Source organism: Pristiophorus japonicus, chromosome 23 (genome assembly GCF_044704955.1).
Source record: "Pristiophorus japonicus isolate sPriJap1 chromosome 23, sPriJap1.hap1, whole genome shotgun sequence".
Taxonomy (NCBI): Eukaryota; Metazoa; Chordata; class Chondrichthyes; family Pristiophoridae; genus Pristiophorus; species Pristiophorus japonicus.
The window spans coordinates 51,214,359-51,285,395 of record NC_091999.1 but is presented as its reverse complement, the minus strand read 5'-3'; the positions used below and the strand labels follow the sequence as shown (position 1 = coordinate 51,285,395).

The window sequence follows — 71,037 nt, the reverse complement described above, 5'->3', positions numbered from 1 at the left end:
ATCTGTCCCTGTTTCTCGATTTGTCTCTGTCTCTCAATCTGACTCTTTCTCACGGTCTCCACGTCTGTCCCAATGGGATTCTCTCAGACTCTTTGTCTGACTCGCTCTCTCTTTCCCATTATTTCTGTCTGACCATGTCTTTGCCTGCCTCTGTTCGTCCCTGTCTCTAACCTGATAAGTATTTCCATCATTTTCAGTTTTTGTCTCTATCTCTCTCTCGCTATCTGTCTCTCTCCTTGTCACTGTCTTTATCATTGTCTTTCTCTCACTCTTTCCCTCTCTCTCTTTATAAATCGCACACACACATCTCTGTATATGTTTGTATTTGAGTCGTTTTCTCACTCAGTCTGCCTCAGACTCATACTTTCTGTCTCTCGTTGTCTCTATCTCGTTGTCTGTCTCTCCCTGTTTGTCGGTTTGTCTCAATATGTCGGTCGGCTTCTCATGGTGTCGAGTTCTGTTCACATCTCGATTCCAGGTCTGACAGAGGCACTATCTGTCAGTTCCTCGTTAGTATAGTGGTGAGTATCCCTGCCTGTCATGCGGGAGACTGGGGTTCAATTCGCCGACGAGGAGGCAGTTGTTTCAAATGTACAAAGTTTTACTTTTGTTTCTTGGCATCGACTCATGTTTAAAAGTTCCAGAGTAATATAGAACATTAAAAATACAGCAAGATCAGATTGCTACTTCCAGATTTTTAGCAAACGGAGACTGTTTCAGGATTCTGTGGGTATCTGCTGCACAGAAAAGGATGACTGAGTTTTATCTGAGTAACATTTAAAGAGGCAGCGAACCAGTAGTTGTGGCCGAGTGGTTAAGACGATGGACTGAAAATCTATTGGGGTTTCCCCGTGCAGATTTGATTCCGGCCGACTGCGTTTCTCAGCATATTTCATTCTGTTTGATAATTTAGCCAGGTTCATGCAAAACTGATTCTGAGATAGATGGAACAAAAGCCAGCCAAAGTAGCGACCGTGAACCTGCCTGTCTATCCATCTATTTGTATAAGCACTCTGTGTATATCTTGATCTGGGTGTCATGGTACATCAGTCAGTGAAAGTTGGTATGCAGATGCAGCAGGCGGTGAAGCAGGCAAATGGCATGTTCGCCTTCATAGCTGGGTGATTTGAGTATAGGAGCAGGGAGGTCTGACTGCAGTTGTACAGAGCCTTGGTGGGGTCACACCTGGAATATTGTGTTTAGTTTTGTTGTCACAATCTGAGGAAGGACGTCCTTGCTATTGAGGGAGTACAGCGAAGATTCACCAGCTTGATTCCCGGGATGGCAGGACTGACATATGAGGAGAGACTGGATCAACTGGGCTGGTATCCACTGGAGTTTAGAAGAATGAGAGGCGCTCCCATAGAAATATATAAAATTCTGACGAGATTGGACAGGTTAGAGGCGGATAGAATGTTCCCATTGCTGTGGAATTCGAGAACCAAGGGTGACAGTGTAAGATTAAGTGGTAAGGTATTTAGGACCGAAATGAGGAGAAACTTCTTCACTCTGGCATTCTCTACCGCAGAAAGTTGTTGAGGCCAGATCGTTAGATATATTCAAAACGGAGTTAGATATGGCCCTTACGGCTAAAGGGATCAAGGGGTATGGAGAGAAAGCAGGAAAAGGGTACTGAGGTTGAATGATCAGCCATGATCTTATTGAATGATGGTGCAGGCTCGAAGGGCCGAATGGCCTACTCCTGCAACTAATTTATTTGTTTCTATGTTTCTATGTTGATGCGTGTATATTTTTGGTTATTGTGTGTGTGTGTGTCTGTGTATGTCTGTCTGTATGCATGTCTCTGTGTATGTGCAACTGTCCATGGAAATCATCACCATGAATTTGGTGCGTCCTGGAAATTTTAAAAAGGTTCAGGAAAATAATACGGTTGTGATCTTTGGTATCGGCTTTGTTTCAGTGGCTCCATTCGCGACTGAATCAGGAGGTTGTGTGTGTCAGTCGCACTCCTGAGACTTGAGCACGTCATCTTGGCTGACACTCAAATGCAGTGCTTGGGGAATTTTGCATTGTTGAAGCTGTTGACATTCGGATGAAATGTTAAATTGAAGCTTCATTCGCACCCTCGGGTGGATGTGAAAGGTCCCATAGCCTTCTCATGGTGCCCAGTTCTATTCACAGCTCGAATATTGCTTTGACAAAACCCATGCGCATCAATTCCTGGTGGGAAAGTGGTGAACATCCTCATCTGTCACACGGGAGACCACGGTTCAATTCCCTAACGGGGAGGCTGCATTTTACAAAAGGCATAATTTTGCTTCCTTCTGTTTCTTGGTATAGATTCATGTTAAAAGGTTCCAGAGCAATATCGAGCAGCAAAAATACAGCCTCTTCCAGATTTTTAGCAAACGGTGACTTTTTCACTATTTTGTGGCCGTCTGCTGCACAGAGATGGATGGTTGAGTTTTAACTGAGTAACATTTAAAAAGGCAGCGAGCCAGTAGTCGTGGCCCATTGGTTAAGGCCATAGACTAAAAATCCATTCGGGTTTCCCCGCATAGATTTGAATCCTGCCGACTCCGTTTCTCAACATATTTCATTCTGTTTGACAATTTAACCAGGTCCCTACAAAACTGATTCTGAGATAGACGGAAAAACGTCCCACACCTTTCAATGCCGCCGCTATTTTCTTTCTTTCATTAATCTGCAATATTCACGATACATACGGATAGAAAATCGCAAAAATCAGCCAAAGTTGTGACAGTGATTCAGCCTGTCTATCCCTCGAGATGTCTAAGGCATCGGTGCATGTCCGTTGGTGCTTGTAAATTTTTGTGTGTGTGTCTCTGTGTCTGTCTATCTGTAAAAATGTCTATGTGTATGTGCAACTGTCTGTGGAAATCATCACCATGAATTTGGTATGTCCTGGAACTTAAAAAAAAGACTTGGGAAAGTAATATGGCTGTGAACTTTTGTCTCAGCTTTGGTTCAGTGGCAGCATTCTTGACTGAATCACGAGTTTGTGTGTTCAAGTCGCACTCCTGAGACTTGAGCATATAATCTTGGCTAACACTCAACTGCAGCATTTGGGGAATTTTGCATTGTTGAAACTGTTGACTTTCGGATGAAATGTTAAATTGAAGCTCCGTCTGCGCACTCGGGTGTTTGTGAGAGGTTCCAGAGCATTACTCGAAAAAGAATAGGAGAGTTGCCCCCGTGTCAATATTCCGAAAAATGTTCGAAAATGCTCCCTGAAACCCGATGTGTCTGTGTGTGTCTGTGGAGGTGGAGTTGAAGCCCAGATTCTCACATAGACAGAATCCAATCGCTGACAGCACCAGGATGGCCGAGTGGTTAAGGCGTTGCGCTTAAGATCCAATGGGTTTATACCTGCTTGGGTTCGAACCCCACTCCTGGTAATTACTTAATTAAACAGTGATTTCTTCCATTCTCCTCAGTGATAACTGATTTTCATCTGTTGCATTTGCATTTTTCTGTAGCTCGGTGACAATCTGAGCAGATAATGAAATGAAATTGTGAAATGTATTTGTATCGCTCAGTCTCTGCCTCTCGCTCTGTCTTTAGAGAGCTGTATATGTCTTTGTGTGTTTGAGTCTTTGTCTCTCTCAGTCTGCCTCTCTCTGATTCACTCTGTCTGTCCCTGTTTCTCTGTTTCTCTCTGTCTCTCAATCTGTCTCCTTCACACGGTATCCAGTTCTGTTCCAATGGGTTTCTGTCATACACTCTGTCTGACTGTCTCGTTCTTTCCCATCATCTCTGTCTTTGCCTGTCTCTGCTCGTCCCTGTCTCTAACCTGATGACTATTTCCATCATTTTTTTTTTGTCTCGATGTCTCTCTCTCTCTATTTATCTTTCTCTCTATCTGTCTCCCTCTTTGTCTCTCTCCTTGTCCCTGTCTTTCTCTCACTCTTTCCCTCCCTCTCTTTATAAATCACACAAACACATCTCTGTATATGTATGTGTTTGAGTCTTTGCCTCACTCAGTCTGACCCTAACTCTCAGTCTCAAACTTTCTGTCTCTCTCTGTCTCTACCTCGCTGCCTGTTTCTCCCTGTTTTGCTTTTTTTCTCTGTGTCTCAATGTGCCTGTCTCTTTCTCACGGTGTCCAGTTGTGTTCCAATGGAATTCTCTCAGTCTCTCTGTCTGACTGTCTCACTCTTTCCCATCATCTCTGTCTATCTATGTCTCTGCCTGCCTGTCTCTCTTTGCCTGTCGCTGGTAGTTCCTGTCTCTAACCTGCTGAGAATTTCCAACATTTTCTTTTAATTTCTTTGTCTCTTTGTCTATCTGTCGCTCTCTCTCCATCTGTCTCTCTCCTTGTCACATTCTTTATGATTGTCTTTCTCTCACTCTTTCCCTCTTTCTCTTTATAGATCACACACACAGATATCTTTAGATGTATGTGTTTGAGAGTCTTTTTCTCACTCGGTCTGCCTCTCGTTTTCAGTCTCACACTTGCTGTCTCTCGTTGTCGGATCTCGCTGTCTGTTTCTCCCTGTTTGTCGGTTTGTCTCCGTCTCGCAATGTGTCTGTCGACTTCTCATGGTGTCCAGTTCTATTCACAGCTCGAATATTGCTTTGACAAAACCCATGCGCATCAATTCCTCGTGGTGAAAGTGGTGAATATCCCCGCCTGTCACACGGGAGACCACGGCTCAATTCCCTAACGGGGAGGCTGCATTTTACAAAAAGCAGAATTTTGCTTCTGTTTCTTGGTATAGATTCATGTTAAAAAGTTCCAGGGCAATAAAGAGCAGCAGAAATACAGCCTCTTCCAGATTTTTAGCAAACGGTGACTGTTTCACTATTCTGTGGCCGTCTGCTGCACAGACATGGATGGTTGAGTTTTAACTGAGTAACATTTAAATAGGCAGCGAGCCAGTCGTCGTGGCCCATTGGTTAAGGCCATCGACTAAAAATCCATTCGGGTTTCCCCGCAAAGATTTGAATCCTGCCGACTCCGTTTCTCAGCATATTTCATTCTGTTTGACAATTTAACCAGGTCCCTGCAAAACTGATTCTGAAATAGACGGAACAACGTCCCACACCTTTCAATGCCACCGCTATTTTCTTTCTTTCATTAATCTGCAATATTCACGATACATACGGATAGAAAATCGCAAAAATCAGCCAAAGTTACGACAGTGATTCAGCCTGTCTATCCCTCGAGATGTCTAAGGCATCTGTGCATGTCCGTTGGTGCGTGTAAATTTTTGTGTGTAGATCTCTGTCTTTCTATCTGTACAAATGTCTACGTGTATGTGCAACTCTCTGTGGAAATCATCACCATGAATTTGGTATGTCCTGGAACTTAAAAAAAAGACTTGGGAAATTAATATGGCTGTGAACCTTTGTCTCAGCTTTGGTTCAGTGGCAGCATTCTTGACTGAATCAGCAGTTTGTGTGTTCACGTCGCACTCCTGAGACTTGAGCATATAATCTTGGCTAAAACTCAACTGCAGCATTTTGGGAATTTTGCAGTGTTGAAACTGTTGACTTTCGGATGAAATGTTAAATTGAAGCTCCGTCTGCGCACTCGGGTGGTTGTGAGAGGTCCCAGAGCATTACTCGAAAAAGAATAGGAGAGTTGCCCCCGTGTCAATATTCTGAAAAATGTTCGGAAATACTCCCTGAAACCCGATGTGTTTGTGTGTGTCTGTGGAGGTGGAGTTGAAGCCCAGATTCTCACATAGACAGAATCCAATCGCTGACGGCACCAGGATGGCCGAGTGGTTAAGGCGTTGGGATTAAGATCCAATGGGTTTCTACCTGCGAGTGTTCGAACCCCACTCCTGGTAATTACTTAATTAAACAGTGATTTCTCCCATTCTGCTCAGTGATAACTGATTTTCATCTGTTGCATTTGCATTTTTCTGTAGCTCGGTGACAATCTGAGCAGATAATGAAATGAAATTGTGAAATGTATCTGTATCGCTCAGTCTCTGCCTCTCGCTCTGTCTTTAGAGAGCTGTGTATGTATTTGTGTGTTTGAGTCTTTGTCTCTCTCAGTCTGCCTCTCTCTGATTCACTTTCTCTGTTTGTCTCTGTCTCTCAATCTGTCTCCTTCACACGGTATCCAGTTCTGTTCCAATGGGATTCTGTCATACTCTCTGTCTGACTGTCTCGTTCTTTCCCATCATCTCTGTCTTTGCCTGTCTCTGCTCGTCCACGTCTCTAACCTGATGAGTATATCCATCATTTTCTGTTTTTGTCTCGATGTCTCTCTCTCTCTATTTATCTTTCTCTCTATCTGTCTCCCTCTTTGTCTCTCTCCTTGTCCCTGTCTTTCTCTCACTCTTTCCCTCCCTCTCTTTATAAATCACACAAACACATCTCTGTATATGTATGTGTTTGAGTCTTTGCCTCACTCAGTCTGACCCTAACTCTCAGCCTCAAACTTTCTGTCTCTCTCTGTCTCTACCTCGCTGTCAGTTTCTCCCTGTTTTGCTGTTTGTCTCTGTCTCTCAATGTGCCTGTCTCTTTCTCACGGTGTCCAGTTGTGTTCCAATGGGATTCTCTCAGTCTCTGTCTGACTGTCTCACTCTTTCCCATCATCTCTGTCTATCTATGTCTCTGCCTGCCTGTCTCTCTTAGCCTGTCGCTGGTAGTTCCTATCTCTAACCTGCTAAGAATGTCCAACATTTTCTTTTTATTTCTTTGTCTCTCTGTCTATCTGTCGCTCTCTCTCCATCTGTCTCTCTCCTTGTCACTTTCTTTATGATTGTCTTTCTCTCACTCTTTCCCTCTTTCTCTTTATAGATCACACACACAGATCTCTTTAGATGTATGTGTTTGAGAGTCTTTTTCTCACTCGGTCTGCCTCTCGTTTTCAGTCTCACACTTGATGTCTCTCGTTGTCTTGATCTCGCTGTCTGTCTCTCCCTGTTTGTCGGTTTGTCTCTGTCTCGCAATGTGTCTGTCGACTTCACATTGTGTCCAGTTCTATTCACAGCTCGAATATTGCTTTGACAAAACACATGCGCATCAATTCCTCGTGGGAAAGTGGTGAATATCCCCGCCTGTCACACGGGAGACCACGGTTCAATTTACTACGGGGAGGCTGCATTTTACAAAAGGCAGAATTTTGCTTCTGTTTCTTGGTATAGATTCATATTAAAAAGTTCCAGAGCAATATAGAGCAGCAAAAATACAGCCTCTTCCAGATTTTTAGCAAACGGTCACTTTTTCACTATTCTGTGGCCGTCTGCTGCACAGAGATGGATGGTTGAGTTTTAACTGAGTAACCTTTAAAAAGGCAGCGAGCGAGTAGTGGTGGCCCATTGGTTAAGGCCATAGACTAAAAATCCATTCGGGTTTCCCCGCAAAGATTTGAATCCTGCCGACTCCGTTTCTCAGCATATTTCATTCTGTTTGACAATTTAACCAGGTCCCTGCAAAACTGATTCTGAGATAGACGGAAGTACGTCCCACACCTTTCAATGCCGCCGCTATTTTCTTTCTTTCATTAATCTGCAATATTCACCATGCATACGGATAGAAAATCGCAAAAATCAGCCAAAGTTGCGACAGTGATTCAGCCTGTCTATCCTTCGAGATGTCTAAGGCATCTGTGCATGTCCGTTGGTGCGTGTAAATTTTTGTGTGTGTGTCTCTGTGTCTGTCTATCTGTAAAAATGTCTATGTGTATGTGCAACTGTCTGTGGAAATCATCACCATGAATTTGGTATGTCCTGGAACTTATAAAAAAGACGTGGGAAAGTAATATGGCTGTGAGCTTTTGTCTCAGCTTTGGTTCAGTGGCAGCATTCTTGACTGAATCAGGAGTTTGTGTGTTCAAGTCTCACTCCTGAGACTTGAGCATATAATCTTGGCTAACACTCAACTGCAGCATTTGGGGAATTTTGCAGTGTTGAAACTGTTGACTTTCGGATGAAATGTTAAATTGAATCTCCGTCTGCGCACTCGGGTGGTTGTTGGAGGTCCCAGAGCATTACTCGAAAAAGAATAGGAGAGTTGCCCCCGTGTCAATATTGCGAAAAATGTTCTCAAATGCTCCCTGAAACCCGAGGTGTTTGTGTGTGTCTGTGGAGGTGGATTTGAAGCCCAGATTCTCACATAGACAGAATCCAATCGCTGACGGCAACAGGATGGCTGAGTGGTTAAGGCGTTGGGCTTCAGATCCAATTGGTTTATACCAGCGTGGGTTCGAAACCCACTCCTGGTAATTACTTAATTAAACAGTGATTTCTCCCATTCTGCTCAGTGATAACTGATTTTCAGCTGTTTCATTTGCATTTTTCTCTAGCTCGGTGACAATCTGAGCAGATAATGAAATGAAATTGTGAAATGTATCTGTATCGCTCAGTCTCTGCCTCTCGCTCTGTCTTCAGAGAGCTGTGTATGTATTTGTGTGTTTGAGTCTTTGTCTCTCTCAGTCTGCCTCTCTCTGATTCACTTTCTCTGTTTGTCTCTGTCTCTCAATCTGTCTCCTTCACACGGTATCCAGTTCTGTTCCAATGGGATTCTGTCATACTCTCTGTCTGACTGTCTCGTTCTTTCCCATCATCTCTGTCTTTGTCTGTCTCTGCTCGTCCCTGTCTCTAACCTGATGAGTATATCCATCATTTTCCGTTTTTGTCTCGATGTCTCTCTCTCTCTATTTATCTTTCTCTCTATCTGTCTCCCTCTTTGTCTCTCTCCTTGTCCCTGTCTTTCTCTCACTCTTTCCCTCCCTCTCTTTATAAATCACACAAACACATCTCTGTATATGCATGTGTTTGAGTCTTTGCCTCACTCAGTCTGACCCTAACTCTCAGTCTCAAACTTTCTGTCTCTCTCTGTCTCTACCTCGCTGTCAGTTTCTCCCTGTTTTGCTGTTTGTCTCTGTCTCTCAATGTGCCTGTCTCTTTCTCACGGTGTCCAGTTGTGTTCCAATGGGATTCTCTCAGTCTCTGTCTAACTGTCTCACTCTTTCCCATCATCTCTGCCTATCTGTGTCTCTGCCTGCCTGTCTCTCTTAGCCTGTCGCTGGTAGTTCCTATCTCTAACCTGCTAAGAATGTCCAACATTTTCTTTTTATTTCTTTGTCTCTCTGTCTATCTGTCGCTCTCTCTCCATCTGTCTCTCTCCTTGTCACTTTCTTTATGATTGTCTTTTTCTCACTCTTTCCCTCTTTCTCTTTATAGATCACACACACAGATCTCTTTAGATGTATGTGTTTGAGAGACTTTTTCTCACTCAGTCTGCCTCTCGTTTTCAGTCTCACACTTGCTGTCTCTCGTTGTCTCGATCTCGCTGTCTGTCTCTCCCTGTTTGTCGGTTTGTCTCTGTCTCGCAATGTGTCTGTCGACTTCTCATGGTGTCCAGTTCTATTCACAGCTCGAATATTGCTTTGACAAAACCCATGCGCATCAATTCCTCGTGGGAAAGTGGTGAATATCCCCGCCTGTCACACGTGAGAACACGGTAAAATTTCCTAACCGGGAGGCAGCATTTTACAAAAGGCAGAATTTTGCTTCTGTTTCTTGGTATAGATTCATATTAAAAAGTTCCAGAGCAATATAGAGCAGCAAAAATACAGCCTCTTCCAGATTTTTAGCAAACGGTGACTTTTTCACTATTCTGTGGCCGTCTGCTGCACAGAGATGGATGGTTGAGTTTTAACTGAGTAACATTTAAAAAGGCAGCGAGCCAGTCGTCGTGGCCCATTGGTTAAGGCCATAGACAAAAAATCCATTCGGGTTTCCCCGCATAGATTTGAATCCTGCCGACTCCGTTTCTCAGCATATTTCATTCTGTTTGACAATTTAACCAGGTCCCTGCAAAACTGATTCTGAGATAGATGGAACAGCGTCCCACACCTTTCAATGCCGCCGCTATTTTCTTTCTTTCATTAATCTGCAATATTCACGATACATACGGATAGAAAATCGCAAAAATCAGCCAAAGTTGCGACAATGATTCAGCATGTCTATCCCTCGAGATGTCTAAGGCATCTGTGCATGTCCGTTGGTGCGTGTAAATTTTTGTGTGTATGTTTCTGTGTCCGTCTATCTGTAAAAATGTCTATGTGTATGTGCAACTGTCTGTGGAAATCATCACCATGAATTTGGTATGTCCTGGAACTTAAAAAAAAGACTTGGGAAAGTAATATGGCTGTGAACTTTTGTCTCAGCTTTGTTTCAGTGGCAGCATTCTTGACTGAATCAGGAGTTTGTGTGTTCAAGTCGCACTCCTGAGACTTGAGCATATAATCTTGGCTAACACTCAACTGCAGCACTTGGGGAATTTTGCATTGTTAAAACTGTTGACTTTCGGATGAAATGTTAAATTGAAGCTCCGTCTGCGCACTCTGGTGGTTGTTGGAGGTCCCAGAGCATTACTCGAAAAAGAATAGGAGAGTTGCCCCCGTGTCAATATTCCGAAAAATGTCCGGAAATGCTCCCTGAAACCCGATGTGTTTGTGTGTGTCTGTGGAGGTGGAGCTGAAGCCCAGATTCTCACATAGACAGAATCCAATCGCTGACGGTACCAGGATGGCCGAGTGGTTAAGGCGTTGGGCTTAAGATCCAATGGGTTTATACCCGCGTGGGTTCGAACCCCACTCCTGGTAATTACTGAATTAAACAGTGATTTCTCCCATTCTGCTCAGTGATAACTGATTTTCATCTGTTGCATTTGCATTTTTCTGTTGCTCGGTGACAATCTGAGCAGATGATGAAATGAAATTGCGAAATGTGTCTGTATCGCTCAGTCTCTGCCTCTCGCTCTGTCTTTCGAGAGCTGTATATGTATTTGTGTGTTTGAGTCTTGTCTCTCTCAGTCTGCCACTCTCTGATTCATGTTGTCTGTCCCTGTTTCTCTGTTTGTCTCTGTCTCCTTCACACGGTATCCAGTTCTGTTCCAATGGGATTCTGTCATACTCTCTGTCTGACTGTCTCGTTCTTTCCCATCATCTCTGTCTTTGCCTGTCTCTGCTCGTCCCTGTCTCTAACCTGATGAGTATTTCCATCATTTTCTGTTTTTGTCTCGATGTCTCTCTCTCTCTATTTATCTTTCTCTCTATCTGTCTCCCTCTTTGTCTCTCTCCTTGTCCCTGTCTTTCTCTCACTCTTTCCCTCCCTCTCTTTATAAATCACACAAACACATCTCTGTATATATATGTGTTTGAGTCTTTGCCTCACTCAGTCTGACCCTAACTCTCAGTCTCAAACTTTCTGTCTCTCTCTGTCTCTACCTCGCTGTCAGTTTCTCACTGTTTTGCTGTTTACTTTTGTCTCTCAATGTGCCTGTCTCTTTCTCACGGTGTCCAGTTGTGTTCCAATGGGATTCTCTCAGTCTCTGTCTGACTGTCTCACTCTTTCCCATCATCTCTGTCTATCTATGTCTCTGCCTGCCTGTCTCTCTTTGCCTGTCGCTGGTAGTTCCTGTCTCTAACCTGCTGAGAATTTCCAACATTTTATTTTTATTTCTTTGTCTCTCTGTCTATCTGTCGCTCTCTCTCCATCTGTCTCTCTCCTTGTCACTTTCTTTATGATTGTCTTTATCTCACTCTTTCCCTCTTTCTCTTTATAGATCACACACACAGATTTATTTAGATGTATATGTTTGAGAGTCTTTTTCTCACTCAGTCTGCCTCTCGTTTTCAGTCTCACACTTGCTGTCTCTCGTTGTCTCGATCTCGCTGTCTGTCTCTCCCTGTTTGTCGGTTTGTCTCTGTCTCGCAATGCGTCTGTCGACTTCTCATGGTGTCCAGTTCTATTCACAGCTCGAATATTGCTTTGACAAAACCCATGCGCATCAATTCCTCGTGGGAAAGTGGTGAATATCCCCGCCTGTCACACGGGAGACCACGGTTCAATTCCCCAACGGGGAGGCTGCATTTAACAAATGCAGAATTTTGCTTCTGTTTCTTGGTTTCGATTCATATTAAAAAGTTCCAGAGCAATATAGAGCAGCAAAAATCCAGCCTCTTCCAGATTTTTAGCAAACGGTGACTTTTTCACTATTCTGTTGCCGTCTGCTGCACAGAGATGGATGGTTAAGTTTTAACTGAGTAACATTTAAAAAGGCACGAGCCAGTAGTCGTGGCTCATTGGTTAAGGCCATAGACTAAAAATCCATTCGTGTTTCCCCGCATAGATTTGAATCCTGCCGACTCCGTTTCTCAGCATATTTCATTCTGTTTGACAATTTAACCAGGTCCCTGCAAAACTGATTCTGAGATAGACGGAAGAACGTCCCACACCTTTCAATGCCGCCGCTGTTTTCTTTCTTTCATTAATCTGCAATATTCACGATAAATACGGATAGTAAATCGCAAAAATCAGCCAAAGTTGCGACAATGATTCAGAATGTCTATCCCTCGAGATGTCTAAGGCATCTGTGCATGTCCGTTGGTGCCTGTAAATTTTTGTGTGTATGTCTCTGTGTCTGTCTATCTGTAAAAATGTCTATGTGTATGTGCAACTGTCTGTGGAAATCATTACCATGAATTTGGTATGTCCTGGAAATTAAAAAAAAGACTTGGGAAAGTAATATGGCTGTGAACTATTGTCTCAGCTTTGGTTCAGTGGCAGCATTCTTGACTGAATCAGGAGTTTGTGTGTTCAAGTCGCACTCCTGAGACTTGAGCATATAATCTTGGCGAACACTCAACTGCAGCACTTGGGGAATTTTGCAGTGTTGAAACTGTTGACTTTCGGATGAAATGTTAAATTGAAGCTCCGTCTGCGCACTCGGGTGGTTGTGAGAGGTCCCAGAGCATTATTCGAAAAAGAATAGGAGAGTTGCCCCCGTGTCAATATTCCGAAAAATGTTCGGAAATCCTCCCTGAAACCCGATGTGTTTGTGTGTGTCTGTGGAGGTGGAGTTGATGCCCAGATTCTCACATAGACAGAATCCAATCGCTGACGGTACCAGGATGGCCGAGCGGTTAAGGCGTTGGGCTTAAGATCCAATGGGTTCATAACCGCGTGGGTTCGAACCCCACTCCTGGTAATTACTTAATTAAACAATGATTTCTCCCATTCTGCTCAGTGATAACTGATTTTCATCTGTTGCATTTGCATTTGCATTTTACTCCAGCTCGGTGACAATCTGAGCAGATAATGAAATGAAATTGTGAAATGTATCTGTATCGCTCAGTCTCTGCCACTCGCTCTCTCTTTAAAGAGCTGTATATGTATTTGTGTGTTTGAGTCTTTGTCTCTCTCAGTCTGCCTCTCTCTGATTCACTCTGTCTGTCCCTGTTTCTCTGTTTGTCTCTGTCTCTCAATCTGTCTCCTTCACACGGTATCCAGTTGTGTTCCGATGGGATTCTGTCATACTCTCTGTCTGACTCTCTCGTTCTTTCCCATCATCTCTGTCTTTGCCTGTCTCTGCTCGTCCCTGTCTCTAACCTGATGAGTATTTCTATCATTTTCTGTTTTTGTCTCTATGTCTCTCTCTCTCTATTTATCTTTTTCTCTATCTGTCTCCCTCTTTGTCTCTCTCCTTGTCCCTGTCTTTCTCTCACTCTTTCCCTCCCTCTCTTTATAAATCACACAAACACATCTCTGTATATGTATGTGTTTGAGTCTTTGCCTCACTCAGTCTGACCCTAACTCTGAGTCTCAAACTTCCTGTCTCTCTCTGTCTCTACCTCGCTGTCTGTTTCTCCTTGTTTCGCTGTTTTTCTCTGTCTCTCAATGTGCCTGTCTCTTTCTCACGGTGTCCAGTTGTGTTCCAATGGGATTCTCTCAATCTCTCTGTCTGACTGTCTCACTCTTTCCCATCATCTCTGTCTATCTATGTCTCTGCCTGCCTGTCTCTCTTTGCCTGTCGCTGGTAGTTCCTGTCTCTAACCTGCTGAGAATTTCCAACATTTTCTTTTTATTTCTTTGTCTCTCTGTCTATCTGTCGCTCTCTCTCCATCTGTCTCTCTCCTTGTCACTTTCTTTATGATTGTCTTTCTCTCACTCTTTCCCTCTTTCTCTTTATAGATCACACACACAGATCTCTTTAGAAGTATGTGTTTGAGAGTCTTTTTCTCACTCAGTCTGCCTCTCGTTTTCAATCTCACACTTGCTGTCTCTCGTTGTCACGATCTCGCTGTCTGTCTCTCCCTGTTTGTCGGTTTGTCTCTGTCTCGCAATGTGTCTGTCGACTTCTCATGGTGTCCAGATCTATTCACAGCTCGAATATTGCTTTGACAACACCCATGCGCATCAATTCCTCGTGGGAAAGTGGTGAATATGCCCACCTGTCACACGGGAGACCACGGTTCAATTCCCTAACGGGGAGGCTGCATTTTACAAAAGGCAGAATTTTGCTTCTGTTTCTTGGTATAGATTCATATTAAAAAGTTGCAGAGCAATATAGAGCAGCAAAAATACAGCCTCTTCCAGATTTTTAGCAAACGGTGACTTTTTCACGATTCTGTGGCCGTCTGCTGCACAGAGATGGACAGTTGATTTTAACTGAGTAACATTTAAAAAGGCAGCGAGCCAGTCGTCGTGGCCCAGTGGTTAAGACCATAGACGAAATACCTATTCGGGTTTCCCTGCATGGATTTGAATTCTGCCAACTCCGTTTCTCAGCATATTTCATTCTGTTTGACAATTTAATCAGGTCCCTGCAAAACTGATTCTAAGATAGACGGGACAACGTCCCACACCTTTCAATGCCGCCGCTGTTTTCTTTCTTTCATTAATCTGCAATATTCACGAAACATACGGATAGAAAATCGCAAAAATCAGCCAAAGTTGCGACAGTGATTCAGCCTGTCTATCCCTCGAGATGTCTAAGGCATCTGTGCATGTCCGTTGGTGCGTGTACATTTTTGTGTGTGTGTCTCTGTGTCTGTCTATCTGTAAAAATGTCTGTGTGTATGAGCAACTGTCTGTGGAAATCATGACCATGAATTTGGTATGTCCTGGAACTTAAAAAAAAGACTTGGGGAAAGTAATATGGCTGTGAACTTTAGTCTCAGCTTTGGTTCAGTGGCAGCATACTTGATTGAATCAGGAGTTTTGTGTTCAAGTCGCACTCCTGAGACTTGAGCATATAATCTTGGCTAACTCTCAACTGCAGCACTTGGGGAATTTTGCATTGTTGAACCTGTTGACTTTCGGATGAAATGTTAAATTGAAGCTCCGTCTGCGCACTCGGGTGGTTGTGTGAGGTTCCAGAGCATTGCTCGATAAAGAATAGGAGAGTTGCCCCCGTGTCAATATTCCGAAAAATGTTCGGAAATGCTCTCTGAAACCCGATGTGTTTGTGTGTGTCTGTGGAGGTGGAGTTGAAGCCCAGATTCTCACACAGACAGAATCCAAACGCTGACGGCACCAGGATGGCCGAGTGGTAAAGGCGTTGGGCTTAAGATCCAATGGTTTAATACCCGCGTGGGTTCGAACCCCACTCCTGGTAATTACTTAATTAAACAGTGATTTCTCCCATTCTGCTCAGTGATAACTGATTTTCATCTGTTGCATTTGCATTTTTCTGTAGCTCGGTGACAATCTGAGCAGATAATGAAATGAAATTGTGAAATGTATCTGCATCGTTCAGTCTCTGCCTCTCGCTCTCTCTTTCGAGAGCTGTATATGTATTTGTGTGTTTGAGAGTCTTTGTCTCTCTCAGTCTGCCTCTCTCTGATTCACTCTGTCTTTCCCTGTTTCTCTGTTTGTCTCTGTCTCTCAATCTGTCTGCTTCACACGGTATCCCGTTCTGTTCCAATGGGATTCTGTCATACTCTCTGTCTGACTGTCTCGTTCTTTCCCATCATCTATGTCTTTGCCTGTCTCTGCTCGTCCCTGTCTCTAACCTGATGAGTATTTCCATCATTTTCTGTTTTTGTCTCGATGTCTCTCTCTCTCTATTTATCTTTCTCTCTATCTGTCTCCCTCTTTGTCTCTCTCCTTGTCCCTGTCTTTCTCTCAATCTTTCCCTCCCTCTCTTTATAAATCACACAAACACATCTCTGTATATGTATGTGTTTGAGTCTTTGCCTCACTCAGTCTGACCCTCAATCACAGTTTCAAACTTTCTGTCTCTCTCTGTCTCTACCTCGCTGTCTGTTTCTCCCTGTTTCGCTGTTTGTCTCTGTCTCTCAATGTGGCTGCCTCTTTCTCACGGTGTCCAATTGTGTTCCAATGGGATTGTCTCAGTCTCTCTGTCTGACTGTCTCACTCTTTCCCATCATCTCTGTCTATCTATGTCTCTGCCTGCCTGTCTCTCTTTGCCTGTCGCTGGTAGTTCCCCTCTCTAACCTGCTGAGAAATTCCAACATTTTCTTTTTATTTCTTTGTCTCTCTGTCTATCTGTCGCTCTCTCTCCATCTGTCTCTCTCCTTGTCATTTTCTTTATGATTGTCTTTATCTCACTCTTTCCCTCTTTCTCTTTATAGATCACACACACAGATTTATTTAGATGTATGTGTTTGAGAGTCTTTTTCTCACTCAGTCTGCCTCTCGTTTTCAGTCTCACACTTGCTGTCTCTCGTTGTCTCGATCTCGCTGTCTGTCTCTCCCTGTTTGTCGGTTTGTCTCTGTCTCGCAATGTTTCTGTCGACTTCTCATGGTGTCCAGTTCTATTCACAGCTCGAATATTGCTTTGACAAAACCCATGCGCATCAATTCCTCGTGGGAAAGTGGTGAATATCCCCGCCTGTCACACGGGAGACCACGGTTCAATTCCCTAACTGGGAGGCTGCATTTTACAAAAGGCAGAATTTTGCTTATGTTTCTTGGTATAGATTCATATTAAAAAGTTCCAGAGCAATATCGAGCTGCAAAAATACAGCCTCTTCCAGATTTTTAGCAACGGTGACTTTTTCACTATTCTGTTGCCGTCTGCTGCACAGAGATGAATGGTTAAGTTTTAACTGAGTAACATTTAAAAAGGCACGAGCCAGTAGTCGTGGCCCATTGGTTAAGGCCACAGACTAAAATCCATTCGGGTTTCCCCGCATAGATTTGAATCCTGCCGACTCCGTTTCTCTGCATATTTCATTCTGTTTGACAATTTAACCAGGTCCCTGCAAAACTGATTCTGAGATAGACGGAACAACGTCCCACACCTTTCAATGCCGCCGCTATTTTCTTTCTTTCATTAATCTGCAATATTCACGATACATACGGAGAGAAAATCGCAAAAATCAGCCAAAGTTGCGACAATGATTCAGCATGTCTATCCCTCGAGATGTCTAAGGCATCTTTGCATGTCCGTTGGTGCGTGTAAATTTATGTGTGTATGTCTCTGTGTCTGTCTATCTGTAAGAATGTCTATGTGTATGTGCAACTGTCTGTGGAAATCATCACCATGAATTTGGTATGTCCTGGAACTTAAAAAAAAGACTTGGGAAAGTAATATGGCTGTGAACTTTTGTCTCAGCTTTGGTTCAGTGGCAGCATTCTTGACTGAATTAGGAGTTTGTGTGTTCAAGTCGCACTCCTGAGACTTGAGCATATAATCTTGGCGAACACTCAACTGCAGCACTTGGGGAATTTTGCAGTGTTGAAACTGTTGACTTTCGGATGAAATGTTAAATTGAAGCTCCGTCTGCGCACTCGGGTGGTTGTGAGAGGTCCCAGAGCATTCCTCGAAAAAGAATAGGAGAGTTGCTCCCGTGTCAATATTCCGAAAAATGTTCGGAAATCCTCCCTGAAACCCGATGTGTTTGTGTGTGTCTGTGGAGGTGGAGTTGAAGCCCAGATTCTCACATAGGCAGAATCCAATCGCTGACGGCACCAGGATGGCCGAGTGGTTAAGCCGTTGGGCTTAAGATCCAATGGGTTTATACCCGCGTGGGTTCGAACCCCACTCCTGGTAATTACTGAATTAAACAGTGATTTCTCCCATTCTGCTCAGTGATAACTGATTTTCATCTGTTGCATTTGCATTTTTCTGTAGCTCGGTGACAATCTGAGCAGATAATGAAATGAAATTGCGAAATGTGTCTGTATCGCTCAGTCTCTGCCTCTCGCTCTGTCTTTAGAGAGCTGTATATGTATTTGTGTGTTTGAGTCTTTGTCTCTCTCAGTCTGCCTCTCTCTGATTCACTCTGTCTGTCCCTGTTTCTCTGTTTGTCTCTGTCTCTCAATCTGTCTCCTTCACATGGTATCCAGTTCTGTTCCAATGGGATTCTGTCATACTCTCTGTCTGACTGTCTCGTTCTTTCCCATCATCTATGTCTTTGCCTGTCTCTGCTCGTCCCTGTCTCTAACCTGATGAGTATTTCCATCATTTTCTGTTTTTGTCTCGATGTCTCTCTCTCTCTATTTATCTTTCTCTCTATCTGTCTCCCTCTTTGTCTCTCTCCTTGTCCCTGTCTTTCTCTCACTCTTTCCCTCCCTCTCTTTATAAATCACACAAACACATCTCTGTATATGTATGTGTTTGAGTCTTTGCCTCACTCAGTCTGACCCTAACTCTCAGTCTCAAACTTTCTGTCTCTCTCTGTCTCTACCTCGCTGTCTGTTTCTCTCTGTTTCACTGTTTGTCTCTGTCTCTCAATGTGCCTGTCTCTTTCTCACGTTGTCCAGTTGTGTTCCAATGGGATTCTCTCAGTCTCTCTGTCTGACTGTCTCACTCTTTCCCATCATCTCTGTCTATCTATGTCTCTGCCTGCCTGTCTCTCTTTGCCTGTCGCTGGTAGTTCCTCTCTCTAACCTGCTGAGAATTTCCAACATTTTCTTTTTATTTCTTTGTCTCTCTGTCTATCTGTCGCTCTCTCTCCATCTGTCTCTCTCCTTGTCACTGTCTTTATGATTGTCTTTCTCTCACTCTTTCCCACTTTCTCTTTATAGATCACACACACAGATCTCGTTAGATGTATGTGTTTGGGATTCTTTTTCTCACTCAGTCAGCCTCTCGTTTTCAGTCTCACACTTGCTGTCTCTCGTTGTCTCGATCTCGCTGTCTGTCTCTCCCTGTTTTTCGGTTTGTCTCTGTCTCGCAATGTGTCTGTCGACTTCTCATGGTGTCCAGTTCTATTCACAGCTCTAATATTGCTTTGACAAAACCCATGCCCATCAATTCCTCGTGGGACAGTGGTGAATATCCCCACCTGTCACACGGGAGAGCACGGTTCAATTCCCTAACGGGGAGGCTGCATTTTATAAAAGGCAGAATCTTGCTTCTGTGTTTTGATATAGATTCATATTAAAAAGTTCCAGAGCAATATAGAGCAGCAAAAACACAGCCTCTTCCAGGTTTTTAGCAAACGGTGACTTTTTCACTATTCTGTGGCCGTCTGCTGCACAGAGATGGATGTTTAGTTTTAACTGAGTAACATTAAAAAAGGCACGAGCCAGTAGTCGTGGCCCATTGGTTAAGGCCACAGACTAAAAATCCTTTCGGGTTTCCCTGCAGAGATTTGAATCCTGCCGACTCCGTTTCTCAGCATATTTCATTCTGTTTGACAATTTAACCAGGTCCCTGCAAAACTGATTCTGAGATAGACGGAACAACGTCCCACACCTTTCAATGCCGCCGCTATTTTCTTTCATTCATTAATCTGCAATATTCACGATACATACGGATAGAAATACGCAAACATCAGCCAAAGTTGCGACAGTGATTCAGCCTGTCTATCCCTCGAGATGTCTAAGGCATCTGTGCATGTCCGTTGGTGCGTGTACATTATTGTGTGTGTGTCTCTGTGTCTGTCTATCTGTAAAAATGTCTATGTGTATGTGCAACTGTCTGTGGAAATCATCACCATGAATTTGGTATGTCCTGGAACTTAAAAAAAAGACTTGGGAAAGTAATATGGCTGTGAACATTTGTCTCAGCTTTGCTTCAGTGGCAGCATTATTTTCTGAATCAGGAGTTTGTGTGTTCAAGTCGCACTCCTGTGACTTGAGCATATAATCTTGACTAACACTCAACTGCAGCATTTGGGGAATTTTGCATTGTTGAAACTGTTGACTTTCGGATGTAATGTTAAATTGAAGCTCCGTCTGCGAACTCGGGTGGTTGTGAGAGGTCCCAGAGCATTACTCGAAAAAGAATATGAAAGTTGCCCCCGTGTCAATATTCCGAAAAATGTTCGGAAATACTCCCTGAAACCCGATGCATTTGTGTGTGTCTGTGGAGGTAGAGTTGAAGCCCAGATTCTCACATAGACAGAACCCAATTGCTGACAGCACCAGGATGGCCGAGTGGTTAAGGCGTTGGGCTTAAAATCCAATGGGTTTATATCCGCGTGGGTTCGAACCCCACTCCTGGTAATTACTTAATTAAACAGTGATTTCTCCCATTCTGCTCAGTGATAACTGATTTTCATCTGTTGCATTTGCATTTTTCTGTAGCTCGGTGACAATCTGAGCAGATAATGAAATGAAATTGTGAAATGTATCTGTATCGATCAGTCTCTGCCTCTCGCTCTCTCTTTCGAGAGCTGTATATGTATTTGTGTGTTTGAGAGTCTTTGTCTCTCTCAGTCTGCCTCTCTCTGATTCACTCTGTCTTTCCCTGTTTCTCTGTTTGTCTCTGTCTCTCAATCTGTCTGCTTCACACGGTATCCAGTTCTGTTCCAATGGGATTCTGTCATACTCTCTGTCTGACTGTCTCGTTCTTTCCCATCATCTATGTCTTTGCCAGTCTCTGCTCGTCCCTGTCTCTAACCTGATGAGTATTTCCATCATTTTCTGTTTTTGTCTCGATGTCTCTCTCTCTCTATTTATCTTTCTCTCTATCTGTCTCCCTCTTTGTCTCTCTCCTTGTCCCTGTCTTTCTCTCAATCTTTCCCTCCCTCTCTTTATAAATCACACAAACACATCTCTGTATATGCATGTGTTTGAGTCTTTGCCTCACTCAGTCTGACCCTCCCTCACAGTCTCAAACTTTCTGTCTCTCTCTGTCTCTAACTCGCTGTCTGTTTCTCTCTGTTTCACTGTTTGTCTCTGTCTCTCAATGTGCCTGTCTCTTTCTCACGTTGTCCAGTTGTGTTCCAATGGGATTCTCTCATTCTCTCTGTCTGACTGTCTCACTCTTTCCCATCATCTCTGTCTATCTATGTCTCTGCCTGCCTGTCTCTCTTTGCCTGTCGCTGGTAGTTCCCCTCTCTAACCTGCTGAGAATTTCCATCATTTTCTTTTTATTTCTTTGTCTCTCTGTCTATCTGTCGCTCTCTCTCCATCTGTCTCTCTCCTTGTCACTGTCTTTTTGATTGTCTTTCTCTCACTCTTTCACTCTTTCTCTTTATAGATCACACACACAAATCTCTTTAGATGTATGTGTTTGAGAGTCTTTTTCTCACTCAGTCTGCCTCTCGTTTTCAGTCTCACACTTGCTGTCTCTCGTTGTCTCGATCTCGCTGTCTGTCTCTCCCTGTTTGTCGGTTTGTCTCTGTCTCTCAATGTGTCTGTCGACTTCTCATGGTGTCCACATCTATTCACAGCTCGAATATTGCTTTGACAAAACCCATGCGCATCAATTCCTCGTGGGAAAGTGGTGAATATCCCCCCCTGTCACACGGGAGACCACGGTTCAATTCCCTAACGGGGAGGCTGCATTTTACAAAAGGCAGAATTTTGCTTCTGTTTCTTGGTATAGATTCATATTAAAAAGTTCCAGAGCAATATAGAGCAGCAAAGATACAGCCTCTTCCAGATTTTTAGCAAACGGTGACTTTTTCACGATTCTGTGGCCGTCTGCTGCACAGAGATGGATAGTTGAGTTTTAACTGAGTAACATTTAAAAAGGCAGCGAGCCTGCAGTCGTGGCCCAGTGGTTAAGGCCATAAACGAAAAACCTATTCGGGGTTCCCCGCATCGATTTGAATTCTGCCAACTCCGTTTCTCAGCATATTTCATTCTGTTGGACAACTTAATCAGGTCCCTGCAAAACTGATTCTGAGATAGACGGGACAACGTCCCACACCTTTCAATGCCGCCGCTGTTTTCTTTCTTTCATTAATCTGCAATTCTCACGATACATACGGATAGAAAATCGCAAAAATCAGACAAAGTTGCGACAGTGATTCAGCCTGTCTATCCCTCAAGATGTCTAAGGCATCTGTGCATGTCCGTTGGTGCGTGTACATTTTTGTGTGTGTGTCTCTGTGTCTGTATATCTGTAAAAACGTCTATGTGTATGTGCAACTGTCTGTGGAAATCATCACCATGAGTTTGGTATGTACTGGAACTTAAAAAAAAGACTTGGGGAATGTATTATGGCTGTAAACTTTTGTCTAAGCTTTGGTTCAGTGGCAGCATTCTTGACTGAATCAGGAGTTTGTGTGTTCAAGTCGCACTCCTGAGACTTGAGCAAAAATCTTGGCTAACACACAACTGCAGCACTTGGGGAATTTTGCATTGTTGAAACTGTTGACTTTCGGATGAAATGTTAAATTGAAGCTCCGTCTGCGCACTCGGGTGGTTGTGAGAGGTCCCAGAGCAGTACTCGAAAAAGAATAGGAGAGTTGCCCCCGTGTCAATATTCCGAAAAATGTTCGGAAATGCTCCCTGAAACCCGATGTGTTTGTGTGTGTCTGTGGAGGTGGAGTTGAAGCCCAGATTCTCACATAAACAGAATCCAATTGCTGACGGCACCAGGATGGCCGAGTGGTTAAGGCGTTGGCCTTAAAATCCAATGAGTTTATATCCGCGTGGGTTCGAAACCCACTCCTGGCAATTGCTTAATTAAACAGTGATTTCTCCCATTCTGTTCAGTGATATCTGTTGCATTTCCATTTTTCTTCAACTCGGTGACAATCTGAGCAGATAATGAAATGAAATTGTGAAATGTATCTGTATCGCTCAGACTCTGCCTCTCGCTCTCTCTTTAGAGAGCTGTATATGTATTTGTGTGTTTGAGTCTTTGTCTCTCTCAGTCTGCCTCTCTCTGATTCACTCTGTCTGTCCCTGTTTCTCTGTTTCTCTCTGTCTCTCAATCTGTCTCCTTCACACGGTATCCAGTTGTGTTCCAATGGGATTCTGTCATACTCTCTGTCTGACTGTCTCGTTCTTTCCCATCATCTCTGTCTTTGCCTGTCTCTGCTCGTCCCTGTCTCTAACCTGATGAGTATTTCCATCATTTTCTGTTTTTGTCTCTATGTCTCTCTCTCTCTATTTATCTTTCTCTCTATCTGTCTCCCTCTTTGTCTCTCTCCTTGTCCCTGTCTTTCTCTCACTCTTTCCCACCATCTCTTTATAAATCACACAAACACATCTCTGTATATGTATGTGTTTGAGTCTTTGCCTCACTCAGTCTGACCCTAACTCTCAGTCTCAAACTTTCTGTCTCTCTCTGTCTCTACCTCGCTCTCTGTTTCTCCCTGTTTCGCTGTTTGTCTCTGTCTCTCAATGTGCCTGTCTCTTTCTCACGGTGTCCAGTTGTGTTCCAATGGGATTCTCTCAGTCTCTCTGTCTGACTGTCTCACTCTTTCCCATCATCTCTGTCTATCTGTGTCTCTGCCTGCCTGTCTCTCTTTGCCTGTCGCTGGTAGTTCCTGTCTCTACCCTGCTGAGAATTTCCAACATTTTCTTTTTATTTCTTTGTCTCTCTGTCTATCTGTCGCTCTCTCTCCATCTGTCTCTCTCCTTGTCACTTTCTTTATGATTGTCTTTCTCTCACTCTTTCCCTCTTTCTCTTTATAGATCACACACACAGATCTCTTTAGATGTATGTGTTTGAGAGTCTTTTTCTCACCCATCTGCCTCTCGTTTTCAGTCTCACACTTGCTGTCTCTCGTTGTCTCGATCTCGCTGTCTGTCTCTCCCTGTTTGTCGGTTTGACGCTGTCTCGCAATGTGTCTGTCGACTTTTCATGGTGTCCAGTTCTATTCACAGCTCGAATATTGCATTGACAAAACCCATGCGCATCAGTTCCTCGTGGGAAAGTGGTGAATATCCTCACGTGTCACACGGTAGACCACGGTTCAATTCCCTAACGGGGAGGCTGCATTTTACTAAAGGCAGAATTTTTCTTCTGTTTCTTGGTATAGATTCATATTAAAAAGTTCCAGAGCAATATGGAGCAGCAACAAAACACCCTCTTCCAGATTTCTAGCAAACGGTGGCTTCTTCACGATTCTGTGGCCGTCTGCTGCACAGAGATGGATGGTTGAGTTTTAAATGAGTAACATTTAAAAAGGCAGCGACCAGTAGTCGTGGCCTAGTGGTTAAGGCCATAGACTAAAAATCCATTCTGGTTTCCCCGCATAGATTTGAATCCTGCCGACTCCGTTTCTCAGCATATTTCATTCTGTTTGACAATTTAACCAGGTCCCTGCAAAACTGATTCTGAGATAGACAGAACAACGTTCCACACCTTTCAATGCCGCCGCTGTTTTCTTTCTTTCATTAATCTGCAATATTCACGATACTTACGGATAGAAAATCGCAAAAATCAGCCAAAGTTGCGACATTGATTCAGCCTGTCTATCCCTCGAGATGTCTAAGGCATCTGTGCATGTCCGTTGGTGCGTGTAAATTTGTGTGTGTGTGTCTCTGTGTCTGTCTATCTGTAAAAATGTCTGTGTGTATGTGCAACTGTCTATGGAAATCATCACCATGAATTTGGTATATCCTGGAACTTAAAAAAAAGACTTGGGGAAAGTAATATGGCTGTGAACTTTTGTCTCAGCTTTGGTTCAGTGGCAGAATTCTTGACTGAATCAGGAGTTTGTGTGTTCAAGTCGCACTCCTGAGACTTGAGCATATAATCTTGGCTAACTCTCAACTGCAGCACTTGGGGAATTTTGCAGTGTTGAAACTGTTGACTTTCGGATGAAATGTTAAATTGAAGCTCCGTCTGCGCACTCGGGTGGTTGTGAGAGATCCCAGAGCATTACTCGAAAAAGAATAGCAGAGTTGCCCCTGTGTCAATATTGCTAAAAATGATCGGAAATGCTCCCTGAAACCCTTCGTATTTGTGTGTGTCTGTGGGGGTGGATTTGAAGCCCAGATTCTCACAGAGACAGAATCCAATCGCTGACGAGACCAGGATGGCCGAGTGGTTAATGCGTTGGGCTTAAGATCCAGTGGGTTAATACCCGCGTGGGTTCGAACCCCACTCCTGGTAATTACTTAATTAAACAGTGATTTCTCCCATTCTGCTCAGTGATAACTGATTTTCATCTGTTGCATTTGCATTTTTCTGTAGCTCGCTGACACTCTGAGCAGATAATGAAATGAAATTGTGAAATGTATCTGTGTCGCTTTGTCTCTGCCCCTCTCTCTTTAGAGAGCTGTGTATGTGTTTGTGTATTTGAGTCTTTGTCTGTATCAGTCTGCCTCTCTCTGGTTCACTCTGTTTATCCCTTTTACTCTGTTTGCCTCTGTCGCTCAATCTGTCTCTTTCTGATGGTGTCAAGTTCTGTTCCAAATGGATTCTCTCAGACTCTCTGTCTGACTGTCTCTCTCTTCACATCATCTCTGTCTGTCCATGTATTTGCCTGTCTCTGTTACTCCCTGCCTCTAACCTGATGAGTATTTCCATCATTTTCTGTTTTTGCCTCTTTGTCTCTCTCTCTCTATCTGTCTTTCTCTCTATCTGTCTCCCTCTTTGTCTCTCTCTTTGTCCCTGGCTTTTTCTTGTCATTCCATCACTATTTGCCTCCCTCTCTTTTTGGAGCACGCAAACACATCTCTGTGTACGTGTTTTCAAGTGTTTGTCTCACTCAGTCTGACCCTCCGTCTCAGTCTCAAACTTCCTGTCTCTCTCTGTCTCTATCTCACTGTCTGTCACTCCCTGTTTTCGTGTTTGTCTCTGTTTCTCACGGTGTCCAGTTCTGTTCCAATCGGATTTTCTCAGTCTCTCTTTCTGACTGTCTCACTCTTTCCCATCATCTCTGTCTGTCTATGTCTCTGCCTGTCTGTCTCTCTTTGTCTGTCTCTGTTAGTGCCTGTCTCTATCCTGATAAATATTTCCATCATTTTCTGTTTTTTCTCTATATCTCTCTCTCTATCTGTATCTCTCCTTGCCACTGTCTTTATCATTGTCTTTCTCTCATTCTATCCCTCTCTCTCTTTATAGATCTCACACACAAACCTCTGTATCTCAATGCGTTTGAGTCTTTTTTTCACTCAGTATGCCTCTCCTTTTTGTGTGTATGTCTCTGTGTCTGTCTATCTGTAAAAATGTCTATGTGTATGTGCAACTGTCTGTGGAAATCATCACCATGAATTTGGTATGTCCTGGAACTTAAAAAAAAGACTTGGGAAAGTAATATGGCTGTGAACTTTTGTCTCAGCTTTGGTTCAGTGGCAGCATTCTTGACTGAATCAGGAGTTTGTGTGTTCATGTCGCACTCCTGAGACTTGAGCATTTCATCTTGTCTAACTCTCAACTGCAGCACTTGGGGAATTTTGCAGTGTTGAAACTGTTGACTTTCGGATGAAATGTTAAATTGAAGCTCCGTCTGCGCACTCGGGTGGTTGTGAGAGGTCCCAGAGCATTACTCGAAAAAGAATAGGAGAGTTGCCCCCGTGTCAATATTCCGAAAAATGTTCGGAAATCCTCCCTGAAACCCGATGTGTTTGTGTGTGTCTGTGGAGGTGGAGTTGAAGCCCAGATTCTCACATAGACAGAATCCAATCGATGACGGCACCAGGATGGCCGAGTGGTTAAGGCGTTGGGCTTAAGATCCAATGGGTTCATACCCGCGTGGGTTCGAATCCCACTCCAGGTAATTACTTAATTAAACAGTGATTTCTCTCATTCTGCTCAGTGATAACTGATTTTCATCTGTTGCATTTGCATTTTTCTGTTGCTCGGTGACAATCTGAGCAGATAATGAAATGAAATTGCGAAATGTATCTGTATCGCTCAGTCTCTGCCACTCGCTCTCTCTTTAAAGAGCTGTATATGTATTTGTGTGTTTGAGTCTTGTCTCTCTCAGTCTGCCTCTCTCTGATTCATGTTGTCTGTCCCTGTTTCTCTGCTTGACTCTGTCTCCTTCACACGGTATCCAGTTCTGTTCCAATGGGATTCTGTCATACTCTCTGTCTGACTGTCTCGTTCTTTCCCATCATCTATGTCTTTGCCTGTCTCTGCTCGTCCCTGTCTCTAACCTGACGAGTATTTCCATCATTTTCTGTTTTTGTCTCGATGTCTCTCTCTATTTATCTTTCTCTCTATCTGTCTCCCTCTTTGTCTCTCTCCTTGTCGCTGTCTTTCTCTCAATCTTTCCCTCCCTCTCTTTATAAATCACGCAAACACATCTCTGTATATGCATGTGTTTGAGTCTTTGCCTCAATCAGTCTGACCCTAACTCTGAGGCTAAAACTTCCTCTCTCTCTCTGTCTCTACCTCGCTGTCTGTTTCTCCCTGTTTCGCTGTTTTTCTCTGTCTCTCAATGTGCCTGTCTCTTTCTCACGGTGTCCAGTTGTGTTCCAATGGGATTCTCTCAATCTCTCTGTCTGACTGTCTCACTCTTTACCATCATCTCTGTCTATCTATGCCTCTGCCTGCCTGTCTCTCTTTGCCTGTCGCTGGTAGTTCCTGTCTCTAACCTGCTGAGAATTTCCAACATTTTCTTTTTATTTCTTTGTCTCTCTGTCTATCTGTCGCTCTCTCTCCATCTGTCTCTCTCCTTGTCACTTTCTTTATGATTGTCTTTCTCTCACTCTTTCCCTCTTTCTCTTTATAGATCACACACACAGATCTCTTTAGATGTATGTGTTTGAGAGTCTTTTTCTCACTCAGTCTGCCTCTCGTTTTCAGTCTCACACTTGCTGTCTCTCGTTGTGTCGATCTCGTGTCTGTCTCTCCCTGTTTGTCGGTTTGTCTCTGTCTCGCAATGTGTCTGTCGACTTCTCATAGTGTCCAGATCTATTCACAGCTCGAATATTGCTTTGACAACACCCATGCGCATCAATTCCTCGTGGGAAAGTGGTGAATATCCCCACCTGTCACACGGGAGACCACGGTTCAATTCCCTAACAGGGAGGCTGCATTTTACAAAAGGCAGAATTTTGCTTCTGTTTCTTGGTATCGATTCATATTAAAAAGTTCCAGAGCAATATAGAGCAGTAAAAATACAGCCTCTTCCAGATTTTTAGCAAACGGTGACTTTTTCACGATTCTGTGGCCGTCAGCTGCACAGAGATGGACAGTTGATTTTAACTGAGTAACATTTAAAAAGGCAGCGAGCCAGTCGTCGTGGCCCAGTGGTTAAGGCCATAGACGAAAAACCTATTCGGGTTTCCCCGCATAGATTTGAATTCTGCCAACTCCGTTTCTCAGCATATTTCATTCTGTTTGACAATTTAATCAGGTCCCTGCAAAACTGATTCTGAGATAGACGGGACAACGTCCCACACCTTTTAATGCCGCCGCTGTTTTCTTTCTTTCATTAATCTGCAATATTCACGATACATACGGATAGAAAATCGCAAAAATCAGCCAAAGTTGCGACAGTGATTCAGCCTGTCTATCCCTCGAAATGTCTAAGGCATCTGTGCATGTCCGTTGGTGCGTGTACATTTTTGTGTGTGTGTGTCTGTTTCTGTCTATCTGTAAAAATGTCTATGTATGTGCAACTGTCTGTGGAAATCAACACCATGAACTTGATATGTCCTGGAACTTAAAAAAAAAACTTGGGAAATTAATATGGCTGTGAACTTTTGTCTCAGCTTTGGTTCAGTGGCAGCATTCTTGACTGAATCAGGAGTTTGTGTGTTCAAGTCGCACTCCTGAGACTTGAGCATATAATCTTGGCTAACACTCAACTGCAGCACTTGGGGAATTTTGCATTGTTGAAACTGTTGACTTTCGGATGAAATGTTAAATTGAAGCGCCGTCTGCGCACTCGGGTGGTTGTGAGAGGTCCCAGAGCATTACTCGAAAAAGAATAGGAGAGTTGCCCCCGTGTCAATATTCCGAAAAATTTTCGGAAATGCTCCCTGAAACCCGATGTGTTTGTGTGTGTCTGTGGAGGTGGAGCTGAAGCCCAGATTCTCACATAGACAGAATCCAATCGCTGACGGCACCAGGATGGCCGAGTGGTTAAGGCGTTGGCCTTAAGATCCAATGGGTTTATACCCGCGTGGGTTCGAACCCCACTCCTGGTAATTACTTAATTAAACAGTGATTTCTCCCATTCTGCTCAGTGATAACTGATTTTCATCTGTTGCATTTGCATTTTTCTGTAGCTCGGTGACAATCTGAGCAGATAATGAAAAGAAATTGTGAAATGTATCTCTATCGCTCAGTCTCTGCCTCTCGCTCTGTCTTTAGAGAGCTGTGTATGTATTTGTGTGTTTGAGTCTTGTCTCTCTCAGTCTGCCTCTCTCTGATTCATGTTGTCTGTCCCTGTTTCTCTGTTTGTCTCTGTCTCCTTCACACGGTATCCAGTTCTGTTCCAATGGGATTCTGTCATACTCTCTGTCTGACTGTCTCGTTCTTTCCCATCATCTATGTCTTTGCCTGTCTCTGCTCGTCCCTGTCTCTAACCTGATGAGTATTTCCATCATTTTCTGGTTTTGTCTCGATGTCTCTCTCTCTCTATTTATCTTTCTCTCTATCTGTCTCCCTCTTTGTCTCGCTCCTTGTCCCTGTCTTTCTCTCAATCTTTCCCTCCCTCTCTTTATAAATCACACAAACACATCTCTGTATATGTATGTGTTTGAGTCTTTGCCTCACTCAGTCTGACCCACCCTCACAGTCTCAAACTTTCTGTCTCTCTCTGTCTCTACCTCGCTGTTTGTTTCTCTCTGTTTCACTGTTTGTCTCTGTCTCTCAATGTGCCTGTCTCTTTCTCACGTTGTCCAGTTGTGTTCCAATGGGATTCTCTCATTCTCTCTGTCTGACTGTCTCACTCTTTCCCATCATCTCTGTCTATCTATGTCTCTGCCTGCCTGTCTCTCTTTGCCTGTCGCTGGTAGTTCCCCTCTCTAACCTGCTGAGAATTTCCAACATTTTCTTTTTATTTCTTTGTCTCTCTGTCTATCTGTCGCTCTCTCTCCATCTGTCTCTCTCCTTGTCACTGTCTTTATGATTGTCTTTCTCTCACTCTTTCACTCTATCTCTTTATAGATCACACACAGATCTCTTTAGATGTATGTGTTTGAGAGTCTTTTTCTCACTCAGTCTGCCTCTCGTTTTCAGTCTCACACTTGCTGTCTCTCGTTGTCTCGATCTCGCTGTCTGTCTCTCCCTGTTTGTCGGTTTGTCTCTGTCTCTCAATGTGTCTGTCGACTTCTCATGGTGTCCAGTTCTATTCACAGCTCGAATATTGCTTTGACAAAACCCATGCGCATCAATTCCTCGTGGGAAAGTGGTGAATATCCCCACCTGTCACACGGGAGACCACGGTTCAATTCCCTAACGGGGAGGCTGCATTTTACAAAAGGCAGAATTTTGCTTCTGTTTCTTGGTATAGATTCATATTAAAAAGTTCCAGAGCAATATAGAGCAGCAAAAATACAGCCTCTTCCAGATTTTTAGCAAACGGTGACTTTTCACGATTCTGTGGCCGTCTGCTGCACAGAGATGGATGGTTGAGTTTTAACTGAGTAACTTTTAAAAAGGCAGCGAGCCAGTAGTCGTGGCCCATTGGTTCAGGCCATAAACGAAAAACCTATTCGGGGTTCCCCGCATCGATTTGAATTCTGCCAACTCCGTTTCTCAGCATATTTCATTCTGTTGGACAACTTAATCAGGTCCCTGCAAAACTGATTCTGAGATAGACGGAACAACGTCCCACACCTTTCAATGCCGCCGCTGTTTTCTTTCTTTCATTAATCTGCAATTCTCACGATACATACGGATAGAAAATCGCAAAAATCAGACAAAGTTGCGACAGTGATTCAGCCTGTCTATCCCTCAAAGATGTCTAAGGCATCTGTGCATGTCCGTTGGTGCGTGTACATTTTTGTGTGTGTGTCTCTGTGTCTGTATATCTGTAAAAATGTCTATGTGTATGTGCAACTGTCTGTGGAAATCATCACCATGAATTTGGTATGTCCTGGAACTTAAAAAAAAGACTTGGGGAAAGTATTATGGCTGTAAACTTTTGTCTAAGCTTTGGGTCAGTGACAGCATTCTTGACTGAATCAGGAGTTTGTGTGTTCAAGTCGCACTCCTGAGACTTGAGCATATAATCTTGGCTAACACACAACTGCAGCACTTGGGGAATTTTGCATTGTTGAAACTGTTGACTTTCGGATGAAATGTTAAATTGAAGCTCCGTCTGCGCACTCGGGTGATTGTGAGAGGTCCCAGAGCATTACTCGAAAAAGAATAGGAGAGTTGCCCCCGTGTCAATATTCCGAAAAATGTTCGGAAATGCTCCCTGAAACCCGATGTGTTTGTGTGTGTCTGTGGAGGTGGAGGTGAAGCCCAGATTCTCACATAGACAGAATCCAATCGCTGACGGCACCAGGATGGCCGAGTGGTTAAGGCGTTGGCCTTAAAATCCAATGAGTTTATATCCGCGTGGGTTCGAAACCCACTCCTGGCAATTGCTTAATTAAACAGTGATTTCTCCCATTCTGTTCAGTGATAACTGATTTTCATCTGTTGCATTTCCATTTTTCTGTAGCTCGGTGACAATCTGAGCAGATAATGAAATGAAATTGTGAAATATATCTGTATCGCTCAGACTCTGCCTCTCGCTCTCTCTTTAGAGAGCTGTATATGTATTTGTGTGTTTGAGTCTTTGTCTCTCTCAGTCTGCCTCTCTCTGATTCACTCTGTCTGTCCCTGTTTCTCTGTTTCTCTCTGTCTCTCAATCTGTCTCCTTCACACGGTATCCAGTTGTGTTCCAATGGGATTCTGTCATACTCTCTGTCTGACTGTCTCGTTCTTTCCCATCATCTCTGTCTTTGCCTGTCTCTGCTCGTCCCTGTCTCTAACCTGATGAGTATTTCCATCATTTTCTGTTTTTGTCTCTATGTCTCTCTCTCTCTATTTATCTTTCTCTCTATCTGTCTCCCTCTTTGTCTCTCTCCTTGTCCCTGTCTTTCTCTCACTCTTTCCCTCCATCTCTTTATAAATCACACAAACACATCTCTGTATATGTATGTCTTTGAGTCTTTGCCTCACTCAGTCTGACCCTAACTCTCAGTCTCAAACTTTCTGTCTCTCTCTGTCTCTACCTCGCTCTCCGTTTCTCCCTGTTTTGCTGTTTGTCTCTGTCTCTCAATGTGCCTGTCTCTTTCTCACGGTGTCCAGTTGTGTTCCAATGGGATTCTCTCAGTCTCTCTGTCTGACTGTCTCACTCTTTCCCATCATCTCTGTCTATCTATGTCTCTGCCTGCCTGTCTCTCTTTGCCTGTCGCTGGTAGTTCCTGTCTCTACCCTGCTGAGAATTTCCAACATTTTCTTTTTATTTCTTTGTCTCTCTGTCTATCTGTCGCTCTCTCTCCATCTGTCTCTCTCCTTGTCACTGTCTTTATGATTGTCTTTCTCTCACTCTTTCCCTCTTTCTCTTTATAGATCACACACACAGATCTCTTTAGATGTATGTGTTTGAGAGTCTTTTTCTCACTCAGTCTGCCTCTCGTTTTCAGTCTCACACTTGCTGTCTCTCGTTGTCTCGATCTCGCTGTCTGTCTCTCCCTGTTTGTCGGTTTGACGCTGTCTCTCAATGTGTCTGTCGAATTCTCATGGTGTCCAGTTCTATTCACAGCTCGAATATTGCATTGACAAAACCCATGCGCATCAATTCCTCGTGGGAAAGTGGTGAATATCCCCACCTGTCACACGGTAGACCACGGTTCAATTCCCTAACTGGGAGGCTGCATTTTACAAAAGGCAGAATTTTGCTTCTGTTTCTTGGTATAGATTCATATTAAAAAGTTCCAGAGCAATATGGAGCAGCAACAATACAGCCTCTTCCAGATTTCTAGCAAACGGTGGCTTTTTCACGATTCTGTGGCCGTCTGCTGCACAGAGATGGATGGTTGAGTTTTAAATGAGTAACATTTAAAAAGGCAGCGACCAGTAGTCGTGGCCTAGTGGTTAAGGCCACAGACTAAAAATCCATTCGGGTTTCCCCGCATAGATTTGAATCCTGCCGACTCCGTTTCTCAGCATATTTCATTCTGTTTGACAATTTAACCAGGTCCCTGCAAAACTGATTCTGAGATAGACGGAACAACGTTCCACACCTTTCAATGCCGCCGCTGTTTTCTTTCTTTCATTAATCTGCAATATTCACGATACTTACGGATAGAAAATCGCAAAAATCAGCCAAAGTTGCGACATTGATTCAGCCTGTCTATCCCTCGAGATGTCTAAGGCATCTGTGCATGTCCGTTGGTGCGTGTAAATTTGTGTGTGTGTGTCTCTGTGTCTGTCTATCTGTAAAAATGTATGTGTGTATGTGCAACTGTCTATGGAAATCATCACCATGAATTTGGTATATCCTGGAACTTAAAAAAAAGACTTGGGGAAAGTAATATGGCTGTGAACTTTTGTCTCAGCTTTGGTTCAGTGGCAGAATTCTTGACTGAATCAGGAGTTTGTGTGTTCAAGTCGCACTCCTGAGACTTGAGCATATAATCTTGGCTAACTCTCAACTGCAGCACTTGGGGAATTTTGCAGTGTTGAAACTGTTGACTTTCGGATGAAATGTTAAATTGAAGCTCCGTCTGCGCACTCGGATGGTTGTGAGAGATCCCAGAGCATTACTCGAAAAAGAATAGGAGAGTTGCCCCTGTGTCAATATTGCTAAAAATGATCGGAAATGCTCCCTGAAACCCTTCGTATTTGTGTGTGTCTGTGGGGGTGGATTTGAAGCCCAGATTCTCACAGAGACAGAATCCAATCGCTGACGAGACCAGGATGGCCGAGTGGTTAATGCATTGGGCTTATGATCCAATGGGTTTATACTCGCGTGGGTTCATATCCCACTCCTGGTAATTGCTTAATTAAACAAATATATTTTTTTCCCCATCCTGCTCAGTGATACCCGATTTTCATTTGTTGCATTTGCATTTTTCTGTAGCTCGGTGACACTCTGAGCAGATAATGAAATGAAATTGTGAAATGTATCTGTGTCGCTTTGTCTCTGCCCCTCTCTCTTTCGAGAGCTGTGTATGTGTTTGTGTATTTGAGTCTGTGTCTCTTTCAGTCTGCCTCTCTCTGATTCACTCTGTTTATCCCTTTTACTCTGTTTGCCTCTGTCGCTCAATCTGTCTCTTTCTGATGGTGTCAAGTTCTGTTCCAAATGGATTCTCTCAGACTCTCTGTCTGACTGTCTCTCTCTTCACATCATCTCTGTCTGTCCATGTATTTGCCTGTCTCTGTTACTCCCTGCCTCTAACCTGATGAGTATTTCCATCATTTTCTGTTTTTGCCTCTTTGTCTCTCTCTCTCTATCTGTCTTTCTCTCTATCTGTCTCCCTCTTTGTCTCTCTCTTTGTCCCTGGCTTTTTCTTGTCATTCCATCACTATTTGCCTCCCTCTCTTTTTGGAGCACGCAAACACATCTCTGTGTACGTGTTTTCAAGTGTTTGTCTCACTCAGTCTGACCCTCCGTCTCAGTCTCAAACTTCCTGTCTCTCTCTGTCTCTATCTCACTGTCTGTCACTCCCTGTTTTCGTGTTTGTCTCTGTTTCTCACGGTGTCCAGTTCTGTTCCAATCGGATTTTCTCAGTCTCTCTTTCTGACTGTCTCACTCTTTCCCATCATCTCTGTCTGTCTATGTCTCTGCCTGTCTGTCTCTCTTTGTCAGTCTCTGTTAGTGCCTGTCTCTATCCTGATAAATATTTCCATCATTTTCTGTTTTTTCTCTATATCTCTCTCTCTATCTGTATCTCTCCTTGCCACTGTCTTTATCATTGTCTTTCTCTCATTCTATCCCTCTCTCTCTTTATAGATCACACACACAAACCTCTGTATCTCAATGCGTTTGAGTCTTTTTCTCACTCAGTATGCCTCTCCTTCTCAGTCTCACACTTTCTGTCTCTCGTTGTGTCTATCTTGCTGTCTGTCTCTCCCAGTTTGTCGGTTTGTCTCTGTCTCTCAATGTGTCTGTCGTCTTCGCATGCTGTCCAGTTCTCTTCACAACTCGATTCCTGCTGTGACAGAACTGATACTCGTCAGTTTCTCGTTAGTATAGTGGTGAGTATCCCAGCCTTTCATGCGGAAGAGCGGGGTGCAATTCCTTGCAGGGAGGCCGTTTTTTCAAATGCATAATTTTACTTCTGTTTCTTGGTATAGATCCATGTTATCAAGTTCCAGAGCAAGAAAGAACAACAAAAATACAGATAGAGGAGATTGCCTCTTCCAGATTTTTAGCAAATGGAAACTTTTTCAGGATTCTTTGGCCGTCTGCTGCACAGAAATGGATGACTGCATTTTTTCTGCGTAACGTTTAAAGAGGCAGCAACGCAGCAGTCGTGGCCGCGTGGTTAAGGCGATGAACTAGAAATCCATTGGGTGTTTCGCATGAAATTTCGAATCCTGCCGACTTCGATACTCAGTATCTTTCATTGCATTTCATAATTTAAGCAGGTTTCGACAAAACTGATCCTGAGATAGGTGGAATAACCTCCCACACCATTCAACAATGACTTCTCTTTCTGATTTTTATTAATCTGCAATATTAAAGATACATACGGATAGAAAAACGCAAAAAGCTGTCAAAGTTGCTACAGTGATTCAGCCTGTCTATCATTCTATATGTCTAAGGCATCTGTGCATCTCGGTTGGTGCGTGTAAATTTTAGGTTATGTGTGTGTGTGTATGTCTCTCTCTCTCTCTCTGTCTATCTGTATATATGTCTCTGTGTATGTGCAACTGTCTGTGGAAATCATCACCATGAATTTGGTATGTCCTGGAACTTGTAAAAAAGAATTGGGGAAAATAATACGGTTGTGAACTTTGGTATCGGCTTTGGTTCAGTGGCAGCAGTCTCGACTGAATCAGGAGTTTATGTTTTCAAGTCGCACACCTAAGAATTAAGCATATAATCTTGGCTAACACTCAAGTGCAGCACTTGGGGAATTTTGCATTCTTGAAGCTGTTGACGTTCGGAGGAAATGTTAAATTGAAGTTCCGTCTGCACCCTCGGGTGGATGTGAAAGGTCCCAGACCCTTACTCGAAAAAGAATAGGAGAGTTGTGTCCGTGTCAATATTACGAAAAATGTTCGAAAATGCTGACTGAAACCCAATGTGTATGTGTGTGTCTGGAGTTAAAGCCCAGATTTTCATAGTGACAGAATCCGGATACTGACAGGATGAGGATGGACGAGTGGTCAATCCTTCGGACTTGAGATCCTCAGTCCTGGTAACCCCATAATTTAACGCAGTTTGTTTCCCATCCTGCTCAGTGATACCCGATTTGAATCTGAATTTGTCTGTGACACTCTGAGCCGATAATGAAATGAAATTGTGAAAAGTATCTGTATCGTTGAGTCTCTGCCTTTCTCTCTCTCTTTAGAGAGCTTTGTGTGTGTTTGAGTCTCTGACTCACCCTGTTTCTCTGTTTGTCTCTCTTTCTTTCTCACGGTGTCCAGTTCTGTTCCAATGGATTTCTCTCAGACTCTATGTCTGACTGACTCTCTCTTTCCGATCATCTCTCTTTGACAGCCTGTCTCTAACCTGCTGAATATTTCCATCATTTTCTATTGATATCTCTGTCCCTCTCTCTCTATCTGTCTCTCTCCTTGTCATTGTATTTCTCACTCTTTCCCTCTCTCTCTTTATAGAGCACACAGACACATCTCTCTATATGTGTGTGTTTGAGTCTTTTTTTCACTGAGTCTGCCTCTCCTTCTTAGACTCACACTTTCTGACTCTCGTTGTCTCTATCTCGTTGTCTGTCTCTCCCTGTTTGTCGGTTTGTCTCTGTCTCTCAATGTGTCGGTCGGCTTCTCATGGTGTCCACTTCTGTTCATAGCTCAATTCCGGATCTGACAGACGCACTATCTGTCAGCTCCTCGTTAGTATAGCGGTGAGTATCCCCCCCTGTTACTCGAGACACTGGGGTTCAATTCCCCGACGCGGAGGCAGTTGTTTCAAAATGTAAAATTTTACTTTTGTTTCTTGGTACAGACTCATGATAAAAAGTTCCAGTGTAAAATAGAACAGTAAAAATATAGCAAAAGCTGATTTCCTCTTCCAGATTTTTCGCAAACGGAGACTGTTTCAGGATTCTGTGGCCGTCTGCTGCCCAGAGATGGATGACTGAGTTTTATCTGAGTAAAATTTGAAGAGGCAGCGGACCAGTAGTTGTGGCCGAGTGGTTAAGACGATGGACAAAAATCCATTGGGGTTTAGAAATAGGAACAGGAGCAGACAATACGGTCCCTGGAGCCTGCTCCATCTTTCAATAGGATCAGGGCTGATCTGTTCATGGATTCAGCTCCACTTCTCTGCCCGCACCCCATAGCCCCTTATCACCTTATCGTTTAAGAAACTGTCTATTTCTGCCTTAAATTTGTTCAGTGACCCAGCTTCCAGAACTCTCTGAGGCAGCGATTTCCACATATTTACAACCCTCTGAGAGAACAGATTTCTGCTCATCTCTGTTTTAAATGGGCGGCCCCTGATTCTAAGATCATGCCCTCTAGTACTAGTCTCCCTCATCAGTGGAAACATGCTCGCTACATCCATCCTGACAAGCCCCTTCATAAGCTTATACTTTTCGATAAGATCACCTCTCATTCTTCTGAATTCCAATGCGTGGAGGCCCAACCTACTCAACCTTTCCTCATAACTCATCCCCCTCATTCCCGGAATCAACCGAGTGAACCTTCTCTGAACTGCTTCCAAAACAAGTATATCCTTTCGTAAATATGGAAACCAAAACTTCACGTCGTATTCCAGGTTTGGCCTCACCAATATCTTATATCGCATTAGCAAGATTTCCCTGCTTTTATACTCCATCCCCTTTGCAATAAAAGTCAAGATACCATTGGCCTTCCTGATCACTTGCTCTACCTGCATACTATCCTTTTGTGTTTCATGCACAAATACCCCAGGTCCTGCTGTGCTGCGGCACTTTGCAATTTTTCTCCATTTAAATAATAACGTGCTCTTTGATTTTTTTCTGCAAAAGTGCATGACCTCACACTTTCTAACATTATACTCCATCTGCCAAATTTTTGCCCACTCACTTAGCCTGTCTACGTCCTTTTGCAGATTTGTTGTGTCCTCCTCACACATTGCTTTTCCTCACATCTTTGTAAAGTCATCAAACTTGGCTATGTTACACTCAGTCCCTTCTACCAAGTCGTTAATATAGATAGTAAATAGTTGGGGTCACAGCACTGATCACTGCGGCGCCCTACTAGTTACTGGTTGCCAATCACAGAATTACCCATTTATCCCTACTCTCTGTTTATGTTCGTTAGCTAATTCTCTATCCATGCTACTATATTACCCACAACCCCGTGTACGTTTATCTTGTGCATTAACCGTTTATGTCGCACCTTGTCAAATGCCTCTATAAATCCACATACACCACTTCCACTGATTCTGGTTTATCCACCCTGTTCGTTACATCCTCAAAGAACTCCAGCAAATTTGTCAAACATGACTTCCGCTTCATAAGTCCATGGTGATTCTGCCTGACCGAATTTTGCTTTTCAAAATGTCCGGCTACAGCTTCTTTAATAATGAACTCCAACATTTTCCCAGCCACAGATGTTAGTCTAACTGGTCTATAGTTTCCTGCTCTTTGTCTGCTTCCTTTTTTTAAATAGGCACGTTACATTTGCAATTTTAAAATCTGCTGGGATCTCCCCAGAATCCAGAGAATTTTGGTAAGCTAAAACCAATACATCCACAATCCCTATCACTACTTCTTTTAAGACCCGAGGATGCAATCCATCATGTCTAGGGGATTTATCCGCCTTTATTCCCATTATCTTACTGAGTAGCATCGCCTTAGTGATTGTGATTGTGTTAAGTTCCACCCGTCCTATAGGCCCTTTACTATCCACTGTCGGAATATTGCTAGTATCCTCGACTGTAAAGACTAATACAAAATATTGTTGAGAATTTCTGCCATCTCCATGTTCCCCATTACTAATTTCAGTAGGGCTAACTGCATTCTGGAAACAGGAGACAGAGTGTCAGGGTTTAATGGGTGTTGCTGAGATTAGAGCAGCATTGGAGGTGGTTACTTTGCTCCTCGTTCTGTTTAAAACGTTTGGACTCGAGAGTCATTTAAAGAGGACTATCCAAAACCAAAAATCATTGTACAAATGCCCTCCCCGAGAGGAGGTCTCCACTCGCATACTTAGCCTGGTCAAAACTAAAATGGTATTAGATCAGAATTGGATTTTCTCCGGCGATCACACACTCTGCCCCCACCTAGCACACCGGCGGAGAGGGCTCCATAATACCCATGGGCACTGTGCGGCGCCGGATCTCATCTGCCTGAAATACTGTCTCAAAGCTGTTCAACTGGAAAATTGAGAGAGTCGCTGTGTATAACAGAAAACGGTCGAGAGAGCGTGTGTGAATCTGAAATGCACCGGGCTCTGGGAATGATTCCCCAAGGTTGTGCTCGGTGTTTGTGTCAGATTTCGAACCAGTGCTATCCCTGCCCTGCGACTTTTGATGGGACAGTGTAGAGGGTGTTTTACTCTATATCCAACCCGTGCTGTACCTGCCCTGGGAGAGTTAAATACGTCAGTGTAGAGGGAGCTTTACATTGTATCTAAACCCTGCTATCCCTGCACTGGGAGTGTTTGATGTGTCAGTGTAGAGGGAGCTTTACACGCTATCTAACCCGTGCTGTCCCTGCCCTGGGAGAGTTTGATGGGTCAGTGTAGAGGGAGCTTTACTGTGCATTTAACCCATGCTGTCTCTGCACTGGGAGAGTTTGATGGGTCAGTGTAGAGGGAGCATTACTCTGTATCTAACCGTGCTCTCCCTGCACAGGGAATGTTTGATGGGTCGGTCTAGAGGGAGCTTCACTCTGTATCTAATGCGTGCTTTATCTGCCCTGTGAGTGTTTGATTGGACAGTGTATAGGGGCATTTAACTTATATCAATCCAATGCTGTACCTGCCCTAGGAGATTTAGAGGAGATGTAGAGGAAAACTTACTCTGTCGTGTACTGAAATGTGACAAGCTGTGATGGAGCAGAGTCCTGCTCTTTAATAGAACCTGCCATGTGACTGCGACAGACCATAATATTCGAGGAGGCTGCATAGTGCATCTGGTCGCTGTGCAGTAATTGCGCCTCTGGGACCGGATACAACAAGGCATCGGTAGAGGTGTCTTTACTCTGATGGGACACTGGGTGGCGCAGTGGGTCTTTCACCAATGGGACTTGGTTTCAATCACAACCCAGACAGGACGGGTGAAACATACCTGTCAGGTAAATAAAACACAGTGTGACAGGGAAAATGGAGCCATGGAGAAAGGAACACAGCAAATTCCAAGTTAGTTTATTTGTCATTCCAGATTTATTAACAATTTCATAGAAAACAATTTACAGGGAAGTTTAAAAAAGTGAACACAAAGTGAATACAACTGAGCAAAACATTGAGAACCGAACACAGGCGGATTGGGCCTGTACTCTCTGGAGTTTAGAATAATGAGAGTTGATCTGATTGAAACATAAGATTCTGAGAGCGATTGACAGGGTAAATGCTGAAGCTTTGTTTCTCCATGGCTGGAGAGTTCAGAACTTGGAAGGCACTGTCTAAGGATAAACGATCGGCCAGTTCAGACAGAGACGAGGAGGAATTCCTTCATTCAGAGGGTTCTGAATCTTTGGAATTCTCTGCCCCAGACGGCTGTGGAGGCTGAGTCTCTAAATATATTCAAGGCCCAAATAGATAGATTTTTGGACTCAAGCAGAACAAGGGATATGGCTAACGGGCGGGAAAGTGGAGTTGAGGTCGATGATCAGCCCTGAATGTATTGAATTGCGGAGCAAACTCAAGGGGCCATATGGCCTACTCCTGCTCCTATTTCTTATGTTCTTATCTCGGAGCTGCCAGCTATCTGTACAGTTGTGACAGACACCAGAGAGAGAGAACAGGGGCTCAGCATAAAGGGAAGGGAACAATTGTGAATAAGAATGATTAAAGTTACTTATTTACACATGAAATATTCAAGGCACGGTGAAACTCCGAGATACAGTTACATTACATCCACAATTATCGAACACATTTCAAACAGAAAGACGGAAATCCAAGTTATATACTGATTCGGATCTAGTAACTTGAGGCATTTTACTCTGAGAATCGCCAAGAGGACATAGTTTATTTTTAGTGACACAGAGATGATAAACAGATGAAGAAAATCTACGTCGGCTGAAAGTCAGACCATCACTTGACTGTAATAGAGGGATAAAAGAATGAAGCTGAGGTTTAGTGCTCTAGGGCATTTATCTCAGGGTTTGTCAAACGTCTTCCGTCAGATGGAAGTGTGAGCGGATTGAATCTTTCCACTTTCACCAGAGTGACGGCAGCGCTGTAGGAAATGCTCAGGAAGAACAGGATGATGAATGTGGAAGCAATTGTACAGATGTTGTCGCTCTCGTCCTCATAGACTTCACTCCAGATGTTGTCTGAGGAATCTACGGGGATGTAGGGGAGGAAATATATTCAGATCGTTTATTAATGTGGGATGTCATACTATTATTTTATTTCCTCTTTTCTTTCCCTTACGGTATTAGTTTGTACTCTAATTTAACTTTGAATGTATACTTTGTGTTAAGTTAATCACTCTCAGCAACCTCCGTCTGTTCCTCACTCCACAGTCGCTCTTCCTTTATGATCCTCCTTTCGTCCGTTTTGGAAAATATGATAGTTTTTCTTCAATCTCAGAGGCTAATTGATTTTGGATGACTTCGCTACGATCGATCATTCGGAAATAATATGATGAAATATCGAGTGAGGATTACAGCTGGATCTCTATTGTTTTAGCGCTAGGTTAAGGTAGTTAATTATTTGGAGCCTGCCAAAGGGGCTATGTAAGAGATCAGTTGTGAGTTTTTACCTTGTTTATTTATTTGTTAAGGTAATGCTCTGACCATAATTAACGTATCGGTTTGCAAGAACTATATTGATCCAGTTTATGTGTAAGGATAGAATAGTGAAACGTGAGATATTATGGTATCAGGAATTATTTATTCTGGCCAAGCATTGGTACTTTGTCCGGCCAAAAACTGCATTTTAATTGTCATTCGTCTAAAGCCGGAGGTTTTTGTTTGTGCTCTTTACTGTTTTTGTGAGTGTATGACTATCTGTTGTTCTGGATTAGTTCGTGTTTCTGTGTCCCTGTGAGGGTGTTGATGTGTGTGTTTATGTAATTGTGTGCGTGCTTTTCTCTCTGTGTGTACGTTTATGTGTAAAAGTGTGTGTGTGTGTGTGTGTGTGTTTATGTGTAACTGTGTTTGTTGATGTGTAAGTTTGTGCACGTGTGCATTTGTAAAATTGTGTATGTGTGTGTAAGTCTTTGTGTTTTTTTGTGTAAGTGGGCGTGTGTCTATAGGGAAGCGTGTGTTTATCTGTAATTATGAGTGTGCGGTTTGGTGTAGTGTGTGCAGGTAAGTTTATGTATAAGCACGTCCATGTCTAAGGGTTTGTGTATTGATGTTTGTGTGTGTATGTTTGTGTGCAAGTGCGTTCACGTGTGTGCTTATGTGTAAGTGTATGTGTATCCTAGTGTATATGTATGTAAGTTCATGTGTGTGTTTGTCTGTAATTGTAAGTGTGTGATTATGTCTGAGTGTTCGTTTATGTTTAGGTATCAGCGTGTGCGTGTTTACATGTAACAGTGGGTTTACAGGTAAGTTTTTGTGTGTTTTTGTGCGTGTGTTTTGTGTTAGTGTGTGTGTGGATTGATGTGTGTGTTTATGTGTGTGTAAGTGTGTGTAAGTGTGTTTTTGTAAGTGAGTGTTTTGATTGATGTATGTGGAAGTGTGTGCTTGTAAGTGGGTGTTTGGATTGACGTGTGTGGAAATGTGTGTGTGTAAGTGTGTATAAGCGTGCTTTTTGTAAGTGCGTGTTTGGATTAATTTTTGTGTTTATGTGTGTTTAAGTGTGCGTACGTGTGTGTTGTGTAAGTGCGTGTGTGGATTCATGTGTGTGTTTATGTGTGTGTAAATGTGTTTTGTGTAAGTGTGTATCAGTGTTTGTAAGTGTGTGTAAGTGTTTGCACGTGTGTTTTGTGTAAGTGCGTGTGTGGATTGCCATGTGTGTTTATGTGGGTGTAAGTGTGTGTGTGTGTGTGTCTGTTTTGGGTAAGTGCGTGTGTGGATTGATGTGTATGTTTATGTGTGTGTAAGTGTGTTTTGTGTAAGTGCGTGTGTGGATTGATGTGTGTATTTATGTGTGCGTAAGTGTGTTTTGTGTAAGTGTGTGTGTGTGTAGATTGATGTGTGTATTTATGTGTGTAAGTGTGTTTTGTGTAAGTGCGTGTGTGGATTGATGTGTGTGTTAATGTGTGTGTAAGTGTGTGTACCTGTGTTTTGTGTAAGTGTGTGTGTGGAATGATGTGTGTGTTTTTGTGTGTGAAAGTGTGTTTTGTGTAAGTGCGTGTATGGATTGATGTGTGTATTTATGTGTGTGTAAGTGTGTGCAAGTGTGCTTTTTGTAAGTGTGTGTTTGGATTGATGTGTTTGTGTAAGTGTGTGAAAGTGTGTTTTGTGTAAGTGCGTGTATGGATTGATGTGTGTATTTATGTGTGTGTAAGTGTGTGCAAGTGTGCTTTTTGTAAGTGTGTGTTTGGATTGGTGTGTGTGTGGTTATGTGTGTGTAAGTGTGTTCTGTGTAAGTGTGTGTAAGTGTGCTTTGTGTAAGTGTGTGTTTGGATTGATGTGTGTGTGTAAGTGTGTGTAAGTGTGTTTTGTGTAAGTGTGTGTGTGGATTGACATGTGTCTTTATGTGTGTGTAAGTGTGCACTTACACAAAAACACACACACTTACACAAAATCATCAACACACTTCCATGTGAACACACACAAACTCACTTTCACATTTATTCTCCCTGGCTCTGTGTAAATATGTTCTGTTTGAGGAACAATGTGACGTCAGCCGAAAGAATGCAACAATTCAACCGATGGGCCTGAGAAACATCAGGGACACAACTGTGAGAATCCCACAGAGAATTCATCCACCAATTTAGATATGGCCCATGAGAATTCAGCATGTTAGTTTACAATTAACAGGGACTGTTGCAACCCCAATCCTATTTAAAAATATTACTTGGAATAAACAGTTAATTCAGAATATAATACTCATGTGGCAAGTTTAAAATCTTTAGACCATGGGTTAGAATCTCACATTGTACTGACGCCAACTTAGTCCATATAAAAGAAGGTGGTTCACTTCCCATGTCCCTGCAGGCGGGGGGGGGAGGGGTAGTTAGTGGGGATTACATGAATTACACATTGCCCTTTACCCTCTCGCTGGTGGATGTGAGAGGTCCAGTAAGCTAATAATTACCCTTTACTCTCTCTCTGCTGGGGGAGTGGGGAGCTACAGTAGATTACCAATTACCCATCACAATCTCTGCTGGGGGAGTGCCTGATACAGTGGGTTAACAATTGTCCATTTCCCTATCTCTGGTTGGGTAGTGCGTGTACAGTGGGTTAACAATTGCTGTTCCTCTCACTCGCTGTTTAGGGAATGGTATTAAAGTGGGCCAACAATTACCCTCCCCCCCCTCTCTCTAGTTAGGGGAGTGGGACTAAAGTTGGTTAACAATTACCCTTTCCCCTCTCACTGGCGGGGAATGGAGGTACAGTTCGTGTTCGCGTGTGGCCCTCACTTCAGTTCCCAGTGGCTGAAATCTGAAACTTACTTCAATTCTGAATTCGCGATAGACAACCCGAGAAATAGGGACACAGAGATTTAAATGTGCTCTGTTTATTTATCGGAAATGGAAAAGGGAGGAAGTTTGCAAAGTTACTTTCAGGAATCCTGTAAAGAGAGAGCTTCACCATGGTGTATCTGTGCTGGGAGCTCTGGCTGTACAAGCCTTAAAAACGAGACCCGCAAACACCCTACTTCAGATAAACAGCCCTCACATTGGCCAAAATAGGAAACACAATTAATTGAGCGGCTGTGTGTTTAGCTCACTGTTAGAAAGGAAACACTTTATTGGTTTTAATTTAGAACTGAAATGCAATCGAGAGATTGTCATTGACAAGGATTGACGGTGTCCATCAGAACAAGGGAAATGTTCACAAAACTGGGTTTACCGCTGGATTTATTGACGGTTCTGTTGGTGATCTTCAAGTGGATCGCTTCATGTCCCACCACACAGGAGTAAGAAGCGCCGCTGGCCCACTCCTCAGCTGCAATGGATAGCAGGCTCTATATGGAGAAGGATCTGCTGCCATTCTCCGCCATCACCTCGGTGTTCTTGTAGTTGCCGGAATCTACCGGTTTGTCATTGACGGTCCATTTGACAAAGATTTCTCGAGGGGAGAAACCTCTCACTAAACAGGTGAGGCTGACTGATCTCTGAGCGGAGACTTCTTCTGCCGAGGGCAGGAGGACAGACACGGCCGGTTCCCGCTCATCTTTCGCTGCAGAGCAGTTACAATAAAGATCAATGAACTGGACAATTCCAGAGACAATGGGGGGGGGGGGGGCGGGGGACTTTAACCGAATGAAGCGGGCGGGTTGTGGGCGTGGAGGAGGTTAAATTGGTAAAAATCGTAATCCCGACCTCAACGTGCTCAGTTCTGGTTGTAATATTATATTTGAGTAATATATTTAAATGAGGCTGCAATCCTCTCTTTTAACCTCCATTTTGTGTTTAACTGTAGCTGCTCTGGTTGTACACACTGTGTAAATCCCTACAGTTACAGTGAGGTGGGGTCTGCTGCACCCAGGTGGTAATTGCCCTTACACCTACCTCCTGTATCCTCCCTGCCTAACCTATCCCCGCGATCCGAGACCTCCTCACTCGGCTTCCAACTGTCAGAATGAACATGGTTCAGTCGGGATGTGATTAACAGCAGCGATAACAGCAGATTCCAACCCCTGCAGTCACTTGTGAATTCGCTGGTGCCTCAACACGTGGGCTAACGTACTGAATCCCTTCCCACACTCAGAGCAGGTGAACCGCCTCTCCCCAGTGTGAACTCGCTGGTGTGTCAGCAAATGGGATGATGTAGTGAATCCCTCTATACACTCGGAGCAGGTGAACGGCCTCTTCCTAGTGTGAATTCACTGGTGCCTCAACAGGTGGGATGAACAAGTGAATCCCTCCCCACACTCAGAGCAACTGATCGGCCTTTCACCGGTGCGAACTCGCCGATATGTTTCCAGCTGGGACCGGTAGTTGAAACATTTCCCACTGTCCCCACCATTACACAGTTTCTCCCCAGTGTGACTGCACTTGTGTCTCTCCAGTTTGACTGATCGGCTGAAGCCTTGTCCACAAACAGAGCACGTGTACTGTTTCTCCCCGCTGTGAACAGTGCTTTTCGCTTCCATGGTCAAAGGCCGATGATATTCCGTTCCCAATGAATTGAGTGACTCCGTCAGATCTTAACGTGATGTTTGGTTTGAGCCTCTGGTCGCCAAATCCTCCCCTTTTAATCCCCTGTAAAGTGAGTTTCAAACAGGAAAAAGGGTGGGTGAGAGAGAACCCACAAAAACACAAAGGCAGATTGTGAAATTGAGCTGAATGAAGCTGGCTATTTGTGCAGCCGCCAGCAGAAAAAAGTTCCCATGAAAGCTGTTGGATTGTTGTAACAACCCAACTGTTCACTAATGTCTGTCGGATTCACAAAATTCTGGGACCCCCGACTCAATGGACTAGAAACATAGAAACATAGAAACGTAGAAAATAGGTGCAGGAGTAGGCCATTCAGCCCTTCTGTGTCTGGAATTTAAATTAGACTGTGTTAGACTTTTGGAGGAGAAATGTGGACAGAAATATCTCACTATTAGGTGATTTTGGACTAAACTAGGGCCTTTTAGATTGAGTTTGGACATTTTAAATTGTATGCTGGGTCTGCATAGGGCTGCTAGCCCACCTGGGAGGCAGGCCCCAGGGAGACATTAGCAGTCTAACAAAAGCCCACTTACCAGGGACCCAGATACATACATATTTTAATAGTTCTTAAAACGGCTATACAGAAAATCCCTGGAATCAGCAAAACAAACAATGGACAGTATCAAGACCTGATTACATTCTAACGGCACCATTCGGAATCCCCATCAACACCTTTGGGAATCTTGTATCATGCTCATGCTCAATTAGCCCACCAACATTTCTCACAAAGGGATCACATTAGAGTTTATCAGCCTGCCAAAATCGCACAAAAGCAGTCGTCAGAAATCAATTGTGCTCTCCGGTATTAATGGGGGCATTGGTGGTGACTTTTGGGCTGTGATACCTTTTGGGCTGAGAAAGCACTTCTGAAGAAATATATCTGAGAACACTCTGGAAAAGCACTTGGACTCTGGGATCTTTGACTCTGGCTTTGAAACATTAAACTTGCCAGACGAGGTTACAGCAACATAACAAGAAGAACCTAACAAGAAGCCTCGGAGTCATGGAAAAACCAACAATCATCCAGCGCTGACTCAAGGAAGCACATTTATTTACCATCAAACCGTCGACCAGTGCTAATACCGAAGTCACTGCAACCAGCCAAAGACTCTACAAGATTGAGGAAACATAGAAACATAGAAAGTAGGTGCAGAAATAGGCCATTCGGCCATTCCAGCATGCACCACCATTAATAAGATCATGGCTGATCATTCATCTCAGTACCGCTTTCCTGCTTTCTCTCGATACCCCTTGATCCCTTTAGCCATAAGGGCCATATTTAACTTGCCCTTGAATATGTCCAATGAACTGTAATCAACGACTCTCTGCAGCAGGGAATTCCACATGTTAACAACTCTCTGAGTGAAGAAGTTTCTCCTCATCTCAGTCATAAATGGCCTACCCCTTATCCTTAGACTATCTCCCCTGGTTCTGGTATTCCCCAACATTGGGAACATTCTTCCAGCATCTAACCTGTCCCGTACCGTCAGAATTTTATATGTTTCTATGAGATCCCCTCTCTTCCTTCTAAACTCCACTGTATAAAGGCGCAGTTGATCCAGACTCTCCTCATATGTCAGTCCAGTCATCCCTGAAATCATTCCGGTGAACCTTCGCTGCACTCCCTCAATAGCAAGAATGTCCTTCCTCAGATTCGGAGACCAAAACTGAACACACTATTCCAGGTGAGGCCTCATCAAGGCCCTGTACAACTGCAGTAAGACCTCCCTGCTCCTAAACTTAAATCCATAGCTATGAAGGCCAACATGCCATTTGCTTTCTTCACCGCCTGCTGTACCTGCATGCCAACTTTCATTCACTGATGAAGCATGACACCCAGGTCTCTGTGCACGTCCCCTTTTCCGAATCTGCCACCATTCAGATAATATTCTGCTCCGTGTTTTTGCCATCAAAGTGGATAACCTCACATTTATCCACATTACTATGCATCTGCCATGCATTTGCCCACTCACCTAACCTGTCCAAATCACTCTGCAGCCTCTTAGCATCCTCCTCACAGATCACACCGCCACCCAGTTTAGTGTCATCTGCAAACTTGGAGATATTACACTCAATTCCTGCATCCAAATCATTAATGTATATTGTAAAGAGCTGGGGTCCCTGCACTGAGCCCTCCATTAGTCGGCACTCCATTAGTCACTGCCTCCCATTCCGAAAAGGACCCGTTTATCCCAACTCTCTGCTTCCTGCCGGCCAACCAATTCTCTATCCACATCAGTACATTACCCCCAATACCATGTGCTTTGATTTTGCACACCAATCTCTTGTGTGGGACCTTGTCAAAGACCTTTTGAAAGTCCAAATACACCATATCCACTGGTTCTCCCTTGTCCACTCTACTAGTTGCATCCTCAAAAAAATCCAGAAAATATGTCAAGCATGATTTCCCCTTCATAAATCCATGCTGCACTGAACCCTAGCAGCGGATCAGAAATATTTGTTCAGCGGCAACAGGAGTTTTAATGTCCACTCATATAATTCATGACACTGATCTATAGAAACCAGCGCTGACTGATGGACTAAAGATACACTGAAATATGGGACAATATTCACTCATTATTCAGCCCCAGGCAGCTGTATTACATTCAATCATCTCCTGCTCTGCCGAACTGTCACTGTTTCCAAATGACCAGCACAGGATTAAAAGTGTAATATCTGTTCCAGTAAGATGTTTATTAAGTTATTTTTGAACAAGGTGCATTTCAATTGTTCAGCAACTCATGTTGGTGGAAATTAGTCCAGCCGTTCGTAAGCAGAGGATTGTGCATCGTGAAATATTTAGATATTTCTAATTTCCAGAATCCATCAATCAATTGGTGATCTGTTCAGTTCTCTCAACCAGGTAAATAGCAGCAAGTTAACACGTCTCCAACTGTCTTCAGACACTTTCTGAAACACTACAGTGGCAGCTTACAATGTGGGTCATATTATCGGTCTACTGAAACAGACAGTCTTTTCTTTAAAGGTTAATTGATTTGTGTTCGGAAAGTTTGCCTTTAACACATTCGCAATGGGTATTAAATATAATGCCGGTGAAGGTTCTGATTTTAAAAAAGAATTCAATTATTGCTACATTTTCAGAAAATAATTGAAGTAATCGTCTTCAACACTCGCCACAAACTCAGTACCATGGCCACAGAACCCGTTCCCCTCCCTGGACAGATACTCTATTCCGTTCCCGGGACAGAGTCTCCATTCCCCTCCCTGGACACAGACTTCATTACCCTCCCTGAACACAGTCTCCATTCCCCTCCCTGGGCACAGTCTCCATTCCCCTCCCTGGACACATACTCCATTCCCCTCCCTGGACACAGTCTCCATTCCCCTCCCTGGCAGTCTCCATTCCCCTCCCTGGACACAGTCTCCATTCCACTCCTTGGACAGAGACCCCATTCCCCTCCCTGGACACAGACTCCATTCCCCTCCCTGGACACAGACTCCATTCCCCTCCCTGGACGCAGACTCCATTCCCCTCCCTGAACACATACTCTATTCCCCTCCCTGGAGAGAGATTCCATTCCCCTCCCTGGACACAGACTCCATTCCCCTTCCTGGACAGAATCTCCATTCCCCTCCCTGGACACAGACTCCATTCGCCTCCATGGACACAGATTCCATTCCCCTCCCTGGAAACAGACTCCATTCCCCTCCCTGGACAGAGATTCTATTCCCTTCCCTAGTCCCAGTCTCCGTTCCCCTCGCTGGACACAGATTCAATTCCCCTCCCTGGACATAGACTCCATTCCCCTCCCTGGACTCAGACTCCATTCCCTGGACACGGAATCCATTCCCTTCCCTGGACACAGTATCCATTCCCCTCCTTGGACACAGATTCCATTCCCCTCCCTGGACACAGTCTCCATTCCCCTCCCTGGACACCGACTCCATTCCCCTCCCTGGACAAAGATTCCATTCCCCTCCCTGGACACAGTATCCATTCCCCCCACTGGACATAGAATTTATTCCCCTCCCTGGACACAGAATCCATTCCCCTCACTCGACACAGATTCCATTCCCCTCCCTGGACACAGACTCCATTCCCTGGACACAGATTCCATTCACATCCCTGGACACAGATTCCATTCCCTTCCCTGGACACAGACTCCATTCCCCTCCCTGGACACATATTCTATTCCCTTCCCTGGACACAGACTTCATTCACCTCCCTGGACACAGTCTCCATTCCCCTCCCTGGACACTGACTCCGTTCCCCTCCCTGGACACAGACTCCATTACCCTCCATGGACACAGACTCCATTCCCCTCCCTGGATACAGACTGCATTCCATTGCCTTATCACGGACTCCAATCGCTTCCTAGTCACAAGTTCCATTCCCCTCCCTTGACACAGACTACACCCCCCTCCCTGGACACAGACACCATTCCACACCCTGGACACAGATTCCAGTCCCCACCCTTGACACAGATTCCATTCCCCTCCCTGGACACAGTCTCCATTCCCCTCCCTGGACACAGATTCCATTCCTCTTCCTGGGCACAGACTCCACTCGCTTCCATTCACAAATTCCATTCCCCTCCCTGGGCACAGAGTCCGTTCGCCTCCCTGGAAACAGTCTCAAGCAACTCACAACAGTGGTTCATAATTCCGCTCCCATTGACGTTTTTTAATATGTTCTTGGGATCTGGGTGACTGTGGCGAGAATCTATTTGGTTTACATCTCTAGGTGAGCTGCGAAGCTGGTGGTGGGGATCCTCCTTGAGCTGAAAGAATTCTTCTGCTGAGGGTGTTCCCACGTGGTGGTAGTTTGAGAATTCCTGGATTCTGACTGAGCAGTAATGAAGGGTGGGGTCGGGCTTGCTGTGTTGGAAATAATGGTTCTCAAGAGTTTACTGTTCTCCTTCTCGCTGTAAAGATCACGGGCGGGAGGTGCTGTCCAAGTAACGTCAGTGACTTGTTTCAGTAGTCTGTAGACCTAACTTACTGCAGCCGCAGAGCTGGGAGGAGTGGATACAGTCGAGTGGTACATGGACACAGATTTGTTTAATGTACTCTGTCCTGGATGTTTTACAGATCCTTGTCTGTTGCAGTTGCCCATCCAGGTGAGTGGTGATTATTCCATAGCATTTATGATCTGAGGCTTTTAGGTGTTTGACAGGCTTTGAGGATCAACTATTTACAATCTATATTATTGATTTGGATGAAGGGACTGAGTGCATTGTGGCCTAATTTGCTGGCGATAAAATGATATGTGGGAAAGCAAGTTGTGAAGATGACAAAAAGAGTTTTCAAAGTGAAATAGATTGATATGTTATGTGCTTGGGCAAAGATTTGGCAGATGCAGTATAATGTGGGAGAATGTGAGGTTAACCAGTTTGGTAGGAAGACTAGAAAAGCAAGGTATTATTTAAATGGATAGAAACTACAAAATGCTAAAGTACAGAGAGAACTGGGGGTCCTTGTACATCAAACACAAAAGGTTGGCATGCAGATGCAGCACTTAATTAGGAAGGCAAATGCATCTCCTCGTAAAGGATCCCCTTGGAATGAGTGATCATAGCATGATTGAATTTCAAATTCAGATGGAGGGTGAGAAAGTTGGATCTCTAACCAGCGCAATTAGCTTAAATAAAGGAGACTATGAAGATACGAATGCAGAGTTGGCTAAAGTGCACTGCGAATATAGATTAAAGTGTTGGACAGTTGATTAACAGATGTACATTTAAGGAGATATTTCACAACTCTCAAGAAAAATATATTCCAGTGAGAAGGAAAGGATGTAAGAGCAACCATAGCCATCCATGGCTAACTAAAGAAATAAAGGACGCGATCCAATTAAAAACAAGGGCATACAATATGGACAAAAAATGCGGGAGGAGAGAAGACTGGGAAGTTTTTAATAGCCAACAACAAAGAATGACTAAAACAAGGATTAAGAAAGGGAAGATAGACTATGAAATTAAACGAGGACAAAATATAAAAATAGATAGCAAGAGTTTCTATAGGTATATAAAAAGCAAAAGAATGGCTAAAGTAAATGTTGGTTTCTTAGAGGACGAGACTGGGGAATTAGTAATGGGGAACATGGAGATTGCGGAAACATTGAACAAATATTCTGTATCAGTCTTTACGGTGGAGGACACTAACAATATTCCAACAGTGGATAGTCAAGGGCCGATGAGGGGAGGGGGGGTGAAAGTTAACACAATCACAATCACTAAGGAGATGGTACTCAGTAAGATAATGGAACTAAAGTCAGATAACTCTCCTGGAACTGATGTCTTGCATCCTCGGGTCTTAAGAGAAGCAGTGGCAGGGATTGTGGATGCGTTGGTTGAAATTTACCAAAATTCCCTGCATTAGGCGGAGGTTCCAGCAGATTGGAAAACTGCAAATGTGACGCCACTATTTAACAAAGGAGCCAGACAAAAAGCAGGAAACTATAGACCAGTTAGCCTAACAATTGTGGTTGAGAAAATGTTGGTGTCCAGTATTAAGGAAGCAGTAGCAGGACATTTGGAAAAGCAAAATTCGGTCAGGCAGAATCTGCATAGATTTATGAAGGGGAAGTCATGTTTGATAAATTTGCTGGAATTCTCTGAGGATGTAACGAACATTGTTGATAAGGGGAACCTTTGGATGTGGTGTAATTGGACTTCCAGAAGGCATTTGACAAGGTGCCACATAAAAAGTTATTGCACAAGATAAGAGTTCCCTGGGTTTGGGGTAACAGATTAGCATTGATAGAGGATTGGCCAACTAACAGAAAACAGAGAATCGGGTTGGCAACGATTGACTAGTGGGGTGCCGCCGGGATCAGTGCTGGCACCCCCAACCATTTACACTCTATATTAACCACTTGGAAGAAGGGACTGAGTGTAACATAGCCAAGTTTGCTGATGATACAAAGATAGGAATTGGAAATCTGCAAAAGGACTTAGACAGGCTAAGTGAGAGGCAACAATTTGGCAGATGGAGTATAATATTGGAAAGTGCGAGGTCATGGACTTTGGCAGAAAAAAATCAAAGAGCACGTTATTATTTAAATGGAGAAAGATTGCAATTTGCTGCAGTACAGCGGGATCTAGGGGTACTTGCGAATGAAACACAAAAGGTTAGTATACAAGTTCAGCAAGTGATCAGGAAGCCAATGGAATCTTGACCTATATTGCAAAAGGGATGGAGTATAAAAGCAGGGAAGTCTTGCTACAGCTTTAGTGGCTATTGATGAGGCAACACCTGGAATAATGCATGCAGTTTTGGTTTCCATATTTACGAAAGGATATAGTTGCTTTGGAGACAGTTCAGAGAAGGTTCACTAGGTTGATTCCTGGGGTGAGGGGGTTGACTTATGAGGAAAGGTTCAGTAGGTTGGGCTTGTACTCATTGGAATTGAGAAGAATGAGAGGTGATCATATCGAAACGTATACGATTATGAGGGGGCTTGACAAGGTGGATGCAGAGAGGGTGTTTCCACTGATGAGGGAGACTAGAACTAGAGGGCCTGATCTTTGAATATGGAGTCACAAATTTAAAACTGAGATGAGGAGATAGAGACTTGTAAATCTGTGGAATTCGCTGCCTCAGAGAGCTGTAGAAGCTGGGGCATTGAATAAATTTGAGACAGAAATAGACAGTTTCTGAAACGATAAGGGGATAAGGCATTGTGGGGAGCGAGCAGGGAGGTGGAGCTGACTGCATGATCGGATCAGCCATGATCGGATTGAATGGCAGAGCAGGCTCGAGGGGCCGTATGGCCTACTCCTGTTCCTATTTCTTATGTTCTTATAAATGTTGGCCTTTATTGCAAGGGGTTTAGTATAAAGTAGGGAAGTCTTGCTAGAACTGTACAGGACGTTGGTGAGGTCACGCCTCGACTACTGCGTACAGTTTTAGTATCCTTATTTAAGGAGGCATATACTTGAATTGAAGCAGTTCAGATAAGGTTCACTTGGTTGATTCCTGGGATGAAGGGGTTGTCTTATGAGAAAGGGTTGAGCAGTTTGGGCCTGTACTATTTGGATTTTAGAAGAATGAGGGGAGATCTTACTGAAACATATAACATTCTGAGGGGACTTCACAGGGTAGATGCTGAGAACATGTTTACCCTCGTGCGGGAATCTAAAACTAGGAGGCAGAGTTCCAGAATAAGGGGTCGCCCGTTTAAGACAGAGATGAGAAGAAATTTCTTCTCTCAGAGGGCAGTGAATCTTTGGAATAGTCTACCCCATAGAGCTTTGGAAGCTGAGTCCTTGAATGTGTTAGGCTGAGACAGAGATTCTTGAAATATAGGGCAGTCAAGTGTTATGGAGAACAGGGAGGAAGGTTGAGTTCAGGTCAATATCAGATCAGCCATGGTCTCAGATCAGCCATGATCTTATGCCAGGGCGGAGCAGACTCGAGGGGCCGTATGGCGTACTTCTACTCTTATTTCCTATGCTATTTTGTTGCTATCAGGCCGTGAGTCACTTGTCACTAAGCGCCCAGCCTCTGCCCTGCTTTTACAGTCAGTGTTCATATGGCTGAACCAGTTCAGCTTCTGGTCAATAGTGATCACCAACTGTTTGTGGGTGGTGCTTCGGTGAAGTTCATGGGGAGATGGGTGGTCAGAGTGTTGATCAGTATACCTGATTCTTATGCAGCAGATTATTACTTACCGCAGATCAGTCGAAGCCTGGACGTTCTGCCTGTCCTTATATCGGAGGAGCTTCAAAATGGCAGAATCATCAGTGGGTGGACCCACTCCTGACAATATGATAGTGGAAGGTCATCATTGAGGCAGCTGGAGGTGGTTCCTCTGAGGACACTTCCCTGAGGTACGACAATAACGGTCACATTACTTGTAGAAGTTATGATCTCAGCCATTGGAGAATTGCCACCTTGAACCCCTCATTGAAAGATGTCTGTATCAAGGCTATAATGAAGTTTGCATCCGGGTGTTTCTGGCTAGACCCAAACTGAATATCAGTGAGGAGGATATTTGTGCGTAGATGTGACTTCATGGCATTATTATAACTGCTCAATCACTGTAATGGCGATTAATAGAAAACAGAAAGGGTGGTAATTGTCTGGGTTAGATTCTTCCCGATTTTATTGATAAGATATACCGAGATAAATTTTCACCCTATCGAGCAGATGTCAGTATCTTCGCCGCAACATTTAAGCGAGGGCTGAATTTCAAATTCCCAACTGCATAGCATTTGACCCACCATTGCCCAAAACATTTCTGCAACTATCAATCTGCTCAATCACACCCTCCCCTTCACCTTTCGTGCTCTTGTCCACAATAAATAATTTCTTTCTGTGGTCTTCCCCTTGGTATGGTCCTCATATTTGCTTCTATAAGTCAAAGGGACGCACTTTTGAACTTCTGTGGGAGATAACTAGTTTAAACATTCATCGCCAGATCTGGCTGGACCACATAAAACATTTTCGGATCCCTGCCCTCACCTCCAACAACAGGTGCGAGGAGCACATGGACTTCTTTGTCACAATAATTGAGACTATTCGTTCAGCTGCCTCTGCCCCTTCCCTTCCGTTCCCCAGCCCACCGTGCCAACCGTCTCTTAAGGTGGCCGCCTGCCATATCCCTGAAATCGCATATTTTTCTAGTTCCTCACCTATTTCTGCTCTTGCCCTCTCCGAGCTCATTTCGCCCAGGAGACCCACCTTCCGCTCCGTCTGGCCCTATTCCCACCAACCCTTTGACAACGTAACTTCCCTACCTGGCCCCCATGTTAGCAAATATTGTTAACCGTTCCCTGTCCCCATCAGACACCAATGTGCTGTCATCACACCTCGCCTCGAAATATCAATCCTTGACCAATGTTCGCACTAATTTTATTGTACTGAGTGTGCCATGAACTCCTTTGTGCGTGACCTTTTCATTTGTGGGCTAATGTTACAACAACAACTTTTACAACTACAACAGGAACCACTTATAAGCATAGATACAGTAATGCCATATTCCCATCCCGCTGCATTAAGTCATGAGACAATCAGACAATGTTCGATACGGCTTTAACGTATCTTTTCAATTATATTCCTCCAGAATTGAACCCCAGTGCTATAATTGCACTTTTATGGTTTTTTAAACCACGTTGTAACTTTTAATGATTTGTGAAGCTATAAGCCAGACCCCTTTGCACCTCTAACCGACTTAGATTCATATTTTCCAAGGAGTAGCTAGCCTCCTTATGCCTCCTACCAAGATGCAGTGCCTCACACTTATCGGTATTGAAATTAATTTGACATTTACATTCGTATTCTGCAAGTTTGTTTGTGATAGAATTAATTAAAAGCTTTTAGTTCGTTGTACAAACTCCCTTCTCTCTGTCTCTCCCTCTCTCCCCCCTCCCCCTCCCCCGCCCCCCACCACCGGCCGCCAACCACAGCCCAGTTTCTCTTTCTCTCTCTGCCCAAGTCTCTCTCTCCCCAAGTCTCTCTCTCTCCCTCCAGTCTCTCTCTTCCCAGTCTTTTCCCCCCAGTCTCTCTCTCTCCCCAGTGTCTCTCTCTTGCCTCCAGTCTCTCTCTCTCACCCCAATCTATCTCTCTCACAGTCTCTCTCCCCAGTCCCTCTCTCTCCTCCAAGTATATCTTTCTCTCTCCCAGTCTCTCTCAATCCCCCAGTCACTTTCTCTCCGCCCCCAGTCTCTCTCCCGCCATAATCTCTCTCGATCACCAATCTCTTTCTCTATCCTGCTCCTAGTCCCTCACTCTCCCCCTGTCTCCCTCTTTCCCCCAGTCTCTCTCTCTCACTCGTATCTCTCTCCGCGCCAGTCTCTCTCTCTCTCCCAGTCTCCCCAAGACTGTCTCTCTCCCCAGTCCCTCTCTCCCCCAGTATCTCGCCCTCCACCCCCACCCCCAGTCCTCGACCACCCCCCCCCCACCACCCGTGGTCTCTCTCTAACCCTCCCTTTTCGATCCTTTATTCCCACCCAGTCAGTTTCCCCATGGACCTGAAGAAAATATGTCCGTGGTGCAGGCTGCAACTGTTGGATGATATGCATGCGTGGCTCTGGGATTCCGCATGCGTGCACAGAAGGCCGCCTAAATGGTGGTGTGGATAATCACATCATTCGTATTCAGATCCTTGCGGCTCAGGGACAGGTCTCTAGTGCGATCTAGTATCGAAAGGGTCTAGCGCACAGGCGCCGAAAGCTGCTCCTGTGGGTCGAAAGAACGAGGCTGTAGGACATGGTTGAAAAGAGCATCTGTGCTGGAGCCTGCGCCAGCTGGACTGCGCGGCATGCACTGCCTGGTGCACGGCCGCCTCGAGGGAGCGGCGCCGCAACGCACTCACACAACTTAGGGGCAACCGTGCCCGTGACACCTCTGTCCTTGCACCCTACTGCCCCATCTCATACCTACCTTTCTTGTTCAAAGGCCTAGATTTGCCGTCGCCCCACATCCAAGCACAATATTCCCGCAGCTCCTTGTTCCGAATCCATCTACAAAGTTTTTCGTCCCTGTCATATTACTGAAGCGGCCCTTATGAAGATCACAAATAAAATCCTGATGTGAGTCTGACAGTGGTAAGATGTCACTCCTGATCCTTCTTGACCTGTCTGCAGCCAATGACACGGTTGACTACTCCATCCTCCTCCAACGCCTCTCCAACGTCGACCAGCTGGGTGGGACTGGCCTCGCCCGGTTCCACTCTTATATATCCAGAGAATTGCCTGAAATGGCTTCTCTTCCCGTTCCCTCACTGTTACCGCTGATGAGCCCTTGGTCCTTTCACTGATTGCTCAGACTGCTTGTCCGACATCCAGTACTGGAAGAGCAGAAACCCCCTCCAACTAAATATTGGGCAGTCCAAAGCCATTGGCTTCGGTCCCCGCCACAATCTCCGTTGTCCAATTACCGACTCCACCCCTTTCCGTGGCAACCGTCTGAGACTGAACCAGATTGTTCACAACATTGGTGTCATAATTGACTCCGATATTCGATTCTGACCACCTATCCACTCCATTAACAAGACCGTCTACTTCCACCACCGTAACATTTCCCGACTCCACCTCTGTCTCAACTCATCTGCTGAAACCCTCATCCATGCGTTTATTACGTCTAGACTTGAATATACCAACCCACTCATGGCCAGCATTTCATCTTCGACCCGACATAAGCTTGACACCAACCAAAACCCTAGCGTACATAGCCAAACTCGCACCAAGTCCCGATCACCAATCACACCTCTACTCGATTAGTTATGGGGGGTTCTGGTCGAGCAACGCCTAGATTTTAAAATTCTCATCCTTGTTTACAAATCTCTCCGTGGCCGCACCCCTCCCTATCTCTGTAAACTCCTCCAGCACTCCAAGCTGTCAAGATCTCGAGGCTCCTCCAAGTCTGCCCTCACGAGCATGACCGATTTTAATCGTTTCAGCTGCCAAGTCTCTAAGCTCTGTCATTCCCTCCCTACACCTCTCTGCCAAACTTTATCTCTCTCTCTCTCTTCATTTAAGACACTCCACAAAACCTGTCTCTTTGAATTTGGTAATCTGTCCTAAAATCTACTTATATGGATCGGTGTCAAAAATATTTTGTTAACGCTCCTGTGAAGCGCCTTGGGACGTTTTACTACAATAAAGGCGTTTGCTGTTCTTGTTGCATTTGTTATCAGTATAACATAGGATTACATAAGATATATGGCACAGAAGCAGGCATTCTGCCCAACCAGTCCATGCCGGCGTTTATGCTCCACTCGAGCCTCCTCCCGTCTTTCTTCATCTAAATCTATCAGCATAACCCTCTATTCCCTTCTCCCTCATATGCTTATCTAGCCTCCCCTTAAATGCATCTATGCTATTCTCTTCAACCACTCCCTGTGGTAGAGACTGCCATATTCTCGCCATGCTTTGAGTAAATAAGTTTCTTCTGAATTTCCTATTGGATTTTTTGGTGACTATCTTATATTGATGGCTTCGAGTTATGATCTTCCCCACAAGTTGAAACAATCTCTCTGTATCCACTCTGTTAAAACCTTTCATAATTTTAAAGATCTCTATTAGGTCACCCCACAGCCTTCTTTTTTCAAGAGAAAATAAAAGCAGCACGTTCATCCTTTGCTGATATGTATACCCTCGCATTTCTGGTATAATCCTTGTCACACTTCTCTGCACATTCTCTAGTGCCTCTATATCTTTTTTATAATGTGACGCCCAGAACTATACGCAAAACTCGAAGTCTGTATTAACTAACGTTCGATACAGGTTCGGCATAATTTCCGTAATTTTCAATTCTATCTCTAAAAATAAACCCTAGTGCTTAGTTTGCTTTTTTATGCACTTGCTAACCTGTGGTGGAACTTTTAGTGATTTGTGTATTTTAATCCGAGATCCCTCTGTTCCTCTAGCACACCTTGATTCGTATCCTCCAAGTAATAAGTGACCTCCCCATTTGTCCTACTAAAACGTAACACTCACATTCATCTATGTTGCACTTCATTTGAAAATTATATTCCCATTCTGCAAGTTTATTGATGTCCTCCTGTAATTGTTGCAGTCCTCAGTCTTGAATATCCCCTCTCCCCAAGTTGGTGTCATTTGCAGATTTAGAAATTGTATTTTTGATTCTAAATCTTTAATATAAATTGTGAACAACAGTGGTCGCAGTACTAATCCTTGTAGAACACCACTACCCACCTTCTGCCATTGTGAATAGCTACTACTTTTTAACCCTACTCTCTGCTTTCTGTCTTGAAGCCAGCTAGCAATCCATTCTGTTCTGCTACTTGTCCCCTCACTCCGCATTCTCTGACATTGTTCATCAGTCTATTCTGGGGTACCTTATTGAAGGCCTTTTGTAAATCTAGATAACTTATGTCAACTGCATTACCACTGTCTATTATCTCTGCTACTTCTTCAAAATAAATCAATGACATTGGTCAAGCAAGACTTTCCTTTTTACAATTCATGCTGACTGTTCATTATTATATTTTTAGCTTCTAGATGTTCTTTTATTTTCTCCTTTAGTAGGGATTCTATTAGTTTCCCTACCACGGATATTTGCTGACTGGTCTGTAATTCCTTTGACGAGACATGTGACACTTCTTAAATATACATATTACGTCAGCTATCCGCCAGTCCTCTGGCACGACACCTGTTTTTAACGAAATATTAAGCATGTGCAGTAATGCCTCTGCTGTCTCTTCCCTATATTCTTTTGAAATACATGGATACAATCCATCCGGACCAGGGATTTTATCCTTTTTGATTTTGATTAGTTTGGATAATATATCCCCTGTTTTTATTTCAAATGCACTGATCGCATTTCTAATCTCATCGTCGAATATCATGGCCTCTTGTTCTATCTCCCTGGTATATACTGAAGCAAAATGATGATTTAATATCTCTGCCATCTCTTTGTCGTTAGCTGTGGTATTATCCTGTCGAACCCTTAATGGCGTTATTCCCATTCGAACATTTCTTTTTAATTGATGTGCATGTAAAATATTTTACAACTTTGTCTTATGTTCCTAGAAATTTTATTTTCATAATTCCTATTTGCCTTCCTAATTGTTTTTTTGTTACTTTTATCCAAATCTCTTCACATCCTCTTTTGTCTATGTGCTTCTTTCCATACCCTCAATTATTCTCGTATGGCTTTATTCATCCCTGGAGTCTCATTCGTGTTTATGTTGTTCTTTAGTTTTAGAAGAATATATTGTTCCTGCACTCTGTTGAACACCGTTTTAAATACTGCATCTCCAGTGTCATCACCAGAATATCGGGTGAGGGGAGGGCGAGTTCTGGTGTGCTGGCCTTCAGCACTACATCTCTTCTGTCTCCAGTTCATTAAGCTGCTTTTAACATCACGTGGACTGAAAAGAATGAGTTCGATGCTGCTCTCTGTGATGGCGGAAATCTCAGGAGGAGTGACTATGCCCATTTCTTCAGCACCTTTAACTGATAGGACTGTCAATCACATCGAACTTCATTCCTGATAACCAGTGCAGGTTTCCTCTATTTTTGAGCATGGGATGTTTATGCAGCATCCTGCTGCTGCTAGTTATCTAAGAGTCCACCACCATTCTCGGCTGGATATGACTGAGCTGCGGTGTTTTGCTCTGATCCGCTTGCTGTGGGAACACATATCTCTGAGATAGCCTGCTGCCTTTGTTCTTTCGCATGTAGATAGCCCTGTGTGATATCTTCCCAAGGTTTGTATCTCAAACTAATATGTGCCTGATTCTGGTTTCAGCACGTCCCTTCACACTCCACTGAACTAAGATTGGTCTCATCGCTCGATTTTGAGGAAAGGACATTGGCCTGAATCGTTAACTTCATCTTACAGATACAGCCTTACCTGCTGAGTGGTTCGGCCATTTTCTGTTTTTATTTTTATTTTCCTGGCACGAGGGCGATCATGGCGTGGGGGATGTGTCAGATCATCAGGTTACAGAAATGGTGATTCAAAACACCCGGTGCAGGTTCATTTTGGGGTCACTGATCTGATGCCCTGACCCCGGAGGATGCCTATTGTGGGGTTACTGATCTCTCTCTCTGAACCTGGATGTCCCATCACACTGCATGATGGGGAGGTCCACACGGTGGAGATGAAATGTTGTTTTCACAAGGATTGTGTGGCCATTATTTCTATTAACTGTACTGTACCTAGCCGTGTTTGTGACAAGTAGTTTGGTGAAGACAAGCTCAATAGGTGATTCCCTTGTTATGGTTCCATTGCCAACAACTGAAGCCCAGTCAGGCAGGCCTTTCCTTCAGGAATCCCTCAGCTCGACCAGTGGTGTAGTCCCGGGTCATAGTTTTGGACTTGCAAATCCGCAACCAGATTGCATTCTGCGATTTTCTTCCCTGAGAGAAACTTCCAAGTTAATTTCATCAGTTGAGGGGACGGAAGTTAATGATCGGCAGCAGGTTCCTTTCACCTAGTTTCACCTGAAGTCTTGAGACGCTATGGGCTCCATATCCGATACTGAGAACTATCAGGGGCAGCCCACCCAGCAGTATATAGATATACGCCATCTGTACACCAAGTGCCGCTATCAGTGTACCGCCAACCGTGGAGCATTGGCTCCACGTGCCCCAAATCCTCAAATTAAAACTCCTCATTCTTCTGTTTAAATACCTTCATGGTATTTCCGGTCATTATGTCGCTAACTTCATCCAGTCTAACAGGATCCTCGCCCACTGCGTGCTGATCATTCCTGTAACTCTGTTCACCCTCTCCCGCTGCTCCAATGGTCTTCCCGTGTTTACAACCTCTTGTCCACACTCCTCTCCCTTTGCTCCACTAGCGGTGATCATTAATTCAATCGTCAAGATCTCACGTTCTGGAATGTCCTCCCGAAATCATTCTTCCTCTCCACCTGCCTCTCCTCCTTTAAGCTCAAGTTTTTAGTCACTCTCCCTGTTCTCTCAATCTTTGGCTTGGCATCCAATTCACATTTTTATGTTTTTACCTCTTGTTCGATCCACTCTGTAATGCAAGTTTCTGTGAAATAAATTACCGACTGATTCATTATTTTTTATTGATTATTTGCAGTATTAGTTTATTAAACATATTGTCTCTCCTCCACGCTTGAAGTTTTTTTTATTGTCATGATTTATGGTGGCACTGGTGTCCTTTGACTCATCGTGTTTTCCCCACTGCCAAAAGTCCAGTCCTTTGATTCATTCAGTCCTGCCCAACACCAATCCGTCCCATCCATTGGAGCATTCAGTCATATCCCAACATTCACCCGTCCCATCCACTGGTACATTCTGACCTGACCATCAAGCACCCGTCCCATGCACTGGTCCATTTAGTCATGTTCCAACACCCACCCGTCCCATCCAGGGTCCATTCAGTCATCTTCTAACACCAACCCGTCCCATCCACTGGTCCATTCAGTCATGTTCCAACACCCACCCGTTCCATCCAGGGTCCATTCAGTCATGTCCCAGCACCCAACCGTCCCATCCACTGGTCCATTCAGTTATGTCCCACCACCAACCCGTCCCATCCACTGGTCCATTCAGTCATGTCCGAACACCTACCCCTCCAATTCACTGGATAATTCAGTCCGAACCATTAGTTCATTGTCCCACTGCTTTCGAGACTGTCCCTGAGGGTGGCGCTACTCACACTCTGGTGCTCCTGGATATTGTCCAGTGTCCTGCTCGGATTCAATGTTGGTTTCCATGATTTTGTTTAATTAATTGGTGAATGTTCCTATCCTCTAATAGTGTATCTGTCCGCAATTAGGATCCAATGGAAGGATTTCCTTATGTAAGTTCCACACTTCAAATCTCATTCATCAGATGTAAACCGCTTTGGAATGCAAGAAATTCGTTGTTTCTTTCAAAAAACGATCAGTGATATTCCACCGATTTTTAAAAATGCACCATTTTCCTTCGAATGGATACACAGCCCAGCCCATCGATGCATACCCTAAATGTGAACATGCGCTGTTTCTAACAGGGTCATAGGAGTGTGATCAGTACGAGAAACTCTAGGTTATTTTCACTATTCATCCAAGGTCATTGAGGACATTGCAGAATCCAACTGCTAACCCCGTATAGGTCGGGAATTGGAGCTGGTTTCCTGCTACACCCGGGCGGTGTTTTACTATAAACCCTCTCTCCAGCAGAAAGGTCTATCAAAGATAAAGTACCCAGAGTTCTATCAGACAGGTGCTGTTGCTCTCAGTCTTAACTATAATCTCCCTGCTTTACTCTTCCTTAAAGTGAACTTGGTGACGATAGTGATCCTGTCTTGAGGAAGTTGCAGTCTCTCAAACTGTGTCACCCGTTACCTGGTGTCCATGGCAGCCGCGAATGTACTGGTCGTGGTCACTGATCTCATATTCCGGCAAATTCCTATTCTTTATAGAGCTCGGTTTCAGTTCATGAGGAAGATTAAAGTGTGTAATATCCACGCCGTACTGCTTCACTCAGTCTCAGACTGTTCTCTCTGGTTCAGTCACTTTCACCTTTGATCGATTTGTAGCCATTTGTTGCCAAGAGCTGAAAAAAAATATTGCGCTGAGAAAACGGTGAATGTACTTGTGGGAACAGTAAGTGTGCTGCTCTGTGTGAAGAACACTTTCCACTACTTTATTTATGGAGCTTGTTGTGGGAACATTGAGTGCGCTGTTCTGTGTGAAGAACACTTTCTGGTATTTATGTATGGAGGTGCTTGTGGGAACAGTGAGTGTCCTACTCTGTGTGAAGAACACTTTCTGGACTTTATGTATGGAGGTGCTTGTTGGAACAGTGAGTGCGCTGTTCTGTGTAAAGAACACTTTTTGGTATTTATGTATGGAGGTGCTTGTGGGACCAGTGAGTGTCCTACTCTGTGTGAAGAACACTTTCTGGTATTTATATATGGAGGTGCTTGTGGGAACAGTGGGTGCGCTGCTCCGTGCGAAGAACACCTTATGGTACTTTATGTATGGAGGTGGTTATTGGATTTCTAATTCTCCCTGGTTTTGTTTTGTATCATTGGCTGTTGCTGAGTCACCTGCATGGGCAGTAATTGAATTCCTTCATTATATTTTAACCCCATTTATCCCAATCATTCTGATTCTGCTGCTCAATGCTATAACTGTCAGACAGGTTTTAGTGTGGAGCAGAGCCCGCACGAGACCCCGGACCCACAGCAGTGGGGAGAGTCCCAGTGACCCAGAGATGGAGAAGCGGAGGAAATCCATCATTTTAGTTTTTATTATGTCCGGGAATTTTACCCTTCTATGGACAGTGCTTCTGTTGTATTCTGTGTGTAGCCGATTGTATCGGTTACGTTATATTTTTGTGTATCTGCTTCAATATGTATAGGAACTTGGATTTATGCTTCGGCTCCTATGTTGCTGCACCAACACATGTATATATGCAGTGACCCAGACTAAATTCAGAGAGGAGTTGAAGAATGTGGTGAAATATTTGTTGAGTGTAATCGTTAATTCGTTAAATAATGAGATTTTGCACCATTACAACGTGTTGGGCTTGTGTTCTTCGCAATCCCCTCACCTCTGTGATACATGCACAGTGAGGCCAGTTTTCCTCTTTCACCGCCCGGATTCGGAGACTAACGGGAACGATAGAGGTGCGAAGTCTGCAGAGCTCAATCCCACTGGATTCCTGATGTTTTTTATCCCCGTTCTGTGCTCTGATAGGGGCTTGAGCGGGTTTATGAAGCTCCCGCCCACGAGGCTCGAGTTTCACCTGATTACCAAAAACGGGCGGCGCAGAGAAGATCGATCTATCCGTTTACAGTCTGCGGGCCACTCAGCCCTCAGCACCCGAAGGGAGACCTCTGGGAAAGTCCTCAGACCAACCTGCAGCCAGGGAGGGAGGTTTTAAAAGGCTCAAAGTTCGGTGGTTTTGGTTATTTAGAAACCCTCCCACTAGTTGTTCCAGCGGCGTTCAAGCTGAGAAGTCGCAAGGCACCGTTATGGGGAAATATCCTTGTTTGGGATTCGAAGTTCTCTCGTAGACAGATTATGTCCCAATGAAATTCAACAAATAAAAAGTCCCTTTGAAGACAACAATTTGGGAGAGTGAATCATGAACTATGTCCAGCTCATCCTGAACAAAGGCAGCTCATGGTGTGCAGACTACAGAGTTAATAATCATTTAACGTCTCTTTATATAAATTTGTCTGAACAATGTGGAGATGTACAGGGTGTGTGATCCCCTCTCATATTCTACACACTGAACCCAGCTTACCTTTCACTGTACAGAAAAGTTCCGAGTTAAACACTTCCCATAATAAGGAACGCTCAGAGAGGTTGGTTTCTAGGTTGGTTGCTAGGCACTGCAGTACTTGTGCTGTCATGCAGCAGTGAAACTCCCGTGAAATCACAGACCTGCCCTGCAGACCACGCCTTGGTTTGTGGTCGACCCAGAATCAGCATTTCAAACAACCCTTCTCCAGCACACACACCGAGTTAGAGAAAGTCCGCAGCACCGCCCTTCTCCTTCATACAGCACCTAACATAGAGTTACAGGGAGTCTGCAGTGCCGCCCTCCTCCTTCACACAACACCTCACACCGAGTTACAGAGAGTCTGCAGTGCCGCCCTTCTCCTTCATACAACATCTTAAACAGAGGTACAGAGAGTCTGCAGTGCCGCCCTTCTCCTTCATACAACACCTTACACAGAGTTACAGAGAGTCTGCAGTGCCGCCCTTCTCCTTCACACATCACCTTACACCGAGTTACAGAGAGTCCGCAGCACCGCCCTTCTCCTTCATACAACACCTAACATAGAGTTACAGGGAGTCTGCAGTGCCGCCCTCATCCTTCACACAACACCTCACACCGAGTTACAGATAATCTGCAGTGACGCCCTTCTCCTTCACACAACACCTTACACAGAGTTACAGAGAGTCTGCAGCACGACCCTTCTCCTTCACACAACACCTTACACAGAGTTACAGAGAGTCTGCAGTGCCGCCCTTCTCCTTCATACAACACCTTACACAGAGTTACAGAGTCTGCAGCACCACCCTTCTCCTTCACACAACACCTTACACAGAGTTACAGAGAGTACGCAGCACCGCGCTCCTCCTTCATACAACACCTTTCACAGAGTTACAGAGAGTCTGCAGTGCCGCCCTTCTCCTTCATATAACACCTTACACAGAGTTACAGAGAGTCTGCAGTGCCGCCCTCCTCCTTCATATAACACCTTACACAGAGTTACAGAGAGTCTGCAGTGCCGCCCTTCTCCTTCAAACAACACCTTACACCGAGTTACAGAGAGTCCGCAGCACCGCCCTTCTCCTTCATACAACACCTTACACAGAGTTACAGAGAGTCTGCAGTGCCGCCCTCCTCCTTCACACAACACCTCACACCGAGTTACAGAGAATCTGCAGTGCCGCCCTTGTCCTTCATACAACACCTTAAACAGAGTTACGGAGAGTCTGCAGTGCCGCCCTTCTCCTTCATACAACACCTTAGACAGAAGTTACAGAGAGTCTGCAGTGCCGCCCTTCTCCTTCATACAACACCTTACACCGAGTTACAGAGAGTCTGCAGCACCACCCTTCTCCTTCATACATAAACCTTACACCGAGTTACAGAAAATCTGCAGTGCCGCCCTTCTCCTTCATACAACACCTTACACAGAGTTACAGAGAGTCTGCAGCATCACCCTTCTCCTTCATACAACATCTTACACCGAGTTACAGAGAGTCTGCAGTGCCACCCTTCTCCTTCATACAACACCTTACACAGAGTTACAGAGAGTCTGCAGCGCCACCCTTCTCCTTCATACAACACCTTACACCGAGTTACAGAGAGTCTGCAGTGCCGCCCTTCTCCTTCATACAACACCTTACACAGAGTTACAGAGAGTCTGCAGTGCCACCCTTCTCCTTCATACAACACCTTACACCGAGTTACAGAGAGTCTGCAGCACCACCCTTCTCCTTCACACAACACCTTACACCGAGTTACAGAGAGTCTGCAGTGCCGCCCTTCTCCTTCATACATCACCTTACACAGAGTTACAGAGAGTCTGCAGTGCCACCCTTCTCCTTCATACATCATCTTACACAGAATTACAGAGAGTCTGCTACACCGCCCTCCTTCATACAACACCTTACACAGATTTACAGAAAGTCTGCTACACCGCCCTTCTCCTTCATACAAGACCTTACACAGTATTACAGAGAGTCTGCAGTGCCGCCCTTCTCCTTCATAGAAAACCTTACACAGTATTACAGAGAGTCTGCAGTGCCGCCCTTCTCCTTCACACAACACCTTACACAGTATTACAGAGAGTCTGCAGTGCCGCCCTTCTCCTTCATACAACACCTTACACAGTATTACAGAGAGTCTGCAGTGCCACCCTTCTCCTTCATACAACATCTTACACAGAGTTACAGAGAGTCTGCAGCACCACCCTTCTCCTTCATACAACACCTTACACAGTATTACAGAGAGTCTGCAGCACCACCCTTCTCCTTCATACAACCCCTTACACCGAGTTACAGAGAGTCTGCGGTGCCGCCCTTCTCCTTCACACAACATCTTACACCGAATTACAGAGAGTCTGCTATACCGCCCTTCTCCTTCCCACATCAACTTACACCGAGTTACAGAGAATCTGCAGTGCCGCCCTTCTCCTTCATACATCACCTTACACAGTATTACAGAGAGTCTGCAGTGCCGCCCTTCTCCTTCATACAACACCTTACACCGAGTTACAGAGAGTCTGCAGTGCCGCCCTTCTCCTTCAGACATCACCTCACACAGAGTTACAGAGAGTCTGCAGCACCGAAGCAAAGCTCTCGGCTGCAGATTAATCCGACGGCATTTCCCTGAGGTTTCATTCCGGGTGCTGGGCATTAGCGGCGCATTCGCCCATGTAAGTTAAACTGACAGAGCGCCCATCTCCGCCCCGTCTGCTTTCGCACCAACACTTCATGCCAGCTTTTAATCTATCAGTATATACGATTCTCCATTTTTCCCTCATGTTCGTATGCATCTTCCACTTAAATGCATCTATGCAATTCGCCACAATGAGGGACAAGTGGCAGAATGGATCGCTAGCTTGGTTCAAGACAGGAAACAGGTAGTAGGTTTAAAGTGTAGCTATTCAGAGTGGCAGTAGGTGGAAAGTGGGGATCACAAGGATCAGTACTATGACTGCTGTTGTTCCCAATTAATATTAACGATGTATAATTTGGAATCAAAAACACAATTTCTAAGTTTGAGGATGGAACCCAAAAAGTGGGCGGAGGTGGGGGATGGGGGGGGGGGGCGCGGCGAACAGTGAATATTGAGAAGGACTGCGACACGTTACAAGAATACATTCATTAACTTGCAAAATGGGCAGATTATTGGCAAATGAAATTCAACACAAAAGTGCGAGGCATTTTGGTAGGAAAAATAAGGAGGTCTTATATTTCATAAGAACATGAGAAATATGAAGCAGGAGTAGGTCATTCGGCCCTTTGAGCTTGCTCTTTTACCTCAACTCTGCCTTCCCGCACGATTCCAATATCCCTTGGCTCCCTTAGTATAAAAATATCCATCGATCTCTGTCTTCAATATTCTGAAAGACTTAGCATTTACAGCCCTCTCGAGAGGAGAATCCCAAGATTCACAATAATTTCATGAAGAAATTTCTCCTTTTTCAATCCTAAATGGCCGACCCTTAATCTGAGATTGTGTCCCGAGGGGAAACATCATCCCAGCAGCTACCCTGTCAAGCTCTCTAAGAATTTTATACACTTTAATGAAATCATCACTGTAGGGAATATAGGCCAAGTCTACTCAATCATTCTTCATAGGATGTTTCCCCATTCCAAAAATCAGTCCAGTGAACTTGCGCTGTCCTCCGTCTAAGGCAAGTCAATCCTTCCTTAGCTAAGGAGATCACAGCTGTTCATCAAAGGATCGTACTCCAGGTATGGTCTCAATAAGGCCCTATATAATTGCAGTATGACTCCTTTACTCTAATACTTTTGTAATAAAGGCTAACATACAATTTGCTTTTCTTATTTCCTGCTATACCTAAATGTTAACTATCAGCAATTCATGCTCTAATTTTGTGTAACAACCTCTTGTATGGTACGATGTCGATTGCTACCTGATCTCGAGCAGCTTCTTTTCTCCCTCACTCCTTTCTTGAATAGGCAGGTTATATTTGTTACCTACCAATCCGCGGGGACAGTTCTGGAATCTGGAAATACATGAAGATCAAAACCAATGAATCCACTGTCTCTGTAACCACAACCATTAAAATGTTAGGATGTATGCAATCAAGTGCAGGGCATTAGTCTTTTTTTAGTTACATTCATTTCTCCAGTACAATTGCTTTACTAATATTAATTCCTTTAAGTTGCTCATTCTCACTTGACCCTTGGTTCCTCGTTATTTCTGCAATGTTTTTTGATTCATCCATGAAGACAGATACAAAGTATTCGCTTAGTGTATCTGCCATTTCCTTATTCCCTATTATAGTTTCTTCTCTCCCTGCCTGTAAGGGACCCACCTTTACTTTCGTTAATCTCTTTATTTTACATAAATATAGAAGCTTCTGCAATCCGTTTCATGTGTCTTATTAATTTACCCTCGTTCTCTTTTTGCTCTCTTTGACAATGTCTTGGTCATCCTTTGCTCAATTCTAAAAACCTCGCATTCATTTGAAAAATAATAAGAAACTAAAGGAATCTAGGAGTACAAATACATAAATCACTCAAAGTAGCACAGCAGGTTAATATGGCTATGAAAATAAAAAAAGGGCTTGTTTCTAGATGGATATAATTAAAAACGTGAGAAGATATGCTAAACTCGTATCGAAATTTGATTAGACCAGGGGTTCACAAACGGAGATCCGAAGGCCCCTATCTTTTTTCGAGAAGATTTCAAAATGTCCACCATAAATAACCCCCGGGATTTATAAAAATCCGATTTCATAAACGAAGTCGGACGTCTGTTCTCAGTGTCAGCTGTGGCTCAGTGCTAGTGCTCTCGCTTCTGTGTGAGAAGGTCGTGGGTTCAGAATCCCACTTCAGAGACTTGAGCACATGAATCTAGGCTGAGAGTCCAGTGCAGTGCTGAGGGAGCGCTGCACTTTCGACGGTGCCGTTTTTCAGATGGGATATTAAACCGAGGCCCCATCTGCTCGTTCCTCTGGACATGAAAGGTCCCATGACAATATTTCGACTAAGAGCAAGGGCTTGCGGGGTGGGGTTATCCCTGCTGTCCTGGCCAATATTTATCCATCAATCAACGTAACTAAAAATAGATTATCTGGTCATTTTCACATTGCTGTTTGTGGGAGTT

General features: G+C 44.1%; 12 non-coding genes across 12 annotated transcripts; all 12 read left to right on the top strand.

The window, feature by feature from the left end:
- Nucleotides 1-3,297: 3,297 nt before the first annotated feature.
- trnal-uaa (transfer RNA leucine (anticodon UAA)) lies at nucleotides 3,298-3,380 on the top strand. Its single transcript has one exon. It is a non-coding gene; the product is annotated as a tRNA-Leu (tRNA).
- Nucleotides 3,381-10,472: 7,092 nt separating this feature from the next.
- Nucleotides 10,473-10,555, top strand: trnal-uaa (transfer RNA leucine (anticodon UAA)). Its single transcript has one exon. It is a non-coding gene; the product is annotated as a tRNA-Leu (tRNA).
- Nucleotides 10,556-12,859: 2,304 nt separating this feature from the next.
- trnal-uaa (transfer RNA leucine (anticodon UAA)) lies at nucleotides 12,860-12,942 on the top strand. The gene has a single exon. It is a non-coding gene; the product is annotated as a tRNA-Leu (tRNA).
- A 2,326-nt stretch (nucleotides 12,943-15,268) lies between these two features.
- trnal-uaa (transfer RNA leucine (anticodon UAA)) lies at nucleotides 15,269-15,351 on the top strand. The gene has a single exon. It is a non-coding gene; the product is annotated as a tRNA-Leu (tRNA).
- Nucleotides 15,352-17,671: 2,320 nt separating this feature from the next.
- Nucleotides 17,672-17,754, top strand: trnal-uaa (transfer RNA leucine (anticodon UAA)). Its single transcript has one exon. It is a non-coding gene; the product is annotated as a tRNA-Leu (tRNA).
- A 2,319-nt stretch (nucleotides 17,755-20,073) lies between these two features.
- Nucleotides 20,074-20,156, top strand: trnal-uaa (transfer RNA leucine (anticodon UAA)). The gene has a single exon. It is a non-coding gene; the product is annotated as a tRNA-Leu (tRNA).
- A 2,323-nt stretch (nucleotides 20,157-22,479) lies between these two features.
- On the top strand, nucleotides 22,480-22,562 carry trnal-uaa (transfer RNA leucine (anticodon UAA)). Its single transcript has one exon. It is a non-coding gene; the product is annotated as a tRNA-Leu (tRNA).
- Nucleotides 22,563-24,871: 2,309 nt separating this feature from the next.
- trnal-uaa (transfer RNA leucine (anticodon UAA)) lies at nucleotides 24,872-24,954 on the top strand. Its single transcript has one exon. It is a non-coding gene; the product is annotated as a tRNA-Leu (tRNA).
- A 1,526-nt stretch (nucleotides 24,955-26,480) lies between these two features.
- trnal-uaa (transfer RNA leucine (anticodon UAA)) lies at nucleotides 26,481-26,563 on the top strand. Its single transcript has one exon. It is a non-coding gene; the product is annotated as a tRNA-Leu (tRNA).
- Nucleotides 26,564-28,863: 2,300 nt separating this feature from the next.
- Nucleotides 28,864-28,946, top strand: trnal-uaa (transfer RNA leucine (anticodon UAA)). The gene has a single exon. It is a non-coding gene; the product is annotated as a tRNA-Leu (tRNA).
- Nucleotides 28,947-31,253: 2,307 nt separating this feature from the next.
- On the top strand, nucleotides 31,254-31,336 carry trnal-uaa (transfer RNA leucine (anticodon UAA)). The gene has a single exon. It is a non-coding gene; the product is annotated as a tRNA-Leu (tRNA).
- Nucleotides 31,337-33,657: 2,321 nt separating this feature from the next.
- On the top strand, nucleotides 33,658-33,740 carry trnai-uau (transfer RNA isoleucine (anticodon UAU)). Its single transcript has one exon. It is a non-coding gene; the product is annotated as a tRNA-Ile (tRNA).
- The last annotated feature ends 37,297 nt before the right edge of the window (nucleotides 33,741-71,037 follow it).